Source organism: Cucumis melo, chromosome 8 (assembly GCF_025177605.1).
Source record: "Cucumis melo cultivar AY chromosome 8, USDA_Cmelo_AY_1.0, whole genome shotgun sequence".
In the NCBI taxonomy this organism is placed as follows: Eukaryota; Viridiplantae; Streptophyta; class Magnoliopsida; order Cucurbitales; family Cucurbitaceae; genus Cucumis; species Cucumis melo.
In genome coordinates, this window is record NC_066864.1 from 28,564,983 (window position 1) to 28,635,643 (window position 70,661).

The window sequence follows — 70,661 nt, forward strand, 5'->3', positions numbered from 1 at the left end:
GTCCTCGGAGCACGAGACTCGAAGATCGAAAGACTTATGACCAATACGGAGCAAAGGGAAGAAACCGTCGGGGGACCGCTTTTTACCCCAGGACGAGAAAACTGAGTCCGGGGCATTCCCGCTCGCGTTTTCTTGGGACGAGCACCGGAAGTCCTCGAGCTCAGCCCGTTTCCTTCGCTGCAAGTGCATTTCCAGTGGTTTCTGACACCGGACGAGCGTTCGCCACTCGTTGGAAGCTTCGGCCATCTTTTGGACCGTTTTGGGTCGCACCACAGTTCTCCCTCCAACGAGCTCGCTTCCCGACCTATACCTCCGGAAAACGTGTCAGGGAGCATGCCAGGAGTGTGGGTTGAAGTCCTCGGAGCACGAGACCCGAAGATCGAAAGACTTATGACCAATACGGAGCAAAGGGAAGAAACCGTCGGGGGACCGCTTTTTACCCCAGGACGAGAAAACTGAGTCCGGGGCATTCCCGCTCGCGTTTTCTTGGGACGAGCACCGGAAGTCCTCGAGCTCAGCCCATTTCCTTCGCTGCAAGTGCATTTCCAGTGGTTTCTGACACCGGACGAGCGTTCGCCACTCGTTGGAAGCTTCGGCCATCTTTTGGACCGTTTTGGGTCTCACCACAGTTCTCCCTCCAACGAGCTCGCTTCCCGACCTATACCTCCGGAAAAACGTGTCAGGGAGCATGCCAGGAGTGTGGGTTGAAGTCCTCGGAGCACGAGACCCGAAGATCGAAAGACTTATGACCAATACGGAGCAAAGGGAAGAAACCGTCGGGGGACCGCTTTTTACCCCAGGACGAGAAAACTGAGTCCGGGGCATTCCCGCTCGCGTTTTCTTGGGACGAGCACCGGAAGTCCTCGAGCTCAGCCCGTTTCCTTCGCTTCAAGTGCATTTCCAGTGGTTTCTGACACCGGACGAGCGTTCGCCACTCGTTGGAAGCTTCGGCCATCTTTTGGACCGTTTTGGGTCGCACCACAGTTCTCCCTCCAACGAGCTCGCTTCCCGACCTATACCTCCGGAAAACGTGTCAGGGAGCATGCCAGCAGTGTGGGTTGAAGTCCTCGGAGCACGAGACCCGAAGATCGAAAGACTTATGACCAATGCGGAGCAAAGGGAAGAAACCGTCGGGGGACCGCTTTTTACCCCAGGACGAGAAAACTGAGTCCGGGGCATTCCCGCTCGCGTTTTCTTGGGACGAGCACCGGAAGTCCTCGAGCTCAGCCCGTTTCCTTCGCTGCAAGTGCATTTCCAGTGGTTTCTGACACCGGACGAGCGTTCGCCACTCGTTGGAAGCTTCGGCCATCTTTTGGACCGTTTTGGGTCTCACCACAGTTCTCCCTCCAACGAGCTCGCTTCCCGACCTATACCTCCGGAAAAACGTGTCAGGGAGCATGCCAGGAGTGTGGGTTGAAGTCCTCGGAGCACGAGACCCGAAGATCGAAAGACTTATGACCAATACGGAGCAAAGGGAAGAAACCGTCGGGGGACCGCTTTTTACCCCAGGACGAGAAAACTGAGTCCGGGGCATTCCCGCTCGCGTTTTCTTGGGACGAGCACCGGAAGTCCTCGAGCTCAGCCCGTTTCCTTCGCTTCAAGTGCATTTCCAGTGGTTTTTGTCACCGGACGAGCGTTCGCCACTCGTTGGAAGCTTCGGCCATCTTTTGGACCGTTTTGGGTCGCACCACAGTTCTCCCTCCAACGAGCTCGCTTCCCGACCTATACCTCCGGAAAACGTGTCAGGGAGCATGCCAGGAGTGTGGGTTGAAGTCCTCGGAGCACGAGACCCGAAGATCGAAAGACTTATGACCAATGCGGAGCAAAGGGAAGAAACCGTCGGGGGACCGCTTTTTACCCCAGGACGAGAAAACTGAGTCCGGGGCATTCCCGCTCGCGTTTTCTTGGGACGAGCACCGGAAGTCCTCGAGCTCAGCCCGTTTCCTTCGCTTCAAGTGCATTTCCAGTGGTTTCTGACACCGGACGAGCGTTCGCCACTCGTTGGAAGCTTCGGCCATCTTTTGGACCGTTTTGGGTCGCACCACAGTTCTCCCTCCAACGAGCTCGCTTCCCGACCTATACCTCCGGAAAAACGTGTCAGGGAGCATGCCAGGAGTGTGGGTTGAAGTCCTCGGAGCACGAGACCCGAAGATCGAAAGACTTATGACCAATACGGAGCAAAGGGAAGAAACCGTCGGGGGACCGCTTTTTACCCCAGGACGAGAAAACTGAGTCCGGGGCATTCCCGCTCGCGTTTTCTTGGGACGAGCACCGGAAGTCCTCGAGCTCGGCCCGTTTCCTTCGCTGCAAGTGCATTTCCAGTGGTTTCTGACACCGGACGAGCGTTCGCCACTCGTTGGAAGCTTCGGCCATCTTTTGGACCGTTTTGGGTCGCACCACAGTTCTCCCTCCAACGAGCTCGCTTCCCGACCTATACCTCCGGAAAAACGTGTCAGGGAGCATGCCAGGAGTGTGGGTTGAAGTCCTCGGAGCACGAGACCCGAAGATCGAAAGACTTATGACCAATACGGAGCAAAGGGAAGAAACCGTCGGGGGACCGCTTTTTACCCCAGGACGAGAAAACTGAGTCCGGGGCATTCCCGCTCGCGTTTTCTTGGGACGAGCACCGGAAGTCCTCGAGCTCAGCCCGTTTCCTTCGCTTCAAGTGCATTTCCAGTGGTTTCTGACACCGGACGAGCGTTCGCCACTCGTTGGAAGCTTCGGCCATCTTTTGGACCGTTTTGGGTCGCACCACAGTTCTCCCTCCAACGAGCTCGCTTCCCGACCTATACCTCCGGAAAACGTGTCAGGGAGCATGCCAGGAGTGTGGGTTGAAGTCCTCGGAGCACGAGACTCGAAGATCGAAAGACTTATGACCAATACGGAGCAAAGGGAAGAAACCGTCGGGGGACCGCTTTTTACCCCAGGACGAGAAAACTGAGTCCGGGGCATTCTCGCTCGCGTTTTCTTGGGACGAGCACCGGAAGTCCTCGAGCTCAGCCCGTTTCCTTCGCTGCAAGTGCATTTCCAGTGGTTTCTGACACCGGACGAGCGTTCGCCACTCGTTGGAAGCTTCGGCCATCTTTTGGACCGTTTTGGGTCGCACCACAGTTCTCCCTCCAACGAGCTCGCTTCCCGACCTATACCTCCGGAAAACGTGTCAGGGAGCATGCCAGGAGTGTGGGTTGAAGTCCTCGGAGCACGAGACCCGAAGATCGAAAGACTTATGACCAATGCGGAGCAAAGGGAAGAAACCGTCGGGGGACCGCTTTTTACCCCAGGACGAGAAAACTGAGTCCGGGGCATTCCCGCTCGCGTTTTCTTGGGACGAGCACCGGAAGTCCTCGAGCTCAGCCCGTTTCCTTCGCTTCAAGTGCATTTCCAGTGGTTTCTGACACGGGACGAGCGTTCGCCACTCGTTGGAAGCTTCGGCCATCTTTTGGACCGTTTTGGGTCGCACCACAGTTCTCCCTCCAACGAGCTCGCTTCCCGACCTATACGTCCGGAAAAACGTGTCAGGGAGCATGCCAGGAGTGTGGGTTGAAGTCCTCGGAGCACGAGACCCGAAGATCGAAAGACTTATGACCAATGCGGAGCAAAGGGAAGAAACCGTCGGGGGACCGCTTTTTACCCCAGGACGAGAAAACTGAGTCCGGGGCATTCCCGCTCGCGTTTTCTTGGGACGAGCACCGGAAGTCCTCGAGCTCAGCCCGTTTCCTTCGCTGCAAGTGCATTTCCAGTGGTTTCTGACACCGGACGAGCGTTCGCCACTCGTTGGAAGCTTCGGCCATCTTTTGGACCGTTTTGGGTCGCACCACAGTTCTCCCTCCAACGAGCTCGCTTCCCGACCTATACCTCCGGAAAACGTGTCAGGGAGCATGCCAGGAGTGTGGGTTGAAGTCCTCGGAGCACGAGACCCGAAGATCGAAAGACTTATGACCAATACGGAGCAAAGGGAAGAAACCGTCGGGGGACCGCTTTTTACCCCAGGACGAGAAAACTGAGTCCGGGGCATTCCCGCTCGCGTTTTCTTGGGACGAGCACCGGAAGTCCTCGAGCTCAGCCCGTTTCCTTCGCTGCAAGTGCATTTCCAGTGGTTTCTGACACCGGACGAGCGTTCGCCACTCGTTGGAAGCTTCGGCCATCTTTTGGACCGTTTTGGGTCTCACCACAGTTCTCCCTCCAACGAGCTCGCTTCCCGACCTATACCTCCGGAAAAACGTGTCAGGGAGCATGCCAGGAGTGTGGGTTGAAGTCCTCGGAGCACGAGACCCGAAGATCGAAAGACTTATGACCAATACGGAGCAAAGGGAAGAAACCGTCGGGGGACCGCTTTTTACCCCAGGACGAGAAAACTGAGTCCGGGGCATTCCCGCTCGCGTTTTCTTGGGACGAGCACCGGAAGTCCTCGAGCTCAGCCCGTTTCCTTCGCTTCAAGTGCATTTCCAGTGGTTTCTGACACCGGACGAGCGTTCGCCACTCGTTGGAAGCTTCGGCCATCTTTTGGACCGTTTTGGGTCGCACCACAGTTCTCCCTCCAACGAGCTCGCTTCCCGACCTATACCTCCGGAAAACGTGTCAGGGAGCATGCCAGGAGTGTGGGTTGAAGTCCTCGGAGCACGAGACCCGAAGATCGAAAGACTTATGACCAATGCGGAGCAAAGGGAAGAAACCGTCGGGGGACCGCTTTTTACCCCAGGACGAGAAAACTGAGTCCGGGGCATTCCCGCTCGCGTTTTCTTGGGACGAGCACCGGAAGTCCTCGAGTTCAGCCCGTTTCCTTCGCTGCAAGTGCATTTCCAGTGGTTTCTGACACCGGACGAGCGTTCGCCACTCGTTGGAAGCTTCGGCCATCTTTTGGACCGTTTTGGGTCTCACCACAGTTCTCCCTCCAACGAGCTCGCTTCCCGACCTATACCTCCGGAAAAACGTGTCAGGGAGCATGCCAGGAGTGTGGGTTGAAGTCCTCGGAGCACGAGACCCGAAGATCGAAAGACTTATGACCAATACGGAGCAAAGGGAAGAAACCGTCGGGGGACCGCTTTTTACCCCAGGACGAGAAAACTGAGTCCGGGGCATTCCCGCTCGCGTTTTCTTGGGACGAGCACCGGAAGTCCTCGAGCTCAGCCCGTTTCCTTCGCTTCAAGTGCATTTCCAGTGGTTTCTGTCACCGGACGAGCGTTCGCCACTCGTTGGAAGCTTCGGCCATCTTTTGGACCGTTTTGGGTCGCACCACAGTTCTCCCTCCAACGAGCTCGCTTCCCGACCTATACCTCCGGAAAACGTGTCAGGGAGCATGCCAGGAGTGTGGGTTGAAGTCCTCGGAGCACGAGACCCGAAGATCGAAAGACTTATGACCAATGCGGAGCAAAGGGAAGAAACCGTCGGGGGACCGCTTTTTACCCCAGGACGAGAAAACTGAGTCCGGGGCATTCCCGCTCGCGTTTTCTTGGGACGAGCACCGGAAGTCCTCGAGCTCAGCCCGTTTCCTTCGCTGCAAGTGCATTTCCAGTGGTTTCTGACACCGGACGAGCGTTCGCCACTCGTTGGAAGCTTCGGCCATCTTTTGGACCGTTTTGGGTCGCACCACAGTTCTCCCTCCAACGAGCTCGCTTCCCGACCTATACCTCCGGAAAACGTGTCAGGGAGCATGCCAGGAGTGTGGGTTGAAGTCCTCGGAGCACGAGACCCGAAGATCGAAAGACTTATGACCAATACGGAGCAAAGGGAAGAAACCGTCGGGGGACCGCTTTTTACCCCAGGACGAGAAAACTGAGTCCGGGGCATTCCCGCTCGCGTTTTCTTGGGACGAGCACCGGAAGTCCTCGAGCTCAGCCCGTTTCCTTCGCTGCAAGTGCATTTCCAGTGGTTTCTGACACCGGACGAGCGTTCGCCACTCGTTGGAAGCTTCGGCCATCTTTTGGACCGTTTTGGGTCGCACCACAGTTCTCCCTCCAACGAGCTCGCTTCCCGACCTATACCTCCGGAAAACGTGTCAGGGAGCATGCCAGGAGTGTGGGTTGAAGTCCTCGGAGCAAGAGACCCGAAGATCGAAAGACTTATGACCAATACGGAGCAAAGGGAAGAAACCGTCGGGGGACCGCTTTTTACCCCAGGACGAGAAAACTGAGTCCGGGGCATTCCCGCTCGCGTTTTCTTGGGACGAGCACCGGAAGTCCTCGAGCTCAGCCCGTTTCCTTCGCTGCAAGTGCATTTCCAGTGGTTTCTGACACCGGACGAGCGTTCGCCACTCGTTGGAAGCTTCGGCCATCTTTTGGACCGTTTTGGGTCGCACCACAGTTCTCCCTCCAACGAGCTCGCTTCCCGACCTATACCTCCGGAAAACGTGTCAGGGAGCATGCCAGGAGTGTGGGTTGAAGTCCTCGGAGCACGAGACCCGAAGATCGAAAGACTTATGACCAATGCGGAGCAAAGGGAAGAAACCGTCGGGGGACCGCTTTTTACCCCAGGACGAGAAAACTGAGTCCGGGGCATTCCCGCTCGCGTTTTCTTGGGACGAGCACCGGAAGTCCTCGAGCTCAGCCCGTTTCCTTCGCTTTAAGTGCATTTCCAGTGGTTTCTGACACCGGACGAGCGTTCGCCACTCGTTGGAAGCTTCGGCCATCTTTTGGACCGTTTTGGGTCGCACCACAGTTCTCCCTCCAACGAGCTCGCTTCCCGACCTATACCTCCGGAAAACGTGTCAGGGAGCATGCCAGGAGTGTGGGTTGAAGTCCTCGGAGCACGAGACCCGAAGATCGAATTACTTGTGACCAATACGGAGCAAAGGGAAGAAACCGTCGGGGGACCGCTTTTTACCCCAGGACGAGAAAACTGAGTCCGGGGCATTCCCGCTCGCGTTTTCTTGGGACGAGCACCGGAAGTCCTCGAGCTCAGCCCGTTTCCTTCGCTGCAAGTGCATTTCCAGTGGTTTCTGACACCGGACGAGCGTTCGCCACTCGTTGGAAGCTTCGGCCATCTTTTGGACCGTTTTGGGTCGCACCACAGTTCTCCCTCCAACGAGCTCGCTTCCCGACCTATACCTCCGGAAAACGTCTCAGGGAGCATGCCAGGAGTGTGGGTTGAAGTCCTCGGAGCACGAGACCCGAAGATCGAAAGACTTATGACCAATACGGAGCAAAGGGAAGAAACCGTCGGGGGACCGCTTTTTACCCCAGGACGAGAAAACTGAGTCCGGGGCATTCCCGCTCGCGTTTTCTTGGGACGAGCACCGGAAGTCCTCGAGCTCAGCCCGTTTCCTTCGCTGCAAGTGCATTTCCAGTGGTTTTTGACACCGGACGAGCGTTCGCCACTCGTTGGAAGCTTCGGCCATCTTTTGGACCGTTTTGGGTCGCACCACAGTTCTCCCTCCAACGAGCTCGCTTCCCGACCTATACCTCCGGAAAACGTGTCAGGGAGCATGCCAGGAGTGTGGGTTGAAGTCCTCGGAGCAAGAGACCCGAAGATCGAAAGACTTATGACCAATACGGAGCAAAGGGAAGAAACCGTCGGGGGACCGCTTTTTACCCCATGACGAGAAAACTGAGTCCGGGGCATTCCCGCTCGCGTTTTCTTGGGACGAGCACCGGAAGTCCTCGAGCTCAGCCCGTTTCCTTCGCTGCAAGTGCATTTCCAGTGGTTTCTGACACCGGACGAGCGTTCGCCACTCGTTGGAAGCTTCGGCCATCTTTTGGACCGTTTTGGGTCGCACCACAGTTCTCCCTCCAACGAGCTCGCTTCCCGACCTATACCTCCGGAAAACGTGTCAGGGAGCATGCCAGGAGTGTGGGTTGAAGTCCTCGGAGCACGAGACCCGAAGATCGGAAGACTTATGACCAATGCGGAGCAAAGGGAAGAAACCGTCGGGGGACCGCTTTTTACCCCAGGACGAGAAAACTGAGTCCGGGGCATTCCCGCTCGTGTTTTCTTGGGACGAGCACCGGAAGTCCTCGAGCTCAGCCCGTTTCCTTCGCTTCAAGTGCATTTCCAGTGGTTTCTGACACCGGACGAGCGTTCGCCACTCGTTGGAAGCTTCGGCCATCTTTTGGACCGTTTTGGGTCGCACCACAGTTCTCCCTCCAACGAGCTCGCTTCCCGACCTATACCTCCGGAAAACGTGTCAGGGAGCATGCCAGGAGTGTGGGTTGAAGTCCTTGGAGCACGAGACCCGAAGATCGAAAGACTTATGACCAATACGGAGCAAAGGGAAGAAACCGTCGGGGGACAGCTTTTTACCCCAGGACGAGAAAACTGAGTCCGGGGCATTCCCGCTCGCGTTTTCTTGGGACGAGCACCGGAAGTCCTCGAGCTCAGCCCGTTTCCTTCGCTGCAAGTGCATTTCCAGTGGTTTCTGACACCGGACGAGCGTTCGCCACTCGTTGGAAGCTTCGGCCATCTTTTGGACCGTTTTGGGTCGCACCACAGTTCTCCCTCCAACGAGCTCGCTTCCCGACCTATACCTCCGGAAAACGTGTCAGGGAGCATGCCAGGAGTGTGGGTTGAAGTCCTCGGAGCAAGAGACCCGAAGATCGAAAGACTTATGACCAATACGGAGCAAAGGGAAGAAACCGTCGGGGGACCGCTTTTTACCCCAGGACGAGAAAACTGAGTCCGGGGCATTCCCGCTCGCGTTTTCTTGGGACGAGCACCGGAAGTCCTCGAGCTCAGCCCGTTTCCTTCGCTGCAATTGCATTTCCAGTGGTTTCTGACACCGGACGAGCGTTCGCCACTCGTTGGAAGCTTCGGCCATCTTTTGGACCGTTTTGGGTCGCACCACAGTTCTCCCTCCAACGAGCTCGCTTCCCGACCTATACCTCCGGAAAACGTGTCAGGGAGCATGCCAGGAGTGTGGGTTGAAGTCCTTGGAGCACGAGACCCGAAGATCGAAAGACTTATGACCAATACGGAGCAAAGGGAAGAAACCGTCGGGGGACCGCTTTTTACCCCAGGACGAGAAAACTGAGTCCGGGGCATTCCCGCTCGCGTTTTCTTGGGACGAGCACCGGAAGTCCTCGAGCTCAGCCCGTTTCCTTCGCTGCAAGTGCATTTCCAGTGGTTTCTGACACCGGACGAGCGTTCGCCACTCGTTGGAAGCTTCGGCCATCTTTTGGACCGTTTTGGGTCGCACCACAGTTCTCCCTCCAACGAGCTCGCTTCCCGACCTATACCTCCGGAAAACGTGTCAGGGAGCATGCCAGGAGTGTGGGTTGAAGTCCTCGGAGCACGAGACCCGAAGATCGAAAGACTTATGACCAATACGGAGCAAAGGGAAGAAACCGTCGGGGGACCGCTTTTTACCCCAGGACGAGAAAACTGAGTCCGGGGCATTCCCGCTCGCGTTTTCTTGGGACGAGCACCGGAAGTCCTCGAGCTCAGCCCGTTTCCTTCGCTGCAAGTGCATTTCCAGTGGTTTCTGACACCGGACGAGCGTTCGCCACTCGTTGGAAGCTTCGGCCATCTTTTGGACCGTTTTGGGTCGCACCACAGTTCTCCCTCCAACGAGCTCGCTTCCCGACCTATACCTCCGGAAAATGTGTCAGGGAGCATGCCAGGAGTGTGGGTTGAAGTCCTCGGAGCAAGAGACCCGAAGATCGAAAGACTTATGACCAATACGGAGCAAAGGGAAGAAACCGTCGGGGGACCGCTTTTTACCCCAGGACGAGAAAACTGAGTCCGGGGCATTCCCGCTCGCGTTTTCTTGGGACGAGCACCGGAAGTCCTCGAGCTCAGCCCGTTTCCTTCGCTGCAAGTGCATTTCCAGTGGTTTCTGACACCGGACGAGCGTTCGCCACTCGTTGGAAGCTTCGGCCATCTTTTGGACCGTTTTGGGTCGCACCACAGTTCTCCCTCCAACGAGCTCGCTTCCCGACCTATACCTCCGGAAAACGTGTCAGGGAGCATGCCAGGAGTGTGGGTTGAAGTCCTTGGAGCACGAGACCCGAAGATCGAAAGACTTATGACCAATACGGAGCAAAGGGAAGAAACCGTCGGGGGACCGCTTTTTACCCCAGGACGAGAAAACTGAGTCCGGGGCATTCCCGCTCGCGTTTTCTTGGGACGAGCACCGGAAGTCCTCGAGCTCAGCCCGTTTCCTTCGCTGCAAGTGCATTTCCAGTGGTTTCTGACACCGGACGAGCGTTCGCCACTCGTTGGAAGCTTCGGCCATCTTTTGGACCGTTTTGGGTCGCACCACAGTTCTCCCTCCAACGAGCTCGCTTCCCGACCTATACCTCCGGAAAACGTGTCAGGGAGCATGCCAGGAGTGTGGGTTGAAGTCCTCGGAGCAAGAGACCCGAAGATCGAAAGACTTATGACCAATACGGAGCAAAGGGAAGAAACCGTCGGGGGACCGCTTTTTACCCCAGGACGAGAAAACTGAGTCCGGGGCATTCCCGCTCGCGTTTTCTTGGGACGAGCACCGGAAGTCCTCGAGCTCAGCCCGTTTCCTTCGCTGCAAGTGCATTTCCAGTGGTTTCTGACACCGGACGAGCGTTCGCCACTCGTTGGAAGCTTCGGCCATCTTTTGGACCGTTTTGGGTCGCACCACAGTTCTCCCTCCAACGAGCTCGCTTCCCGACCTATACCTCCGGAAAACGTGTCAGGGAGCATGCCAGGAGTGTGGGTTGAAGTCCTTGGAGCACGAGACCCGAAGATCGAAAGACTTATGACCAATACGGAGCAAAGGGAAGAAACCGTCGGGGGACCGCTTTTTACCCCAGGACGAGAAAACTGAGTCCGGGGCATTCCCGCTCGCGTTTTCTTGGGACGAGCACCGGAAGTCCTCGAGCTCAGCCCGTTTCCTTCGCTGCAAGTGCATTTCCAGTGGTTTCTGACACCGGACGAGCGTTCGCCACTCGTTGGAAGCTTCGGCCATCTTTTGGACCGTTTTGGGTCGCACCACAGTTCTCCCTCCAACGAGCTCGCTTCCCGACCTATACCTCCGGAAAACGTGTCAGGGAGCATGCCAGGAGTGTGGGTTGAAGTCCTCGGAGCAAGAGACCCGAAGATCGAAAGACTTATGACCAATACGGAGCAAAGGGAAGAAACCGTCGGGGGACCGCTTTTTACCCCAGGACGAGAAAACTGAGTCCGGGGCATTCCCGCTCGCGTTTTCTTGGGACGAGCACCGGAAGTCCTCGAGCTCAGCCCGTTTCCTTCGCTGCAATTGCATTTCCAGTGGTTTCTGACACCGGACGAGCGTTCGCCACTCGTTGGAAGCTTCGGCCATCTTTTGGACCGTTTTGGGTCGCACCACAGTTCTCCCTCCAACGAGCTCGCTTCCCGACCTATACCTCCGGAAAACGTGTCAGGGAGCATGCCAGGAGTGTGGGTTGAAGTCCTTGGAGCACGAGACCCGAAGATCGAAAGACTTATGACCAATACGGAGCAAAGGGAAGAAACCGTCGGGGGACCGCTTTTTACCCCAGGACGAGAAAACTGAGTCCGGGGCATTCCCGCTCGCGTTTTCTTGGGACGAGCACCGGAAGTCCTCGAGCTCAGCCCGTTTCCTTCGCTGCAAGTGCATTTCCAGTGGTTTCTGACACCGGACGAGCGTTCGCCACTCGTTGGAAGCTTCGGCCATCTTTTGGACCGTTTTGGGTCGCACCACAGTTCTCCCTCCAACGAGCTCGCTTCCCGACCTATACCTCCGGAAAACGTGTCAGGGAGCATGCCAGGAGTGTGGGTTGAAGTCCTCGGAGCACGAGACCCGAAGATCGAAAGACTTATGACCAATACGGAGCAAAGGGAAGAAACCGTCGGGGGACCGCTTTTTACCCCAGGACGAGAAAACTGAGTCCGGGGCATTCCCGCTCGCGTTTTCTTGGGACGAGCACCGGAAGTCCTCGAGCTCAGCCCGTTTCCTTCGCTGCAAGTGCATTTCCAGTGGTTTCTGACACTGGACGAGCGTTCGCCACTCGTTGGAAGCTTCGGCCATCTTTTGGACCGTTTTGGGTCGCACCACAGTTCTCCCTCCAACGAGCTCGCTTCCCGACCTATACCTCCGGAAAACGTGTCAGGGAGCATGCCAGGAGTGTGGGTTGAAGTCCTCGGAGCACGAGACCCGAAGATCGAAAGACTTATGACCAATACGGAGCAAAGGGAAGAAACCGTCGGGGGACCGCTTTTTACCCCAGGACGAGAAAACTGAGTCCGAAGCATTCCCGCTCGCGTTTTCTTGGGACGAGCACCGGAAGTCCTCGAGCTCAGCCCGTTTCCTTCGCTGCAAGTGCATTTCCAGTGGTTTCTGACACCGGACGAGCGTTCGCCACTCGTTGGAAGCTTCGGCCATCTTTTGGACCGTTTTGGGTCGCACCACAGTTCTCCCTCCAACGAGCTCGCTTCCCGACCTATACCTCCGGAAAACGTGTCAGGGAGCATGCCAGGACTGTGGGTTGAAGTCCTCGGAGCACGAGACCCGAAGATCGAAAGACTTATGACCAATACGGAGCAAAGGGAAGAAACCGTCGGGGGACCGCTTTTTACCCCAGGACGAGAAAACTGAGTCCGGGGCATTCCCGCTCGCGTTTTCTTGGGACGAGCACCGAAAGTCCTCGAGCTCAGCCCGTTTCCTTCGCTGCAAGTGCATTTCCAGTGGTTTCTGACACCGGACGAGCGTTCGCCACTCGTTGGAAGCTTCGGCCATCTTTTGGACCGTTTTGGGTCGCACCACAGTTCTCCCTCCAACGAGCTCGCTTCCCGACCTATACCTCCGGAAAACGTGTCAGGGAGCATGCCAGGAGTGTGGGTTGAAGTCCTCGGAGCACGAGACCCGAAGATCGAAAGACTTATGACCAATACGGAGCAAAGGGAAGAAACCGTCGGGGGACCACTTTTTACCCCAGGACGAGAAAACTGAGTCCGGGGCATTCCCGCTCGCGTTTTCTTGGGACGAGCACCGGAAGTCCTCGAGCTCAGCCCGTTTCCTTCGCTGCAAGTGCATTTCCAGTGGTTTCTGACACCGGACGAGCGTTCGCCACTCGTTGGAAGCTTCGGCCATCTTTTGGACCGTTTTGGGTCGCACCACAGTTCTCCCTCCAACGAGCTCGCTTCCCGACCTATACCTCCGGAAAACGTGTCAGGGAGCATGCCAGGACTGTGGGTTGAAGTCCTCGGAGCACGAGACCCGAAGATCGAAAGACTTATGACCAATACGGAGCAAAGGGAAGAAACCGTCGGGGGACCGCTTTTTACCCCAGGACGAGAAAGCTGAGTCCGGGGCATTCCCGCTCGCGTTTTCTTGGGACGAGCACCGGAAGTCCTCGAGCTCAGCCCGTTTCCTTCGCTGCAAGTGCATTTCCAGTGGTTTCTGACACTGGACGAGCGTTCGCCACTCGTTGGAAGCTTCGACCGTCTTTTGGACCGTTTTGGGTCGCACCACAGTTCTCCCTCCAACGAGCTCGCTTCCCGACCTATACCTCCGGAAAACGTGTCAGGGAGCATGCCAGGAGTGTGGGTTGAAGTCCTCGGAGCACGAGACCCGAAGATCGAAAGACTTATGACCAATACGGAGCAAAGGGAAGAAACCGTCGGGGGACCGCTTTTTACCCCAGGACGAGAAAACTGAGTCCGGGGCATTCCCGCTCGCGTTTTCTTGGGACGAGCACCGGAAGTCCTCGAGCTCAGCCCGTTTCCTTCGCTGCAAGTGCATTTCCAGTGGTTTCTGACACGGGACGAGCGTTCGCCACTCGTTGGAAGCTTCGGCCATCTTTTGGACCGTTTTGGGTCGCACCACAGTTCTCCCTCCAACGAGCTCGCTTCCCGACCTATACCTCCGGAAAACGTGTCAGGGAGCATGCCAGGAGTGTGGGTTGAAGTCCTCGGAGCACGAGACCCGAAGATCGAAAGACTTATGACCAATACGGAGCAAAGGGAAGAAACCGTCGGGGGACCGCTTTTTACCCCAGGACGAGAAAACTGAGTCCGGGGCATTCCCGCTCGTGTTTTCTTGGGACGAGCACCGGAAGTCCTCGAGCTCAGCCCGTTTCCTTCGCTGCAAGTGCATTTCAAGTGGTTTCTGACACCGGACGAGCGTTCGCCACTCGTTGGAAGCTTCGGCCATCTTTTGGACCGTTTTGGGTCGCACCACAGTTCTCCCTCCAACGAGCTCGCTTCCCGACCTATACCTCCGGAAAACGTGTCAGGGAGCATGCCAGGAGTGTGGGTTGAAGTCCTCGGAGCACGAGACCCGAAGATCGAAAGACTTATGACCAATGCGGAGCAAAGGGAAGAAACCGTCGGGGGACCGCTTTTTACCCCAGGACGAGAAAACTGAGTCCGGGGCATTCCCGCTCGCGTTTTCTTGGGACGAGCACCGGAAGTCCTCGAGCTCAGCCCGTTTCCTTCGCTTCAAGTGCATTTCCAGTGGTTTCTGACACCGGACGAGCGTTCGCCACTCGTTGGAAGCTTCGGCCATCTTTTGGACCGTTTTGGGTCGCACCACAGTTCTCCCTCCAACCAGCTCGCTTCCCGACCTATACCTCCGAAAAACGTGTCAAGGAGCATGCCAGGAGTGTGGGTTGAAGTTTTCGGAGCACGAGACCCGAAGATCGAAAGACTTATGACCAATACGGAGCAAAGGGAAGAAACCGTCGGGGGACCGCTTTTTACCCCAGGACGAGAAAACTGAGTCCGGGGCATTCCCGCTCGCGTTTTCTTGGGACGAGCACCGGAAGTCCTCGAGCTCAGCCCGTTTCCTTCGCTGCAAGTGCATTTCCAGTGGTTTCTGACACCGGACGAGCGTTCGCCACTCGTTGGAAGCTTCGGCCATCTTTTGGACCGTTTTGGGTCGCACCACAGTTCTCCCTCCAACGAGCTCGCTTCCCGACCTATACCTCCGGAAAACGTGTCAGGGAGCATGCCAGGAGTGTGGGTTGAAGTCCTCGGAGCACGAGACCCGAAGATCGAAAGACTTATGACCAATGCGGAGCAAAGGGAAGAAACCGTCGGGGGACCGCTTTTTACCCCAGGACGAGAAAACTGAGTCCGGGGCATTCCCGCTCGCGTTTTCTTGGGACGAGCACCGGAAGTCCTCGAGCTCAGTCCGTTTCCTTCGCTTCAAGTGTATTTCCAGTGGTTTCTGACACCGGACGAGCGTTCGCCACTCGTTGGAAGCTTCGGCCATCTTTTGGACCGTTTTGGGTTGCACCACAGTTCTCCCTCCAACGAGCTCGCTTCCCGACCTATACCTCCGGAAAACGTGTCAGGGAGCATGCCAGGAGTGTGGGTTGAAGTCCTCGGAGCACGAGACCCGAAGATCGAAAGACTTATGACCAATGCGGAGCAAAGGGAAGAAACCGTCGGGGGACCGCTTTTTACCCCAGGACGAGAAAACTGAGTCCGGGGCATTCCCGCTCGCGTTTTCTTGGGACGAGCACCGGAAGTCCTCGAGCTCAGCCCATTTCCTTCGCTTCAAGTGCATTTCCAGTGGTTTCTGACACCGGACGAGCGTTCGCCACTCGTTGGAAGCTTCGGCCATCTTTTATACCGTTTTGGGTCGCACCACAGTTCTCCCTCCAACGAGCTCGCTTCCCGACCAATACCTCCGAAAAACGTGTCAAGGAGCATGCCAGGAGTGTGGGTTGAAGTCCTCGGAGCACGAGACCCGAAGATCGAAAGACTTATGACCAATACGGAGCAAAGGGAAGAAACCGTCGGGGGACCGCTTTTTACCCCAGGACGAGAAAACTGAGTCCGGGGCATTTCCGCTCGCGTTTTCTTGGGACGAGCACCGGAAGTCCTCGAGCTCAGCCCGTTTCCTTCGCTGCAAGTGCATTTCCAGTGGTTTCTGACACCGGACGAGCGTTCGCCACTCGTTGGAAGCTTCGGCCATCTTTTGGACCGTTTTGGGTCGCACCACAGTTCTCCCTCCAACGAGCTCGCTTCCCGACCTATACCTCCGGAAAACGTGTCAGGGAGCATGCCAGGAGTGTGGGTTGAAGTCCTCGGAGCACGAGACCCGAAGATCGAAAGACTTATGACCAATGCGGAGCAAAGGGAAGAAACCGTCGGGGGACCGCTTTTTACCCCAGGACGAGAAAACTGAGTCCGGGGCATTCCCGCTCGTGTTTTCTTGGGACGAGCACCGGAAGTCCTCGAGCTCAGCCTGTTTCCTTCGCTGCAAGTGCATTTCCAGTGGTTTCTGACACCGGACGAGCGTTCGCCACTCGTTGGAAGCTTCGGCCATCTTTTGGACCGTTTTGGGTCGCACCACAGTTCTCCCTCCAACGAGCTCGCTTCCCGACCTATACCTCCGGAAAACGTGTCAGGGAGCATGCCAGGAGTGTGGGTTGAAGTCCTTGGAGCACGAGACCCGAAGATCGAAAGACTTATGACCAATACGGAGCAAAGGGAAGAAACCGTCGGGGGACCGCTTTTTACCCCAGGACGAGAAAACTGAGTCCGGGGCATTCCCGCTCGCGTTTTCTTGGGACGAGCACCGGAAGTCCTCGAGCTCAGCCCGTTTCCTTCGCTGCAAGTGCATTTCCAGTGGTTTCTGACACCGGACGAGCGTTCGCCACTCGTTGGAAGCTTCGGCCATCTTTTGGACCGTTTTGGGTCGCACCACAGTTCTCCCTCCAACGAGCTCGCTTCCCGACCTATACCTCCGGAAAACGTGTCAGGGAGCATGCCAGGAGTGTGGGTTGAAGTCCTCGGAGCACGAGACCCGAAGATCGAAAGACTTATGACCAATGCGGAGCAAAGGGAAGAAACCGTCGGGGGACCGCTTTTTACCCCAGGACGAGAAAACTGAGTCCGGGGCATTCCCGCTCGCGTTTTCTTGGGACGAGCACCGGAAGTCCTCGAGCTCAGCCCGTTTCCTTCGCTTCAAGTGCATTTCCAGTGGTTTCTGACACCGGACGAGCGTTCGCCACTCGTTGGAAGCTTCGGCCATCTTTTGGACCGTTTTGGGTCGCACCACAGTTCTCCCTCCAACGAGCTCGCTTCCCGACCTATACCTCCGAAAAACGTGTCAAGGAGCATGCCAGGAGTGTGGGTTGAAGTTTTCGGAGCACGAGACCCGAAGATCGAAAGACTTATGACCAATACGGAGCAAAGGGAAGAAACCGTCGGGGGACCGCTTTTTACCCCAGGACGAGAAAACTGAGTCCGGGGCATTCCCGCTCGCGTTTTCTTGGGACGAGCACCGGAAGTCCTCGAGCTCAGCCCGTTTCCTTCGCTGCAAGTGCATTTCCAGTGGTTTCTGACACCGGACGAGCGTTCGCCACTCGTTGGAAGCTTCGGCCATCTTTTGGACCGTTTTGGGTCGCACCACAGTTCTCCCTCCAACGAGCTCGCTTCCCGACCTATACCTCCGGAAAACGTGTCAGGGAGCATGCCAGGAGTGTGGGTTGAAGTCCTCGGAGCACGAGACCCGAAGATCGAAAGACTTATGACCAATGCGGAGCAAAGGGAAGAAACCGTCGGGGGACCGCTTTTTACCCCAGGACGAGAAAACTGAGTCCGGGGCATTCCCGCTCGCGTTTTCTTGGGACGAGCACCGGAAGTCCTCGAGCTCAGTCCGTTTCCTTCGCTTCAAGTGTATTTCCAGTGGTTTCTGACACCGGACGAGCGTTCGCCACTCGTTGGAAGCTTCGGCCATCTTTTGGACCGTTTTGGGTTGCACCACAGTTCTCCCTCCAACGAGCTCGCTTCCCGACCTATACCTCCGGAAAACGTGTCAGGGAGCATGCCAGGAGTGTGGGTTGAAGTCCTCGGAGCACGAGACCCGAAGATCGAAAGACTTATGACCAATGCGGAGCAAAGGGAAGAAACCGTCGGGGGACCGCTTTTTACCCCAGGACGAGAAAACTGAGTCCGGGGCATTCCCGCTCGCGTTTTCTTGGGACGAGCACCGGAAGTCCTCGAGCTCAGCCCATTTCCTTCGCTTCAAGTGCATTTCCAGTGGTTTCTGACACCGGACGAGCGTTCGCCACTCGTTGGAAGCTTCGGCCATCTTTTATACCGTTTTGGGTCGCACCACAGTTCTCCCTCCAACGAGCTCGCTTCCCGACCAATACCTCCGAAAAACGTGTCAAGGAGCATGCCAGGAGTGTGGGTTGAAGTCCTCGGAGCACGAGACCCGAAGATCGAAAGACTTATGACCAATACGGAGCAAAGGGAAGAAACCGTCGGGGGACCGCTTTTTACCCCAGGACGAGAAAACTGAGTCCGGGGCATTTCCGCTCGCGTTTTCTTGGGACGAGCACCGGAAGTCCTCGAGCTCAGCCCGTTTCCTTCGCTGCAAGTGCATTTCCAGTGGTTTCTGACACCGGACGAGCGTTCGCCACTCGTTGGAAGCTTCGGCCATCTTTTGGACCGTTTTGGGTCGCACCACAGTTCTCCCTCCAACGAGCTCGCTTCCCGACCTATACCTCCGGAAAACGTGTCAGGGAGCATGCCAGGAGTGTGGGTTGAAGTCCTCGGAGCACGAGACCCGAAGATCGAAAGACTTATGACCAATGCGGAGCAAAGGGAAGAAACCGTCGGGGGACCGCTTTTTACCCCAGGACGAGAAAACTGAGTCCGGGGCATTCCCGCTCGTGTTTTCTTGGGACGAGCACCGGAAGTCCTCGAGCTCAGCCTGTTTCCTTCGCTGCAAGTGCATTTCCAGTGGTTTCTGACACCGGACGAGCGTTCGCCACTCGTTGGAAGCTTCGGCCATCTTTTGGACCGTTTTGGGTCGCACCACAGTTCTCCCTCCAACGAGCTCGCTTCCCGACCTATACCTCCGGAAAACGTGTCAGGGAGCATGCCAGGAGTGTGGGTTGAAGTCCTTGGAGCACGAGACCCGAAGATCGAAAGACTTATGACCAATACGGAGCAAAGGGAAGAAACCGTCGGGGGACCGCTTTTTACCCCAGGACGAGAAAACTGAGTCCGGGGCATTCCCGCTCGCGTTTTCTTGGGACGAGCACCGGAAGTCCTCGAGCTCAGCCCGTTTCCTTCGCTGCAAGTGCATTTCCAGTGGTTTCTGACACCGGACGAGCGTTCGCCACTCGTTGGAAGCTTCGGCCATCTTTTGGACCGTTTTGGGTCGCACCACAGTTCTCCCTCCAACGAGCTCGCTTCCCGACCTATACCTCCGGAAAACGTGTCAGGGAGCATGCCAGGAGTGTGGGTTGAAGTCCTCGGAGCACGAGACCCGAAGATCGAAAGACTTATGACCAATGCGGAGCAAAGGGAAGAAACCGTCGGGGGACCGCTTTTTACCCCAGGACGAGAAAACTGAGTCCGGGGCATTCCCGCTCGCGTTTTCTTGGGACGAGCACCGGAAGTCCTTGAGCTCAGCCCGTTTCCTTCGCTTCAAGTGCATTTCCAGTGGTTTCTGACACCGGACGAGCGTTCGCCACTCGTTCGAAGCTTCGGCCATCTTTTGGACCGTTTTGGGTCGCACCACAGTTCTCCCTCCAACGAGCTCGCTTCCCGACCTATACCTCCGGAAAACGTGTCAGGGAGCATGCCAGGAGTGTGGGTTGAAGTCCTCGGAGCACGAGACCCGAAGATCGAAAGACTTATGACCAATGCGGAGCAAAGGGAAGAAACCGTCGGGGGACCGCTTTTTACCCCAGGACGAGAAAACTGAGTCCGGGGCATTCCCGCTCGCGTTTTCATGGGACGAGCACCGGAAGTCCTCGAGCTCAGCCCGTTTCCTTCGCTTCAAGTGCATTTCCAGTGGTTTCTGACACCGAACGAGCGTTCGCCACTCGTTGGAAGCTTCGGCCATCTTTTGGACCGTTTTGGGTCGCACCACAGTTCTCCCTCCAACGAGCTCGCTTCCCGACCTATACCTCCGGAAAACGTGTCAGGGAGCATGCCAGGAGTGTGGGTTGAAGTCCTCGGAGCACGAGACCCGAAGATCGAAAGACTTATGACCAATGCGGAGCAAAGGGAAGAAACCGTCGGGGGACCGCTTTTTACCCCAGGACGAGAAAACTGAGTCCGGGGCATTCCCGCTCGCGTTTTCTTGGGACGAGCACCGGAAGTCCTCGAGCTCAGCCCGTTTCCTTCGCTTCAAGTGCATTTCCAGTGGTTTCTGACACCGGACGAGCGTTCGCCACTCGTTGGAAGCTTCGGCCATCTTTTATACCGTTTTGGGTCGCACCACAGTTCTCCCTCCAACGAGCTCGCTTCCCGACCTATACCTCCGGAAAACGTGTCAGGGAGCATGCCAGGAGTGTGGGTTGAAGTCCTTGGAGCACGAGACCCGAAGATCGAAAGACTTATGACCAATACGGAGCAAAGGGAAGAAACCGTCGGGGGACCGCTTTTTACCCCAGGACGAGAAAACTGAGTCCGGGGCATTCCCGCTCGCGTTTTCTTGGGACGAGCACCGGAAGTCCTCGAGCTCAGCCCGTTTCCTTCGCTGCAAGTGCATTTCCAGTGGTTTCTGACACCGGACGAGCGTTCGCCACTCGTTGGAAGCTTCGGCCATCTTTTGGACCGTTTTGGGTCGCACCACAGTTCTCCCTCCAACGAGCTCGCTTCCCGACCTATACCTCCGGAAAACGTGTCAGGGAGCATGCCAGGAGTGTGGGTTGAAGTCCTCGGAGCACGAGATTCGAAGATCGAAAGACTTATGACCAATGCGGAGCAAAGGGAAGAAACCGTCGGGGGACCGCTTTTTACCCCAGGACGAGAAAACTGAGTCCGGGGCATTCCCGCTCGCGTTTTCTTGGGACGAGCACCGGAAGTCCTCGAGCTCAGCCCGTTTCCTTCGCTTCAAGTGCATTTCCAGTGGTTTCTGACACCGGACGAGCGTTCGCCACTCGTTCGAAGCTTCGGCCATCTTTTGGACCGTTTTGGGTCGCACCACAGTTCTCCCTCCAACGAGCTCGCTTCCCGACCTATACCTCCGGAAAACGTGTCAGGGAGCATGCCAGGAGTGTGGGTTGAAGTCCTCGGAGCACGAGACCCGAAGATCGAAAGACTTATGACCAATGCGGAGCAAAGGGAAGAAACCGTCGGGGGACCGCTTTTTACCCCAGGACGAGAAAACTGAGTCCGGGGCATTCCCGCTCGCGTTTTCTTGGGACGAGCACCGGAAGTCCTCGAGCTCAGCCCGTTTCCTTCGCTTCAAGTGCATTTCCAGTGGTTTCTGACACCGGACGAGCGTTCGCCACTCGTTGGAAGCTTCGGCCATCTTTTGGACCGTTTTGGGTCGAACCACAGTTCTCCCTCCAACGAGCTCGCTTCCCGACCTATACCTCCGAAAAACGTGTCAAGGAGCATGCCAGGAGTGTGGGTTGAAGTCCTCGGAGCACGAGACCCGAAGATCGAAAGACTTATGACCAATACGGAGCAAAGGGAAGAAACCGTCGGGGGACCGCTTTTTACCCCAGGACGAGAAAACTGAGTCCGGGGCATTCCCGCTCGCGTTTTCTTGGGACGAGCACCGGAAGTCCTCGAGCTCAGCCCGTTTCCTTCGCTGCAAGTGCATTTCCAGTTGTTTCTGACACCGGACGAGCGTTCGCCACTCGTTGGAAGCTTCGGCCATCTTTTGGACCGTTTTGGGTCGCACCACAGTTCTCCCTCCAACGAGATCGCTTCCCGACCTATACCTCCGGAAAACGTGTCAGGGAGCATGCCAGGAGTGTGGGTTGAAGTCCTCGGAGCACGAGACCCGAAGATCGAAAGACTTATGACCAATGCGGAGCAAAGGGAAGAAACCGTCGGGGGACCGCTTTTTACCCCAGGACGAGAAAACTGAGTCCGGGGCATTCCCGCTCGTGTTTTCTTGGGACGAGCACCGGAAGTCCTCGAGCTCAGCCCGTTTCCTTCGCTGCAAGTGCATTTCCAGTGGTTTCTGACACCGGACGAGCGTTCGCCACTCGTTGGAAGCTTCGGCCATCTTTTGGACCGTTTTGGGTCGCACCACAGTTCTCCCTCCAACGAGCTCGCTTCCCGACCTATACCTCCGGAAAACGTGTCAGGGAGCATCCCAGGAGTGTGGGTTGAAGTCCTCGGAGCACGAGACCCGAAGATCGAAAGACTTATGACCAATACGGAGCAAAGGGAAGAAACCGTCGGGGGACCGCTTTTTACCCCAGGACGAGAAAACTGAGTCCGGGGCATTCCCGCTCGCGTTTTCTTGGGACGAGCACCGGAAGTCCTCGAGCTCAGCCCGTTTCCTTCGCTGCAAGTGCATTTCCAGTGGTTTCTGACACCGGACGAGCGTTCGCCACTCGTTGGAAGCTTCGGCCATCTTTTGGACCGTTTTGGGTCGCACCACAGTTCTCCCTCCAACGAGCTCGCTTCCCGACCTATACCTCCGGAAAACGTGTCAGGGAGCATGCCAGGAGTGTGGGTTGAAGTCCTCGGAGCACGAGACCCGAAGATCGAAAGACTTATGACCAATGCGGAGCAAAGGGAAGAAACCGTCGGGGGACCGCTTTTTACCCCAGGACGAGAAAACTGAGTCCGGGGCATTCCCGCTCGCGTTTTCTTGGGACGAGCACCGGAAGTCCTCGAGCTCAGCCCGTTTCCTTCGCTTCAAGTGCATTTCCAGTGGTTTCTGACACCGGACGAGCGTTCGCCACTCGTTGGAAGCTTCGGCCATCTTTTGGACCGTTTTGGGTCGCACCACAGTTCTCCCTCCAACGAGCTCGCTTCCCGACCTATACCTCCGGAAAACGTGTCAGGGAGCATGCCAGGAGTGTGGGTTGAAGTCCTCGGAGCACGAGACCCGAAGATCGAAAGACTTATGACCAATGCGGAGCAAAGGGAAGAAACCGTCGGGGGACCGCTTTTTACCCCAGGACGAGAAAACTGAGTCCGGGGCATTCCCGCTCGCGTTTTCTTGGGACGAGCACCGGAAGTCCTCGAGCTCAGCCTGTTTCCTTCGCTTCAAGTGCATTTCCAGTGGTTTCTGACACCGGACGAGCGTTCGCCACTCGTTGGAAGCTTCGGCCATCTTTTGGACCGTTTTGGGTCGCACCACAGTTCTCCCTCCAACGAGCTCGCTTCCCGACCTATACCTCCGAAAAACGTGTCAAGGAGCATGCCAGGAGTGTGGGTTGAAGTCCTCGGAGCACGAGACCCGAAGATCGAAAGACTTATGACCAATGCGGAGCAAAGGGAAGAAACCGTCGGGGGACCGCTTTTTACCCCAGGACGAGAAAACTGAGTCCGGGGCATTCCCGCTCGCGTTTTCTTGGGACGAGCACCGGAAGTCCTCGAGCTCAGCCCGTTTCCTTCGCTGCAAGTGCATTTCCAGTGGTTTCTGACACGGGACGAGCGTTCGCCACTCGTTGGAAGCTTCGGCCATCTTTTGGACCGTTTTGGCTCGCACCACAGTTCTCCCTCCAACGAGCTCGCTTCCCGACCTATACCTCCGAAAAACGTGTCAGGGAGCATGCCAGGAGTGTGGGTTGAAGTCCTCGGAGCACGAGACCCGAAGATCGAAAGACTTATGACCAATGCGGAGCAAAGGGAAGAAACCGTCGGGGGACCGCTTTTTACCCCAGGACGAGAAAACTGAGTCCGGGGCATTTCCGCTCGTGTTTTCTTGGGACGAGCACCGGAAGTCCTCGAGCTCAGCCCGTTTCCTTCGCTGCAAGTGCATTTCCAGTGGTTTCTGACACCGGACGAGCGTTCGCCACTCGTTGGAAGCTTCGGCCATCTTTTGGACCGTTTTGGGTCGCACCACAGTTCTCCCTCCAACGAGCTCGCTTGCCGACCTATACCTCCGGAAAACGTGTCAGGGAGCATGCCAGGAGTGTGGGTTGAAGTCCTCGGAGCACGAGACCCGAAGATCGAAAGACTTATGACCAATACGGAGCAAAGGGAAGAAACCGTCGGGGGACCGCTTTTTACCCCAGGACGAGAAAACTGAGTCCGGGGCATTCCCGCTCGCGTTTTCTTGGGACGAGCACCGGAAGTCCTCGAGCTCAGCCCGTTTCCTTCGCTGCAAGTGCATTTCCAGTGGTTTCTGACACCGGACGAGCGTTCGCCACTCGTTGGAAGCTTCGGCCATCTTTTGGACCGTTTTGGGTCGCACCACAGTTCTCCCTCCAACGAGCTCGCTTCCCGACCTATACCTCCGGAAAACGTGTCAGGGAGCATGCCAGGAGTGTGGGTTGAAGTCCTCGGAGCACGAGACCCGAAGATCGAAAGACTTATGACCAATGCGGAGCAAAGGGAAGAAACCGTCGGGGGACCGCTTTTTACCCCAGGACGAGAAAACTGAGTCCGGGGCATTCCCGCTCGCGTTTTCTTGGGACGAGCACCGGAAGTCCTCGAGCTCAGCCTGTTTCCTTCGCTTCAAGTGCATTTCCAGTGGTTTCTGACACCGGACGAGCGTTCGCCACTCGTTGGAAGCTTCGGCCATCTTTTGGACCGTTTTGGGTCGCACCACAGTTCTCCCTCCAACGAGCTCGCTTCCCGACCAATACCTCCGGAAAACGTGTCAGGGAGCATGCCAGGAGTGTGGGTTGAAGTCCTCGGAGCACGAGACCCGAAGATCGAAAGACTTATGACCAATGCGGAGCAAAGGGAAGAAACCGTCGGGGGACCGCTTTTTACCCCTGGACGAGAAAACTGAGTCCGGGGCATTCCCGCTCGCGTTTTCTTGGGACGAGCACCGGAAGTCCTCGAGCTCAGCCCGTTTCCTTCGCTTCAAGTGCATTTCCAGTGGTTTCTGACACCGGACGAGCGTTCGCCACTCGTTCGAAGCTTCGGCCATCTTTTGGACCGTTTTGGCTCGCACCACAGTTCTCCCTCCAACAAGCTCGCTTCCCGACCTATACCTCCGGAAAACGTGTCAGGGAGCATGCCAGGAGTGTGGGTTGAAGTCCTCGGAGCACGAGACCCGAAGATCGAAAGACTTATGACCAATACGGAGCAAAGGGAAGAAACCGTCGGGGGACCGCTTTTTACCCCAAGACGAGAAAACTGAGTCCGGGGCATTCCCGCTCGCGTTTTCTTGGGACGAGCACCGGAAGTCCTCGAGCTCAGCCCGTTTCCTTCGCTGCAAGTGCATTTCCAGTGGTTTCTGACACCGGACGAGCGTTCGCCACTCGTTGGAAGCTTCGGCCATCTTTTGGACCGTTTTGGGTCGCACAACAGTTCTCCCTCCAACGAGCTCGCTTACCGACCTATACCTCCGGAAAACGTGTCAGGGAGCATGCCAGGAGTGTGGGTTGAAGTCCTCGGAGCACGAGACCCGAAGATCGAAAGACTTATGACCAATACGGAGCAAAGGGAAGAAACCGTCGGGGGACCGCTTTTTACCCCTGGACGAGAAAACTGAGTCCGGGGCATTCCCGCTCGCGTTTTCTTGGGACGAGCACCGGAAGTCCTCGAGCTCAGCCCGTTTCCTTCGCTTCAAGTGCATTTCCAGTGGTTTCTGACACCGGACGAGCGTTCGCCACTCGTTCGAAGCTTCGGCCATCTTTTGGACCGTTTTGGCTCGCACCACAGTTCTCCCTCCAACAAGCTCGCTTCCCGACCTATACCTCCGGAAAACGTGTCAGGGAGCATGCCAGGAGTGTGGGTTGAAGTCCTCGGAGCACGAGACCCGAAGATCGAAAGACTTATGACCAATACGGAGCAAAGGGAAGAAACCGTCGGGGGACCGCTTTTTACCCCAAGACGAGAAAACTGAGTCCGGGGCATTCCCGCTCGCGTTTTCTTGGGACGAGCACCGGAAGTCCTCGAGCTCAGCCCGTTTCCTTCGCTTCAAGTGCATTTCCAGTGGTTTCTGACACCGGACGAGCGTTCGCCACTCGTTGGAAGCTTCGGCCATCTTTTGGACCGTTTTGGGTCGCACCACAGTTCTCCCTCCAACGAGCTCGCTTCCCGACCTATACCTCCGGAAAACGTGTCAGGGAGCATGCCAGGAGTGTGGGTTGAAGTCCTCGGAGCACGAGACCCGAAGATCGAAAGACTTATGACCAATGCGGAGCAAAGGGAAGAAACCGTCGGGGGACCGCTTTTTACCCCAGGACGAGAAAACTGAGTCCGGGGCATTCCCGCTCGCGTTTTCTTGGGACGAGCACCGGAAGTCCTCGAGCTCAGCCCGTTTCCTTCGCTGCAAGTGCATTTCCAGTGGTTTCTGACACCGGACGAGCGTTCGCCACTCGTTGGAAGCTTCGGCCATCTTTTGGACCGTTTTGGGTCGCACCACAGTTCTCCCTCCAACGAGCTCGCTTCCCGACCTATACCTCCGGAAAACGTGTCAGGGAGCATGCCAGGAGTGTGGGTTGAAATCCTCGGAGCACGAGACCCGAAGATCGAAAGACTTATGACCAATGCGGAGCAAAGGGAAGAAACCGTCGGGGGACCGCTTTTTACCCCAGGACGAGAAAACTGAGTCCGGGGCATTCCCGCTCGCGTTTTCTTGGGACGAGCACCGGAAGTTCTCGAGCTCAGCCCGTTTCCTTCGCTGCAAGTGCATTTCCAGTGGTTTCTGACACCGGACGAGCGTTCGCCACTCGTTGGAAGCTTCGGCCATCTTTTGGACCGTTTTGGGTCGCACCACAGTTCTCCCTCCAACGAGCTCGCTTCCCGACCTATACCTCCGGAAAACGTGTCAGGGAGCATGCCAGGAGTGTGGGTTGAAGTCCTCGGAGCACGAGACCCGAAGATCGAAAGACTTATGACCGATACGGAGCAAAGGGAAGAAACCGTCGGGGGACCGCTTTTTACCCCAGGACGAGAAAACTGAGTCCGGGGCATTCCCGCTCGCGTTTTCTTGGGACGAGCACCGGAAGTCCTCGAGCTCAGCCCGTTTCCTTCGCTGCAAGTGCATTTCCAGTGGTTTCTGACACCGGACGAGCGTTCGCCACTCGTTGGAAGCTTCGGCCATCTTTTGGACCGTTTTGGGTCGCACCACAGTTCACCCTCCAACGAGCTCGCTTCCCGACCTATACCTCCGGAAAACGTGTCAGGGAGCATGCCAGGAGTGTGGGTTGAAGTCCTCGGAGCACGAGACCCGAAGATCGAAAGACTTATGACCAATGCGGAGCAAAGGGAAGAAACCGTCGGGGGACCGCTTTTTACCCCAGGACGAGAAAACTGAGTCCGGGGCATTCCCGCTCGCGTTTTCTTGGGACGAGCACCGGAAGTCCTCGAGCTCAGCCCGTTTCCTTCGCTGCAAGTGCATTTCCAGTGGTTTCTGACACCGGACGAGCGTTCGCCACTCGTTGGAAGCTTCGGCCATCTTTTGGACGGTTTTGGGTCGCACCACAGTTCTCCCTCCAACGAGCTCGCTTCCCGACCTATACCTCCGGAAAACGTGTCAGGGAGCATGCCAGGAGTGTGGGTTGAAGTCCTCGGAGCACGAGACCCGAAGATCGAAAGACTTATGACCAATACGGAGCAAAGGGAAGAAACCGTCGGGGGACCGCTTTTTACCCAAGGACGAGAAAACTGAGTCCGGGGCATTCCCGCTCGCGTTTTCTTGGGACGAGCACCGGAAGTCCTCGAGCTCAGCCCGTTTCCTTCGCTGCAAGTGCATTTCCAGTGGTTTCTGACACCGGACGAGCGTTCGCCACTCGTTGGAAGCTTCGGCCATCTTTTGGACCGTTTTGGGTCGCACCACAGTTCTCCCTCCAACGAGCTCGCTTCCCGACCTATACCTCCGGAAAACGTGTCAGGGAGCATGCCAGGAGTGTGGGTTGAAGTCCTCGGAGCACGAGACCCGAAGATCGAAAGACTTATGACCAATACGGAGCAAAGGGAAGAAACCGTCGGGGGACCGCTTTTTACCCCAGGACGAGAAAACTGAGTCCGGGGCATTCCCGCTCGCGTTTTCTTGGGACGAGCACCGGAAGTCCTCGAGCTCAGCCCGTTTCCTTCGCTGCAAGTGCATTTCCAGTGGTTTCTGACACGGGACGAGCGTTCGCCACTCGTTGGAAGCTTCGGCCATCTTTTGGACCGTTTTGGGTCGCACCACAGTTCTCCCTCCAACGAGCTCGCTTACCGACCTATACCTCTGGAAAACGTGTCAGGGAGCATGCCAGGAGTGTGGGTTGAAGTCCTCGGAGGACGAGACCCGAAGATCGAAAGACTTATGACCAATGCGGAGCAAAGGGAAGAAACCGTCGGGGGACCGCTTTTTACCCCAGGACGAGAAAACTGAGTCCGGGGCATTCCCGCTCGCGTTTTCTTGGGACGAGCACCGGAAGTCCTCGAGCTCAGCCCGTTTCCTTCGCTTCAAGTGCATTTCCAGTGGTTTCTGACACCGGACGAGCGTTCGCCACGCGTTGGAAGCTTCGGCCATCTTTTGGACCGTTTTGGGTCGCACCACAGTTCTCCCTCCAACGAGCTCGCTTACCGACCTATACCTCCGGAAAACGTGTCAGGGAGCATGCCAGGAGTGTGGGTTGAAGTCCTCGGAGCACGAGACCCGAAGATCGAAAGACTTATGACCAATGCGGAGTAAAGGGAAGAAACCGTCGGGGGACCGCTTTTTACCCCAGGACGAGAAAACTGAGTCCGGGGCATTCCCGCTCGCGTTTTCTTGGGACGAGCACCGGAAGTCCTCGAGCTCAGCCCGTTTCCTTCGCTTCAAGTGCATTTCCAGTGGTTTCTGACACCGGACGAGCGTTCGCCACTCGTTGGAAGCTTCGGCCATCTTTTGGACCGTTTTGGCTCGCACCACAGTTCTCCCTCCAACGAGCTCGCTTCCCGACCTATACCTCCGGAAAACGTGTCAGGGAGCATGCCAGGAGTGTGGGTTGAAGTCCTCGGAGCACGAGACCCGAAGATCGAAAGACTTATGACCAATACGGAGCAAAGGGAAGAAACCGTCGGGGGACCGCTTTTTACCCCAGGACGAGAAAACTGAGTCCGGGGAATTCCCGCTCGCGTTTTCTTGGGACGAGCACCGGAAGTCCTCGAGCTCAGCCCGTTTCCTTCGCTGCAAGTGCATTTCCAGTGGTTTCTGACACCGGACGAGCGTTCGCCACTCGTTGGAAGCTTCGGCCATCTTTTGGACCGTTTTGGGTCGCACCACAGTTCTCCCTCCAACGAGCTCGCTTCCCGACCTATACCTCCGGAAAACGTGTCAGGGAGCATGCCAGGAGTGTGGGTTGAAGTCCTCGGAGCACGAGACCCGAAGATCGAAAGACTTATGACCAATGCGGAGCAAAGGGAAGAAACCGTCGGGGGACCGCTTTTTACCCCAGGACGAGAAAACTGAGTCCGGGGCATTCCCGCTCGCGTTTTCTTGGGACGAGCACCGGAAGTCCTCGAGCTCAGCCCGTTTCCTTCGCTTCAAGTGCATTTCCAGTGGTTTCTGACACCGGACGAGCGTTCGCCACTCGTTGGAAGCTTCGGCCATCTTTTGGACCGTTTTGGGTCGCACCACAGTTCTCCCTCCAACGAGCTCGCTTCCCGACCTATACCTCCGGAAAACGTGTCAGGGAGCATGCCAGGAGTGTGGGTTGAAGTCCTCGGAGCACGAGACCCGAAGATCGAAAGACTTATGACCAATGCGGAGCAAAGGGAAGAAACCGTCGGGGGACCGCTTTTTACCCCAGGACGAGAAAACTGAGTCCGGGGCATTCCCGCTCGCGTTTTCTTGGGACGAGCACCGGAAGTCCTCGAGCTCAGCCCGTTTCCTTCGCTTCAAGTGCATTTCCAGTGGTTTCTGACACCGGACGAGCGTTCGCCACTCGTTGGAAGCTTCGGCCATCTTTTGGACCGTTTTGGGTCGCACCACAGTTCTCCCTCCAACGAGCTCCCTTACCGACCTATACCTCCGGAAAACGTGTCAGGGAGCATGCCAAGAGTGTGGGTTGAAGTCCTCGGAGCACGAGACCCGAAGATCGAAAGACTTATGACCAATGCGGAGCAAAGGGAAGAAACCGTCGGTGGACCGCTTTTTACCCCAGGACGAGAAAACTGAGTCCGGGGCATTCCCGCTCGCGTTTTCTTGGGACGAGCACCGGAAGTCCTCGAGCTCATCCCGTTTCCTTCGCTTCAAGTGCATTTCCAGTGGTTTCTGACACCGGACGAGCGTTCGCCACTCGTTGGAAGCTTCGGCCATCTTTTGGACCGTTTTGGCTCGCACCACAGTTCTCCCTCCAACGAGCTCGCTTCCCGACCTATACCTCCGGAAAACGTGTCAGGGAGCATGCCAGGAGTGTGGGTTGAAGTCCTCGGAGCACGAGACCCGAAGATCGAAAGACTTATGACCAATGCGGAGCAAAGGGAAGAAACCGTCGGGGGACCGCTTTTTACCCCAGGACGAGAAAACTTAGTCCGGGGCATTCCCGCTCGCGTTTTCTTGGGACAAGCACCGGAAGTCCTCGAGCTCAGCCCGTTTCCTTCGCTGCAAGTGCATTTCCAGTGGTTTCTGACACCGGACGAGCGTTCGCCACTCGTTCGAAGCTTCGGCCATCTTTTGGACCGTTTTGGGTCGCACCACAGTTCTCCCTCCAACGAGCTCGCTTCCCGACCTATACCTCCGGAAAACGTGTCAGGGAGCATGCCAGGAGTGTGGGTTGAAGTCCTCGGAGCACGAGACCCGAAGATCGAAAGACTTATGACCAATACGGAGCAAAGGGAAGAAACCGTCGGGGGACCGCTTTTTACCCCAGGACGAGAAAACTGAGTCCGGGGCATTCCCGCTCGCGTTTTCTTGGGACGAGCACCGGAAGTCCTCGAGCTCAGCCCGTTTCCTTCGCTGCAAGTGCATTTCCAGTGGTTTCTGACACGGGACGAGCGTTCGCCACTCGTTGGAAGCTTCGGCCATCTTTTGGACCGTTTTGGGTCGCACCACAGTTCTCCCTCCAACGAGCTCGCTTACCGACCTATACCTCTGGAAAACGTGTCAGGGAGCATGCCAGGAGTGTGGGTTGAAGTCCTCGGAGGACGAGACCCGAAGATCGAAAGACTTATGACCAATGCGGAGCAAAGGGAAGAAACCGTCGGGGGACCGCTTTTTACCCCAGGACGAGAAAACTGAGTCCGGGGCATTCCCGCTCGCGTTTTCTTGGGACGAGCACCGGAAGTCCTCGAGCTCAGCCCGTTTCCTTCGCTTCAAGTGCATTTCCAGTGGTTTCTGACACCGGACGAGCGTTCGCCACTCGTTGGAAGCTTCGGCCATCTTTTGGACCGTTTTGGGTCGCACCATAGTTCTCCCTCCAACGAGCTCGCTTACCGACCTATACCTCCGGAAAACGTGTCAGGGAGCATGCCAGGAGTGTGGGTTGAAGTCCTCGGAGCACGAGACCCGAAGATCGAAAGACTTATGACCAATGCGGAGCAAAGGGAAGAAACCGTCGGGGGACCGCTTTTTACCCCAGGACGAGAAAACTGAGTCCGGGGCATTCCCGCTCGCGTTTTCTTGGGACGAGCACCAGAAGTCCTCGAGCTCAGCCCGTTTCCTTCGCTTCAAGTGCATTTCCAGTGGTTTCTGACACCGGACGAGCGTTCGCCACTCGTTGGAAGCTTCGGCCATCTTTTGGACCGTTTTGGCTCGCACCACAGTTCTCCCTCCAACGAGCTCGCTTCCCGACCTATACCTCCGGAAAACGTGTCAGGGAGCATGCCAGGAGTGTGGGTTGAAGTCCTCGGAGCACGAGACCCGAAGATCGAAAGACTTATGACCAATACGGAGCAAAGGGAAGAAACCGTCGGGGGACCGCTTTTTACCCCAGGACGAGAAAACTGAGTCCGGGGCATTCCCGCTCGCGTTTTCTTGGGACGAGCACCGGAAGTCCTCGAGCTCAGCCCGTTTCCTTCGCTGCAAGTGCATTTCCAGTGGTTTCTGACACCGGACGAGCGTTCGCCACTCGTTCGAAGCTTCGGCCATCTTTTGGACCGTTTTGGGTCGCACCACAGTTCTCCCTCCAACGAGCTCGCTTCTCGACCTATACCTCCGGAAAACGTGTCAGGGAGCATGCCAGGAGTGTGGGTTGAAGTCCTCGGAGCACGAGACCCGAAGATCGAAAGACTTATGACCAATACGGAGCAAAGGGAAGAAACCGTCGGGGGACCGCTTTTTACCCCAGGACGAGAAAACTGAGTCCGGGGCATTCCCGCTCGCGTTTTCTTGGGACGAGCACCGGAAGTCCTCGAGCTCAGCCCGTTTCCTTCGCTGCAAGTGCATTTCCAGTGGTTTCTGACACCGGACGAGCGTTCGCCACTCGTTGGAAGCTTCGGCCATCTTTTGGACCGTTTTGGGTCGCACCACAGTTCTCCCTCCAACGAGCTCGCTTCCCGACCTATACCTCCGGAAAAACGTGTCAGGGAGCATGCCAGGAGTGTGGGTTGAAGTCCTTGGAGCACGAGACCCGAAGATCGAAAGACTTATGACCAATACGGAGCAAAGGGAAGAAACCGTCGATGGACCGCTTTTTACCCCAGGACGAGAAAACTGAGTCCGGGGCATTCCCGCTCGCGTTTTCTTGGGACGAGCACCGGAAGTCCTCGAGCTCAGCCCGTTTCCTTCGCTGCAAGTGCATTTCCAGTGGTTTCTGACACCGGACGAGCGTTCGCCACTCGTTGGAAGCTTCGGCCATCTTTTGGACCGTTTTGGGTCGCACCACAGTTCTCCCTCCAACGAGCTCGCTTCCCGACCTATACCTCCGAAAAACGTGTCAGGGAGCATGCCAGGAGTGTGGGTTGAAGTCCTCGGAGCACGAGACCCGAAGATCGAAAGACTTATGACCAATACGTAGCAAAGGGAAGAAACCGTCGGGGGACCGCTTTTTACCCCAGGACGAGAAAACTGAGTCCGGGGCATTCCCGCTCGCGTTTTCTTGGGACGAGCACCGGAAGTCCTCGAGCTCAGCCCGTTTCCTTCGCTGCAAGTGCATTTCCAGTGGTTTCTGACACCGGACGAGCGTTCGCCACTCGTTGGAAGCTTCGGCCATCTTTTGGACCGTTTTGGGTCGCACCACAGTTCTCCCTCCAACGAGCTCGCTTCCCGACCTATACCTCCGAAAAACGTGTCAGGGAGCATGCCAGGAGTGTGGGTTGAAGTCCTCGGAGCACGAGACCCGAAGATCGAAAGACTTATGACCAATGCGGAGCAAAGGGAAGAAACCGTCGGTGGACCGCTTTTTACCCCAGGACGAGAAAACTGAGTCCGGGGCATTCCCGCTCGCGTTTTCTTGGGACGAGCACCGGAAGTCCTCGAGCTCAGCCCGTTTCCTTCGCTGCAAGTGCATTTCCAGCGGTTTCTGACACCGGACGAGCGTTCGCCACTCGTTGGAAGCTTCGGCCATCTTTTGGACCGTTTTGGGTCGCACCACAGTTCTCCCTCCAACGAGCTCGCTTCCCGACCTATACCTCCAGAAAACGTGTCAGGGAGCATGCCAGGAGTGTGGGTTGAAGTCCTCGGAGCACGAGACCCGAAGATCGAAAGACTTATGACCAATACGGAGCAAAGGGAAGAAACCGTCGGGGGACCGCTTTTTACCCCAGGACGAGAAAACTGAGTCCGGGGCATTCCCGCTCGCGTTTTCTTGGGACGAGCACCGGAAGTCCTCGAGCTCAGCCCGTTTCCTTCGCTGCAAGTGCATTTCCAGTGGTTTCTGACACCGGACGAGCGTTCGCCACTCGTTGGAAGCTTCGGCCATCTTTTGGACCGTTTTGGGTCGCACCACAGTTCTCCCTCCAACGAGCTCGCTTCTCGACCTATACCTCCGGAAAACGTGTCAGGGAGCATGCCAGGAGTGTGGGTTGAAGTCCTCGGAGCACGAGACCCGAAGATCGAAAGACTTATGACCAATACGGAGCAAAGGGAAGAAACCGTCGGGGGACCGCTTTTTACCCCAGGACGAGAAAACTGAGTCCGGGGCATTCCCGCTCGCGTTTTCTTGGGACGAGCACCGGAAGTCCTCGAGCTCAGCCCGTTTCCTTCGCTGCAAGTGCATTTCCAGTGGTTTCTGACACCGGACGAGCGTTCGCCACTCGTTGGAAGCTTCGGCCATCTTTTGGACCGTTTTGGGTCGCACCACAGTTCTCCCTCCAACGAGCTCGCTTCCCGACCTATACCTCCGGAAAAACGTGTCAGGGAGCATGCCAGGAGTGTGGGTTGAAGTCCTTGGAGCACGAGACCCGAAGATCGAAAGACTTATGACCAATACGGAGCAAAGGGAAGAAACCGTCGATGGACCGCTTTTTACCCCAGGACGAGAAAACTGAGTCCGGGGCATTCCCGCTCGCGTTTTCTTGGGACGAGCACCGGAAGTCCTCGAGCTCAGCCCGTTTCCTTCGCTGCAAGTGCATTTCCAGTGGTTTCTGACACCGGACGAGCGTTCGCCACTCGTTGGAAGCTTCGGCCATCTTTTGGACCGTTTTGGGTCGCACCACAGTTCTCCCTCCAACGAGCTCGCTTCCCGACCTATACCTCCGAAAAACGTGTCAGGGAGCATGCCAGGAGTGTGGGTTGAAGTCCTCGGAGCACGAGACCCGAAGATCGAAAGACTTATGACCAATACGTAGCAAAGGGAAGAAACCGTCGGGGGACCGCTTTTTACCCCAGGACGAGAAAACTGAGTCCGGGGCATTCCCGCTCGCGTTTTCTTGGGACGAGCACCGGAAGTCCTCGAGCTCAGCCCGTTTCCTTCGCTGCAAGTGCATTTCCAGTGGTTTCTGACACCGGACGAGCGTTCGCCACTCGTTGGAAGCTTCGGCCATCTTTTGGACCGTTTTGGGTCGCACCACAGTTCTCCCTCCAACGAGCTCGCTTCCCGACCTATACCTCCGAAAAACGTGTCAGGGAGCATGCCAGGAGTGTGGGTTGAAGTCCTCGGAGCACGAGACCCGAAGATCGAAAGACTTATGACCAATGCGGAGCAAAGGGAAGAAACCGTCGGTGGACCGCTTTTTACCCCAGGACGAGAAAACTGAGTCCGGGGCATTCCCGCTCGCGTTTTCTTGGGACGAGCACCGGAAGTCCTCGAGCTCAGCCCGTTTCCTTCGCTGCAAGTGCATTTCCAGCGGTTTCTGACACCGGACGAGCGTTCGCCACTCGTTGGAAGCTTCGGCCATCTTTTGGACCGTTTTGGGTCGCACCACAGTTCTCCCTCCAACGAGCTCGCTTCCCGACCTATACCTCCAGAAAACGTGTCAGGGAGCATGCCAGGAGTGTGGGTTGAAGTCCTCGGAGCACGAGACCCGAAGATCGAAAGACTTATGACCAATACGGAGCAAAGGGAAGAAACCGTCGGGGGACCGCTTTTTACCCCAGGACGAGAAAACTGAGTCCGGAGCATTCCCGCTCGCGTTTTCTTGGGACGAGCACCGGAAGTCCTCGAGCTCAGCCCGTTTCCTTCGCTGCAAGTGCATTTCCAGTGGTTTCTGACACCGGACGAGCGTTCGCCACTCGTTGGAAGTTTCGGCCATCTTTTGGACCGTTTTGGGTCGCACCACAGTTCTCCCTCCAACGAGCACGCTTCCCGACCTATACCTCCGGAAAAACGTGTCAGGGAGCATGCCAGTAGTGTGGGTTGAAGTCCTCGGAGCACGAGACCCGAAGATCGAAAGACTTATGACCAATACGGAGCAAAGGGAAGAAACCGTCGATGGACCGCTTTTTACCCCAGGACGAGAAAACTGAGTCCGGGGCATTCCCGCTCGCGTTTTCTTGGGACGAGCACCGGAAGTCCTCGAGCTCAGCCCGTTTCCTTCGCTGCAAGTGCATTTCCAGTGGTTTCTGACACCGGACGAGCGTTCGCCACTCGTTGGAAGCTTCGGCCATCTTTTGGACCGTTTTGGGTCGCACCACAGTTCTCCCTCCAACGAGCTCGCTTCCCGACCTATACCTCCGAAAAACGTGTCAGGGAGCATGCCAGGAGTGTGCGTTGAAGTCCTCGGAGCACGAGACCCGAAGATCGAAAGACTTATGACCAATACGGAGCAAAGGGAAGAAACCGTCGGGGGACCGCTTTTTACCCCAGGACGAGAAAACTGAGTCCGGGGCATTCCCGCTCGCGTTTTCTTGGGACGAGCACCGGAAGTCCCCGAGCTCAGCCCGTTTCCTTCGCTGCAAGTGCATTTCCAGTGGTTTCTGACACCCGACGAGCGTTCGCCACTCGTTGGAAGCTTCGGCCATCTTTTGGACCGTTTTGGGTCGCACCACAGTTCTCCCTCCAACGAGCTCGCTTCCCGACCTATACCTCCGGAAAACGTGTCAGGGAGCATGCCAGGAGTGTGGGTTGAAGTCCTCGGAGCACGAGACCCGAAGATCGAAAGACTTATGACCAATACGGAGCAAAGGGAAGAAACCGTCGGGGGACCGCTTTTTACCCCAGGACGAGAAAACTGAGTCCGGGGCATTCCCGCTCGCGTTTCTTGGGACGAGCATCGGAAGTCCTCGAGCTCAGCCCGTTTCCTTCGCTGCAAGTGCATTTCCAGTGGTTTCTGACACCGGACGAGCGTTCGCCACTCGTTCGAAGCTTCGGCCATCTTTTGGACCGTTTTGGGTCGCACCACAGTTCTCCCTCCAACGAGCTCGCTTCCCGACCTATACCTCCGGAAAAACGTGTCAGGGAGCATGCCAGGAGTGTGGGTTGAAGTCCTCGGAGCACGAGACCCGAAGATCGAAAGACTTATGACCAATACGGAGCAAAGGGAAGAAACCGTCGGGGGACCGCTTTTTACCCCAGGACGAGAAAACTGAGTCCGGGGCATTCCCGCTCGCGTTTTCTTGGGACGAGCACTGGAAGTCCTCGAGCTCAGCCCGTTTCCTTCGCTGCAAGTGCATTTCCAGTGGTTTCTGACACCGGACGAGCGTTCGCCACTCGTTGGAAGCTTCGGCCATCTTTTGGACCGTTTTGGGTCGCACCACAGTTCTCCCTCCAACGAGCTCGCTTCCCGACCTATACCTCCGGAAAAACGTGTCAGGGAGCATGCCAGGAGTGTGGGTTGAAGTCCTCGGAGCACGAGACCCGAAGATCGAAAGACTTATGACCAATACGGAGCAAAGGGAAGAAATCCGTCAGGGGACCGCTTTTTACCCCAGGACGAGAAAACTGAGTCCGGGGCATTCCCGCTCGCGTTTTCTTGGGACGAGCACCGGAAGTCCTCGAGCTCAGCCCGTTTCCTTCGCTGCAAGTGCATTTCCAGTGGTTTCTGACACCGGACGAGCGTTCGCCACTCGTTGGAAGCTTCGGCCATCTTTTGGACCGTTTTGGGTCGCACCACAGTTCTCCCTCCAACGAGCTCGCTTCCCGACCTATACCTCCGGAAAACGTGTCAGGGAGCATGCCAGGAGTTTGGGTTGAAGTCCTCGGAGCACGAGACCCGAAGATCGAAAGACTTATGACCAATACGAAGCAAATAGAAGAAACCGTCGGGGGACCGCTTTTTACCCCAGGACGAGAAAACTGAGTCCGGGGCATTCCCGCTCGCGTTTTCTTGGGACGAGCACCGGAAGTCCTCGAGCTCAGCCCGCTTCCTTCGCTGCAAGTGCATTTCCAGTGGTTTCTGACACCGGACGAGCGTTCGCCACTCGTTGGAAGCTTCGGCCATCTTTTGGACCGTTTTGGGTCGCACCACAGTTCTCCCTCCAACGAGCTCGCTTCCCGACCTATACCTCCGGAAAACGTGTCAGGGAGCATGCCAGGAGTTTGGGTTGAAGTCCTCGGAGCACGAGACCCGAAGATCGAAAGACTTATGACCAATACGAAGCAAAGGGAAGAAACCGTCGGGGGACCGCTTTTTACCCCAGGACGAGAAAACTGAGTCCGGGGCATTCCCGCTCGCGTTTTCTTGGGACGAGCACCGGAAGTCCTCGAGCTCAGCCCGCTTCCTTCGCTGCAAGTGCATTTCCAGTGGTTTCTGACACCGGACGAGCGTTCGCCACTCGTTGGAAGCTTCGGCCATCTTTTGGACCGTTTTGGGTCGCACCACAGTTCTCCCTCCAACGAGCTCGCTTCCCGACCTATACCTCCGGAAAACGTGTCAGGGAGCATGCCAGGAGTGTGGGTTGAAGTCCTCGGAGCACGAGACCCGAAGATCGAAAGACTTATGACCAATACGGAGCAAAGGGAAGAAACCGTCGGGGGACCGCTTTTTACCCCAGGACGAGAAAACTGAGTCCGGGGCATTCCCGCTCGCGTTTTCTTGGGACGAGCACCGGAAGTCCTCGAGCTCAGCCCGTTTCCTTCGCTGCAAGTGCATTTCCAGTGGTTTCTGACACCGGACGAGCGTTCGCCACTCGTTGGAAGCTTCGGCCATCTTTTGGACCGTTTTGGGTCGCACCACAGTTCTCCCTCCAACGAGCTCGCTTCCCGACCTATACCTCCGGAAAACGTGTCAGGGAGCATGCCAGGAGTTTGGGTTGAAGTCCTCGGAGCACGAGACCCGAAGATCGAAAGACTTATGACCAATACGGAGCAAAGGGAAGAAACCGTCGGGGGACCGCTTTTTACCCCAGGACGAGAAAACTGAGTCCGGGGCATTCCCGCTCGCGTTTTCTTGGGACGAGCACCGGAAGTCCTCGAGCTCAGCCCGCTTCCTTCGCTGCAAGTGCATTTCCAGTGGTTTCTGACACCGGACGAGCGTTCGCCACTCGTTGGAAGCTTCGGCCATCTTTTGGACCGTTTTGGGTCGCACCACAGTTCTCCCTCCAACGAGCTCGCTTCCCGACCTATACCTCCGGAAAACGTGTCAGGGAGCATGCCAGGAGTGTGGGTTGAAGTCCTCGGAGCACGAGACCCGAAGATCGAAAGACTTATGACCAATACGGAGCAAAGGGAAGAAACCGTCGGGGGACCGCTTTTTACCCCAGGACGAGAAAACTGAGTCCGGGGCATTCCCGCTCGCGTTTTCTTGGGACGAGCACCGGAAGTCCTCGAGCTCGGCCCGTTTCCTTCGCTGCAAGTGCATTTCCAGTGGTTTCTGACACCGGACGAGCGTTCGCCACTCGTTGGAAGCTTCGGCCATCTTTTGGACCGTTTTGGGTCGCACCACAGTTCTCCCTCCAACGAGCTCGCTTCCCGACCTATACCTCCGGAAAACGTGTCAGGGAGCATGCCAGGAGTGTGGGTTGAAGTCCTCGGAGCACGAGACCCGAAGATCGAAAGACTTATGACCAATACGGAGCAAAGGGAAGAAACCGTCGGGGGACCGCTTTTTACCCCAGGACGAGAAAACTGAGTCCGGGGCATTCCCGCTCGCGTTTTCTTGGGACGAGCACCGGAAGTCCTCGAGCTCCGCCCGTTTCCTTCGCTGCAAGTGCATTTCCAGTGGTTTCTGACACCGGACGAGCGTTCGCCACTCGTTGGAAGCTTCGGCCATCTTTTGGACCGTTTTGGGTCGCACCACAGTTCTCCCTCCAACGAGCTCGCTTCCCGACCTATACCTCCGGAAAACGTGTCAGGGAGCATGCCAGGAGTGTGGGTTGAAGTCCTCGGAGCACGAGACCCGAAGATCGAAAGACTTATGACCAATACGGAGCAAAGGGAAGAAACCGTCGGGGGACCGCTTTTTACCCCAGGACGAGAAAACTGAGTCCGGGGCATTCCCGCTCGCGTTTTCTTGGGACGAGCACCGGAAGTCCTCGAGCTCAGCCCGTTTCCTTCGCTGCAAGTGCATTTCCAGTGGTTTCTGACACCGGACGAGCGTTCGCCACTCGTTGGAAGCTTCGGCCATCTTTTGGACCGTTTTGGGTCGCACCACAGTTCTCCCTCCAACGAGCTCGCTTCCCGACCTATACCTCCGGAAAACGTGTCAGGGAGCATGCCAGGAGTGTGGGTTGAAGTCCTCGGAGCACGAGACCCGAAGATCGAAAGACTTATGACCAATACGGAGCAAAGGGAAGAAACCGTCGATGGACCGCTTTTTACCCCAGGACGAGAAAACTGAGTCCGGGGCATTCCCGCTCGCGTTTTCTTGGGACGAGCACCGGAAGTCCTCGAGCTCAGCCCGTTTCCTTCGCTTCAAGTGCATTTCCAGTGGTTTCTGACACCGGACGAGCGTTCGCCACTCGTTGGAAGCTTCGGCCATCTTTTGGACCGTTTTGGGTCGCACCACAGTTCTCCCTCCAACGAGCTCGCTTCCCGACCTATACCTCCGGAAAACGTGTCAGGGAGCATGCCAGGAGTGTGGGTTGAAGTCCTCGGAGCACGAGACCCGAAGATCGAAAGACTTATGACCAATACGGAGCAAAGGGAAGAAACCGTCGGGGGACCGCTTTTTACCCCAGGACGAGAAAACTGAGTCAGGGGCATTCCCGCTCGCGTTTTCTTGGGACGAGCACCGGAAGTCATCGAGCTCAGCCCGTTTCCTTCGCTGCAAGTGCATTTCCAGTGGTTTCTGACACCGGACGAGCGTTCGCCACTCGTTGGAAGCTTCGGCCATCTTTTGGACCGTTTTGGGTCGCACCACAGTTCTCCCTCCAACGAGTTCGTTTCCCGACCTATACCTCCGGAAAAGGTGTCAGGGAGCATGCCAGGAGTGTGGGTTGAAGTCCTCGGAGCACGAGACCCGAAGATCGAAAGACTTATGACCAATACGGAGCAAAGGGAAGAAACCGTCGGGGGACCGCTTTTTACCCAAGGACGAGAAAACTGAGTCCGGGGCATTCCCGCTTGCGTTTTCTTGGGACGAGCACCGGAAGTCCTCGAGCTCAGCCCGTTTCCTTCGCTGCAAGTGCATTTCCAGTGGTTTCTGACACCGGACGAGCGTTCGCCACTCGTTGGAAGCTTCGGCCATCTTTTGGACCGTTTTGGGTCGCACCACAGTTCTCCCTCCAACGAGCTCGCTTCCCGACCTATACCTCCGGAAAACGTGTCAGGGAGCATGCCAGGAGTGTGGGTTGAAGTCCTCGGAGCACGAGACCCGAAGATCGAAAGACTTATGACCAATGCGGAGCAAAGGGAAGAAACCGTCGGGGGACCGCTTTTTACCCCAGGACGAGAAAACTGAGTCCGGGGCATTCCCGCTCGCGTTTTCTTGGGACGAGCACCGGAAGTCCTCGAGCTCAGCCCGTTTCCTTCGCTTCAAGTGCATTTCCAGTGGTTTCTGACACCGGACGAGCGTTCGCCACTCGTTGGAAGCTTCGGCCATCTTTTGGACCGTTTTGGGTCGCACCACAGTTCTCCCTCCAACGAGCTCGCTTCCCGACCTATACCTCCGGAAAACGTGTCAGGGAGCATGCCGGGAGTGTGGGTTGAAGTCCTCGGAGCACGAGACCCGAAGATCGAAAGACTTATGACCAATACGGAGCAAAGGGAAGAAACCGTCGGGGGACCGCTTTTTACCCCAGGACGAGAAAACTGAGTCCGGGGAATTCCCGCTCGCGTTTTCTTGGGACGAGCACCGGAAGTCCTCGAGCTCAGCCCGTTTCCTTCGCTGCAAGTGCATTTCCAGTGGTTTCTGACACCGGACGAGCGTTCGCCATTCGTTGGAAGCTTCGGCCATCTTTTGGACCGTTTTGGGTCGCACCACAGTTCTCCCTCCAACGAGCTCGCTTCCCGACCTATACCTCCGGAAAACGTGTCAGGGAGCATGCCAGGAGTGTGGGTTGAAGTCCTCGGAGCACGAGACCCGAAGATCGAAAGACTTATGACCAATGCGGAGCAAAGGGAAGAAACCGTCGGGGGACCGCTTTTTACCCCAGGACGAGAAAACTGAGTCCGGGGCATTCCCGCTCGCGTTTTCTTGGGACGAGCACCGGAAGTCCTCGAGCTCAGCCCGTTTCCTTCGCTTCAAGTGCATTTCCAGTGGTTTCTGACACCGGACGAGCGTTCGCCACTCGTTGGAAGCTTCGGCCATCTTTTGGACCGTTTTGGGTCGCACCACAGTTCTCCCTCCAACGAGCTCGCTTCCCGACCTATACCTCCGGAAAACGTGTCAGGGAGCATGCCAGGAGTGTGGGTTGAAGTCCTCGGAGCACGAGACCCGAAGATCGAAAGACTTATGACCAATACGGAGCAAAGGGAAGAAACCGTCGGGGGACCGCTTTTTACCCCAGGACGAGAAAACTGAGTCCGGGGCATTCCCGCTCGCGTTTTCTTGGGACGAGCACCGGAAGTCCTCGAGCTCAGCCCGTTTCCTTCACTGCAAGTGCATTTCCAGTGGTTTCTGACACCGGACGAGCGTTCGCCACTCGTTGGAAGCTTCGGCCATCTTTTGGACCGTTTTGGGTCGCACCACAGTTCTCCCTCCAACGAGCTCGCTTCCCGACCTATACCTCCGGAAAACGTGTCAGGGAGCATGCCAGGAGTGTGGGTTGAAGTCCTCGGAGCACGAGACCCGAAGATCGAAAGACTTATGACCAATGCGGAGCAAAGGGAAGAAACCGTCGGGGGACCGCTTTTTACCCCAGGACGAGAAAACTGAGTCCGGGGCATTCCCGCTCGCGTTTTCTTGGGACGAGCACCGGAAGTCCTCGAGCTCAGCCCGTTTCCTTCGCTGCAAGTGCATTTCCAGTGGTTTCTGACACCGGACGAGCGTTCGCCACTCGTTGGAAGCTTCGGCCATCTTTTGGACCGTTTTGGGTCGCACCACAGTTCTCCCTCCAACGAGCTCGCTTCCCGACCTATACCTCCGAAAAACGTGTCAGGGAGCATGCCAGGAGTGTGGGTTGAAGTCCTCGGAGCACGAGACCCGAAGATCGAAAGACTTATGACCAATACGGAGCAAAGGGAAGAAACCGTCGGGGGACCGCTTTTTACCCTAGGACGAGAAAACTGAGTCCGGGGCATTCCCGCTCGCGTTTTCTTGGGACGAGCACCGGAAGTCCTCGAGCTCAGCCCGTTTCCTTCGCTGCAAGTGCATTTCCAGTGGTTTCTGACACCGGACGAGCGTTCGCCACTCGTTGGAAGCTTCGGCCATCTTTTGGACCGTTGTGGGTCGCACCACAGTTCTCCCTCCAACGAGCTCGCTTCCCGACCTATACCTCCGGAAAACGTGTCAGGGAGCATGCCAGGAGTGTGGGTTGAAGTCCTCGGAGCACGAGACCCGAAGATCGAAAGACTTATGACCAATACGGAGCAAATGGAAGAAACCGTCGGGGGACCGCTTTTTACCCCAGGACGAGAAAACTGAGTCCGGGGCATTCCCGCTCGCGTTTTCTTGGGACGAGCACCGGAAGTCCTCGAGCTCAGCCCGTTTCCTTCGCTGCAAGTGCATTTCCAGTGGTTTCTGACACGGGACGAGCGTTCGCCACTCGTTGGAAGCTTCGGCCATCTTTTGAACCGTTTTGGGTCGCACCACAGTTCTCCCTCCAACGAGCTCGCTTCCCGACCTATACCTCCGGAAAACGTGTCAGGGAGCATGCCAGGAGTGTGGGTTGAAGTCCTCGGAGCACGAGACCCGAAGATCGAAAGACTTATGACCAATACGGAGCAAAGGGAAGAAACCGTCGGGGGACCGCTTTTTACCCCAGGACGAGAAAACTGAGTCCGGGGCATTCCCGCTCGCGTTTTCTTGGGACGAGCACCGGAAGTCCTCGAGCTCAGCCCGTTTCCTTCGCTGCAAGTGCATTTCCAGTGGTTTCTGACACCGGACGAGCGTTCGCCACTCGTTGGAAGCTTCGGCCATCTTTTGGACCGTTTTGGGTCGCACCACAGTTCTCCCTCCAACGAGCTCGCTTCCCGACCTATACCTCCGGAAAACGTGTCAGGGAGCATGCCAGGAGTGTGGGTTGAAGTCCTCGGAGCACGAGACCCGAAGATCGAAAGACTTATGACCAATACGGAGCAAAGGGAAGAAACCGTCGGGGGACCGCTTTTTACCCCAGGACGAGAAAACTGAGTCCGGGGCATTCCCACTCGCGTTTTCTTGGGACGAGCACCGGAAGTCCTCGAGCTCAGCCCGTTTCCTTCGCTGCAAGTGCATTTCCAGTGGTTTCTGACACCGAACGAGCGTTCGCCACTCGTTGGAAGCTTCGGCCGTCTTTTGGACCGTTTTGGGTCGCACCACAGTTCTCCCTCCAACGAGCTCGCTTCCCGACCTATACCTCCGGAAAACGTGTCAGGGAGCATGCCAGGAGTGTGGGTTGAAGTCCTCGGAGCACGAGACCCGAAGATCGAAAGACTTATGACCAATACGGAGCAAAGGGAAGAAACCGTCGGGGGACCGCTTTTTACCCCAGGACGAGAAAACTGAGTCCGGGGCATTCCCGCTCGCGTTTTCTTGGGACGAGCACCGGAAGTCCTCGAGCTCAGCCCGTTTCCTTCGCTGCAAGTGCATTTCCAGTGGTTTTTGACACCGGACGAGCGTTCGCCACTCGTTGGAAGCTTCGGCCATCTTTTGGACCGTTTTGGGTCGCACCACAGTTCTCCCTCCAACGAGCTCGCTTCCCGACCTATACCTCCGGAAAACGTGTCAGGGAGCATGCCAGGAGTGTGGGTTGAAGTCCTCGGAGCACGAGACCCGAAGATCGAAAAACTTATGACCAATACGGAGCAAAGGGAAGAAACCGTCGGGGGACCGCTTTTTACCCCAGGACGAGAAAACTGAGTCCGGGGCATTCCCGCTCGCGTTTTCTTGGGACGAGCACCAGAAGTCCTCGAGCTCAGCCCGTTTCCTTCGCTTCAAGTGCATTTCCAGTGGTTTCTGACACCGGACGAGCGTTCGCCACTCGTTGGAAGCTTCGGCCATCTTTTGGACCGTTTTGGGTCGCACCACAGTTCTCCCTCCAACGAGCTCGCTTCCCGACCTATACCTCCGGAAAACGTGTCAGGGAGCATGCCAGGAGTGTGGGTTGAAGTCCTCGGAGCACGAGACCCGAAGATCGAAAGACTTATGACCAATACGGAGCAAAGGGAAGAAACCGTCGGGGGACCGCTTTTTACCCCAGGACGAGAAAACTGAGTCCGGGCATTCCCGCTCGCGTTTTCTTGGGACGAGCACCGGAAGTCTTCGAGCTCAGCCCGTTTCCTTCGCTGCAAGTGCATTTCCAGTGGTTTCTGACACGGGACGAGCGTTCGCCACTCGTTGGAAGCTTCGGCCATCTTTTGGACCGTTTTGGGTCGCACCACAGTTCTCCCTCCAACGAGCTCGCTTCCCGACCTATACCTCCGGAAAACGTGTCAGGGAGCATGCCAGGAGTGTGGGTTGAAGTCCTCGGAGCACGAGACCCGAAGATCGAAAGACTTATGACCAATGCGGAGCAAAGGGAAGAAACCGTCGGGGGACCGCTTTTTACCCCAGGACGAGAAAACTGAGTCCGGGGCATTCCCGCTCGCGTTTTCTTGGGACGAGCACCGGAAGTCCTCGAGCTCAGCCCGTTTCCTTCGCTTCAAGTGCATTTCCAGTGGTTTCTGACACCGGACGAGCGTTCGCCACTCGTTGGAAGCTTCGGCCATCTTTTGGACCGTTTTGGGTCGTACCACAGTTCTCCCTCCAACGAGCTCGCTTCCCGACCTATACCTCCGGAAAACGTGTCAGGGAGCATGCCAGGAGTGTGGGTTGAAGTCCTCGGAGCACGAGACCCGAAGATCGAAAGACTTATGACCAATACGGAGCAAAGGGAAGAAACCGTCGGGGGACCGCTTTTTACCCCACGACGAGAAAACTGAGTCCGGGGCATTCCCGCTCGCGTTTTCTTGGGACGAGCACCGGAAGTCCTCGAGCTCAGCCCGTTTCCTTCGCTGCAAGTGCATTTCCAGTGGTTTCTGACACCGGACGAGCGTTCGCCACTCGTTGGAAGCTTCGGCCATCTTTTGGACCGTTTTGGGTCGCACCACAGTTCTCCCTCCAACGAGCTCGCTTCCCGACCTATACCTCCGGAAAACGTGTCAGGGAGCATTCCAGGAGTGTGGGTTGAAGTCCTCGGAGCACGAGACCCGAAGATCGAAAGACTTATGACCAATGCGGAGCAAAGGGAAGAAACCGTCGGGGGACCGCTTTTTACCCCAGGACGAGAAAACTGAGTCCGGGGCATTCCCGCTCGCGTTTTCTTGGGACGAGCACTGGAAGTCCTCGAGCTCAGCCCGTTTCCTTCGCTTCAAGTGCATTTCCAGTGGTTTCTGACACCGGACGAGCGTTCGCCACTCGTTGGAAGCTTCGGCCATCTTTTGGACCGTTTTGGGTCGCACCACAGTTCTCCCTCCAACGAGCTCGCTTCCCGACCTATACCTCCGGAAAACGTGTCAGGGAGCATGCCAGGAGTGTGGGTTGAAGTCCTCGGAGCACGAGACCCGAAGATCGAAAGACTTATGACCAATACGGAGCAAAGGGAAGAAACCGTCGGGGGACCGCTTTTTACCCCAGGACGAGAAAACTGAGTCCGGGGCATTCCCGCTCGCGTTTTCTTGGGACGAGCACCGGAAGTCCTCGAGCTCGGCCCGTTTCCTTCGCTGCAAGTGCATTTCCAGTGGTTTCTGACACCGGACGAGCGTTCGCCACTCGTTGGAAGCTTCGGCCATCTTTTGGACCGTTTTGGGTCGCACCACAGTTCTCCCTCCAACGAGCTCGCTTCCCGACCTATACCTCCAGAAAACGTGTCAGGGAGCATGCCAGGAGTGTGGGTTGAAGTCCTCGGAGCACGAGACCCGAAGATCGAAAGACTTATGACCAATACGGAGCAAAGGGAAGAAACCGTCGGGGACCGCTTTTTACCCCAGGACGAGAAAACTGAGTCCGGGGCATTCCCGCTCGCGTTTTCTTGGGACGAGCACCGGAAGTCCTCGAGCTCGGCCCGTTTCCTTCGCTGCAAGTGCATTTCCAGTGGTTTCTGACACCGGACGAGCGTTCGCCACTCGTTGGAAGCTTCGGCCATCTTTTGGACCGTTTTGGGTCGCACCACAGTTCTCCCTCCAACGAGCTCGCTTCCCGACCTATACCTCCGGAAAACGTGTCAGGGGGCATGCCAGGAGTGTGGGTTGAAGTCCTCGGAGCACGAGACCCGAAGATCGAAAGACTTATGACCAATACGGAGCAAAGGGAAGAAACCGTCGGGGGACCGCTTTTTACCCAGGACGAGAAAACTGAGTCCGGGGCATTCCCGCTCGCGTTTTCTTGGGACTAGCACCGGAAGTCCTCGAGCTCGGCCCGTTTCCTTCGCTGAAAGTGCATTTCCAGTGGTTTCTGACACAGGACGAGCGTTCGCCACTCGTTGGAAGCTTCGGCCATCTTTTGGACCGTTTTGGGTCGCACCACAGTTCTCCCTCCAACGAGCTCGCTTCCCGACCTATACCTCCGGAAAACGTGTCAGGGGGCATGCCAGGAGTGTGGGTTGAAGTCCTCGGAGCACGAGACCCGAAGATCGAAAGACTTATGACCAATACGGAGCAAAGGGAAGAAACCGTCGGGGGACCGCTTTTTACCCCAGGACGAGAAAACTGAGTCCGGGGCATTCCCGCTCGCGTTTTCTTGGGACGAGCACCGGAAGTCCTCGAGCTCGGCCCGTTTCCTTCGCTGCAAGTGCATTTCCAGTGGTTTCTGACACCGGACGAGCGTTCGCCACTCGTTGGAAGCTTCGGCCATCTTTTGGACCGTTTTGGGTCGCACCACAGTTCTCCCTCCAACGAGCTCGCTTCCCGACCTATACCTCCGGAAAACATGTCATGGAGCATGCCAGGAGTGTGGGTTGAAGTCCTCGCAGCACGAGACCCGAAGATCGAAAGACTTATGACCAATACGGAGCAAAGGGAAGAAACCGTCGGGGGACCGCTTTTTACCCCAGGACGAGAAAACTGAGTCCGGGGCATTCCCGCTCGCGTTTCCTTGGGACGAGCACCGGAAGTCCTCGAGCTCGGCCCGTTTCCTTCGCTGCAAGTGCATTTCCAGTGGTTTCTGACACCGGACGAGCGTTCGCCACTCGTTGGAAGCTTCGGCCATCTTTTGGACCGTTTTGGGTCGCACCACAGTTCTCCCTCCAACGAGCTCGCTTCCCGACCTATACCTCCGGAAAACGTGTCAGGGAGCATGCCAGGAGTGTGGGTTGAAGTCCTCGGAGCACGAGACCCGAAGATCGAAAGACTTATGACCAATACGGAGCAAAGGGAAGAAACCGTCGGGGGACCGCTTTTTACCCCAGGACGAGAAAACTGAGTCCGGGGCATTCCCGCTCGCGTTTTCTTGGGACGAGCACCGGAAGTCCTCGAGCTCGGCCCGTTTCCTTCGCTGCAAGTGCATTTCCAGTGGTTTCTGACACCGGACGAGCGTTCGCCACTCGTTGGAAGCTTCGGCCATCTTTTGGACCGTTTTGGGTCGCACCACAGTTCTCCCTCCAACGAGCTCGCTTCCCGACCTATACCTCCGGAAAACGTGTCAGGGGGCATGCCAGGAGTGTGGGTTGAAGTCCTCGGAGCACGAGACCCGAAGATCGAAAGACTTATGACCAATACGGAGCAAAGGGAAGAAACCGTCGGGGGACCGCTTTTTACCCCAGGACGAGAAAACTGAGTCCGGGGCATTCCCGCTCGCGTTTTCTTGGGACGAGCACCGGAAGTCCTCGAGCTCGGCCCGTTTCCTTCGCTGCAAGTGCATTTCCAGTGGTTTCTGACACCGGACGAGCGTTCGCCACTCGTTGGAAGCTTCGGCCATCTTTTGGACCGTTTTGGGTCGCACCACAGTTCTCCCTCCAACGAGCTCGCTTCCCGACCTATACCTCCGGAAAACGTGTCAGGGAGCATGCCAGGAGTGTGGGTTGAAGTCCTCGCAGCACGAGACCCGAAGATCGAAAGACTTATGACCAATACGGAGCAAAGGGAAGAAACCGTCGGGGGACCGCTTTTTACCCCAGGACGAGAAAACTGAGTCCGGGGCATTCCCGCTCGCGTTTTCTTGGGACGAGCACCGGAAGTCCTCGAGCTCGGCCCGTTTCCTTCGCTGCAAGTGCATTTCCAGTGGTTTCTGACACCGGACGAGCGTTCGCCACTCGTTGGAAGCTTCGGCCATCTTTTGGACCGTTTTGGGTCGCACCACAGTTCTCCCTCCAACGAGCTCGCTTCCCGACCTATACCTCCGGAAAACGTGTCAGGGAGCATGCCAGGAGTGTGGGTTGAAGTCCTCGGAGCACGAGACCCGAAGATCGAAAGACTTATGACCAATACGGAGCAAAGGGAAGAAACCGTCGGGGGACCGCTTTTTACCCCAGGACGAGAAAACTGAGTCCGGGGCATTCCCGCTCGCGTTTTCTTGGGACGAGCACCGGAAGTCCTCGAGCTCGGCCCGTTTCCTTCGCTGCAAGTGCATTTCCAGTGGTTTCTGACACCGGACGAGCGTTCGCCACTCGTTGGAAGCTTCGGCCATCTTTTGGACCGTTTTGGGTCGCACCACAGTTCTCCCTCCAACGAGCTCGCTTCCCGACCTATACCTCCGGAAAACATGTCATGGAGCATGCCAGGAGTGTGGGTTGAAGTCCTCGCAGCACGAGACCCGAAGATCGAAAGACTTATGACCAATACGGAGCAAAGGGAAGAAACCGTCGGGGGACCGCTTTTTACCCCAGGACGAGAAAACTGAGTCCGGGGCATTCCCGCTCGCGTTTCCTTGGGACGAGCACCGGAAGTCCTCGAGCTCGGCCCGTTTCCTTCGCTGCAAGTGCATTTCCAGTGGTTTCTGACACCGGACGAGCGTTCGCCACTCGTTGGAAGCTTCGGCCATCTTTTGGACCGTTTTGGGTCGCACCACAGTTCTCCCTCCAACGAGCTCGCTTCCCGACCTATACCTCCGGAAAACGTGTCAGGGAGCATGCCAGGAGTGTGGGTTGAAGTCCTCGGAGCACGAGACCCGAAGATCGAAAGACTTATGACCAATACGGAGCAAAGGGAAGAAACCGTCGGGGGACCGCTTTTTACCCCAGGACGAGAAAACTGAGTCCGGGGCATTCCCGCTCGCGTTTTCTTGGGACGAGCACCGGAAGTCCTCGAGCTCGGCCCGTTTCCTTCGCTGCAAGTGCATTTCCAGTGGTTTCTGACACCGGACGAGCGTTCGCCACTCGTTGGAAGGTTCGGCCATCTTTTGGACCGTTTTGGGTCGCACCACAGTTCTCCCTCCAACGAGCTCGCTTCCCGACCTATACCTCCAGAAAACGTGTCAGGGAGCATGCCAGGAGTGTGGGTTAAAGTCCTCGAAGCACGAGACCCGAAGATCGAAAGACTTATGACCAATACGGAGCAAAGGGAAGAAACCGTCGGGGGACCGCTTTTTACCCCTGGACGAGAAAACTGAGTCCGGGGCATTCCCGCTTGCGTTTTCTTGGGACGAGCACCGGAAGTCCTCGAGCTCGGCCCGTTTCCTTCGCTGCAAGTGTATTTCCAGTGGTTTCTGACACCGGACGAGCGTTCGCCACTCGTTGGAAGCTTCGGCCATCTTTTGGACCGTTTTGGGTCGCACCACAGTTCTCCCTCCAACGAGCTCGCTTCCCGACCTATACCTCCGGAAAACGTGTCAGGGAGCATGCCAAGAGTGTGGGTTGAAGTCCTCGGAGCACGAGACCCGAAGATCGAATGACTTATGACCAATACGGAGCAAAGGGAAGAAACCGTCGGGGGACCGCTTTTTACCCCAGGACGAGAAAACTGAGTCCGGGGCATTCCCGCTCGCGTTTTCTTGGGACGAGCACCGGAAGTCCTCGAGCTCAACCCGTTTCCTTCGCTGCAAGTGCATTTCCAGTGGTTTCTGACACCGGACGAGCGTTCGCCACTCGTTGGAAGCTTCGGCCATCTTTTGGACCGTTTTGGGTCGCACCACAGTTCTCCCTCCAACGAGCTCGCTTCCCGACCTATACCTCCGGAAAACGTGTCAGGGAGCATGCCAGGAGTGTGGGTTGAAGTCCTCGGAGCACGAGACCCGAAGATCGAATGACTTATGACCAATACGGAGCAAAGGGAAGAAACCGTCGGGGGACCGCTTTTTACCCCAGGACGAGAAAACTGAGTCCGGGGCATTCCCGCTCGCGTTTTCTTGGGACGAGCACCGGAAGTCCTCGAGCTCAGCCCGTTTCCTTCGCTGCAAGTGCATTTCCAGTGGTTTCTGACACCGGACGAGCGTTCGCCACTCGTTGGAAGCTTCGGCCATCTTTTGGACCGTTTTGGGTCGCACCACAGTTCTCCCTCCAACGAGCTCGCTTCCCGACCTATACCTCCGGAAAACGTGTCAGGGAGCATGCCAGGAGTGTGGGTTGAAGTCCTCGGAGCACGAGACCCGAAGATCGAAAGACTTATGACCAATACGGAGCAAAGGGAAGAAACCGTCGGGGGACCGCTTTTTACCCCAGGACGAGAAAACTGAGTCCGGGGCATTCCCGCTCGCGTTTTCATGGGACTAGCACCGGAAGTCCTCGAGCTCAGCCCGTTTCCTTCGCTGCAAGTGCATTTCCAGTGGTTTCTGACACCGGACGAGCGTTCGCCACTCGTTGGAAGCTTCGGCCATCTTTTGGACCGTTTTGGGTCGCACCACAGTTCTCCCTCCAACGAGCTCGCTTCCCGACCTATACCTCTGGAAAACGTGTCAGGGAGCATGCCAGGAGTGTGGGTTGAAGTCCTCGGAGCACGAGACCCGAAGATCGAAAGACTTATGACCAATACGGAGCAAAGGGAAGAAACCGTCGGGGGACCGCTTTTTACCCCAGGACGAGAAAACTGAGTCCGGGGCATTCCCGCTCGCGTTTTCTTGGGACGAGCACCGGAAGTCCTCGAGCTCGGCCCGTTTCCTTCGCTGCAAGTGCATTTCCAGTGGTTTCTGACACCAGACGAGCGTTCGCCACTCGTTGGAAGCTTCGGCCATCTTTTGGACCGTTTTGGGTCGCACCACAGTTCTCCCTCCAACGAGCTCGCTTCCCGACCTATACCTCCGGAAAACGTGTCAGGGGGCATGCCAGGAGTGTGGGTTGAAGTCCTCGGAGCACGAGACCCGAAGATCGAAAGACTTATGACCAATACGGAGCAAAGGGAAGAAACCGTCGGGGGACCGCTTTTTACCCCAGGACGAGAAAACTGAGTCCGGGGCATTCCCGCTCGCGTTTTCTTGGGACGAGCACCGGAAGTCCTCGAGCTCGGCCCGTTTCCTTCGCTGCAAGTGGATTTCCAGTTGTTTCTGACACCGGACGAGCGTTCGCCACTCGTTGGAAGCTTCGGCCATCTTTTGGACCGTTTTGGGTCGCACCACAGTTCTCCCTCCAACGAGCTCGCTTCCCGACCTATACCTCCGGAAAACGTGTCAGGGAGCATGCCAGGAGTGTGGGTTGAAGTCCTCGGAGCACGAGACCCGAAGATCGAAAGACTTATGACCAATACGGAGCAAAGGGAAGAAACCGTCGGGGGACCGCTTTTTACCCCAGGACGAGAAAACTGAGTCCGGGGCATTCCCGCTCGCGTTTTCTTGGGACGAGCACCGGAAGTCCTCGAGCTCGGCCCGTTTCCTTCGCTGCAAGTGCATTTCCAGTGGTTTCTGACACCGGACGAGCGTTCGCCACTCGTTGGAAGCTTCGGCCATCTTTTGGACCGTTTTGGGTCGCACCACAGTTCTCCCTCCAACGAGCTCGCTTCCCGACCTATACCTCCGGAAAACGTGTCAGGGAGCATGCCAGGAGTGTGGGTTGAAGTCCTCGGAGCACGAGACCCGAAGATCGAAAGACTTATGACCAATACGGAGCAAAGGGAAGAAACCGTCGGGGGACCGCTTTTTACCCCAGGACGAGAAAACTGAGTCCGGGGCATTCCCGCTCGCGTTTTCTTGGGACGAGCACCGGAAGTCCTCGAGCTCGGCCCGTTTCCTTCGCTGCAAGTGCATTTCCAGTGGTTTCTGACACCGGACGAGCGTTCGCCACTCGTTGGAAGCTTCGGCCATCTTTTGGACCGTTTTGGGTCGCACCACAGTTCTCCCTCCAACGAGCTCGCTTCCCGACCTATACCTCCGGAAAACGTGTCAGGGAGCATGCCAGGAGTGTGGGTTGAAGTCCTCGGAGCACGAGACCCGAAGATCGAAAGACTTATGACCAATACGGAGCAAAGGGAAGAAACCGTCGGGGGACCGCTTTTTACCCCAGGACGAGAAAACTGAGTCCGGGGCATTCCCGCTCGCGTTTTCTTGGGACGAGCACCAGAAGTCCTCGAGCTCGGCCCGTTTCCTTCGCTGCAAGTGCATTTTCAGTGGTTTCTGACACCGGACGAGCGTTCGCCACTCGTTGGAAGCTTCGGCCATCTTTTGGACCGTTTTGGGTCGCACCACAGTTCTCCCTCCAACGAGCTCGCTTCCCGACCTATACCTCCGGAAAACGTGTCAGGGGGCATGCCAGGAGTGTGGGTTGAAGTCCTCGGAGCACGAGACCCGAAGATCGAAAGACTTATGACCAATACGGAGCAAAGGGAAGAAACCGTCGGGGGACCGCTTTTTACCCCAGGACGAGAAAACTGAGTCCGGGGCATTCCCGCTCGCGTTTTCTTGGGACGAGCACCGGAAGTCCTCGAGCTCGGCCCGTTTCCTTCGCTGCAAGTGCATTTCCAGTGGTTTCTGACACCGGACGAGCGTTCGCCACTCGTTGGAAGCTTCGGCCATCTTTTGGACCGTTTTGGGTCGCACCACAGTTCTCCCTCCAACGAGCTCGCTTCCCGACCTATACCTCCAGAAAACGTGTCAGGGAGCATGCCAGGAGTGTGGGTTGAAGTCCTCGGAGCACGAGACCCGAAGATCGAAAGACTTATGACCAATACGGAGCAAAGGGAAGAAACCGTCGGGGACCGCTTTTTACCCCAGGACGAGAAAACTGAGTCCGGGGCATTCCCGCTCGCGTTTTCTTGGGACGAGCACCGGAAGTCCTCGAGCTCGGCCCGTTTCCTTCGCTGCAAGTGCATTTCCAGTGGTTTCTGACACCGGACGAGCGTTCGCCACTCGTTGGAAGCTTCGGCCATCTTTTGGACCGTTTTGGGTCGCACCACAGTTCTCCCTCCAACGAGCTCGCTTCCCGACCTATACCTCCGGAAAACGTGTCAGGGAGCATGCCAGGAGTGTGGGTTGAAGTCCTCGGAGCACGAGACCCGAAGATCGAAAGACTTATGACCAATACGGAGCAAAGGGAAGAAACCGTCGGGGGACCGCTTTTTACCCCAGGACGAGAAAACTGAGTGCGGGGCATTCCCGCTCGCGTTTTCTTGGGACGAGCACCGTAAGTCCTCGAGCTCGGCCCGTTTCCTTTGCTGCAAGTGCATTTCCAGTGGTTTCTGACACCGGACGAGCGTTCGCCACTCGTTGGAAGCTTCGGCCATCTTTTGGACCGTTTTGGGTCGCACCACAGTTCTCCCTCCAACGAGCTCGCTTCCCGACCTATACCTCCGGAAAACGTGTCAGGGCGCATGCCAGGAGTGTGGGTTGAAGTCCTCGGAGCACGAGACCCGAAGATCGAAAGACTTATGACCAATACGGAGCAAAGGGAAGAAACCGTCGGGGGACCGCTTTTTACCCCAGGACGAGAAAACTGAGTCCGGGGCATTCCCGCTCGCGTTTTCTTGGGACGAGCACCAGAAGTCCTCGAGCTCGGCCCGTTTCCTTCGCTGCAAGTGCATTTCCAGTGGTTTCTGACACCGGACGAGCGTTCGCCACTCGTTGGAAGCTTCGGCCATCTTTTGGACCGTTTTGGGTCGCACCACAGTTCTCCCTCCAACGAGCTCGCTTCCCGACCTATACCTCCGGAAAACGTGTCAGGGGGCATGCCAGGAGTGTGGGTTGAAGTCCTCGGAGCACGAGACCCGAAGATCGAAAGACTTATGACCAATACGGAGCAAAGGGAAGAAACCGTCGGGGGACCGCTTTTTACCCCAGGACGAGAAAACTGAGTCCGGGGCATTCCCGCTCGCGTTTTCTTGGGACGAGCACCGGATGTCCTCGAGCTCGGCCCGTTTCCTTCGCTGCAAGTGTATTTCCAGTTGTTTCTGACACCGGACGAGCGTTCGCCACTCGTTGGAAGCTTCGGCCATCTTTTGGACCGTTTTGGGTCGCACCACAGTTCTCCCTCCAACGAGCTCGCTTCCCGACCTATACCTCCGGAAAACGTGTCAGGGAGCATGCCAGGAGTGTGGGTTGAAGTCCTCGGAGCACGAGACCCGAAGATCGAAACACTTATGACCAATACGGAGCAAAGGGAAGAAACCGTCGGGGGACCGCTTTTTACCCCAGGACGAGAAAACTGAGTCCGGGGCATTCCCGCTCGCGTTTTCTTGGGACGAGCACCGGAAGTCCTCGAGCTCGGTTCGTTTCCTTCGATGCAAGTGCATTTCCAGTGGTTTCTGACACCGGACGAGCGTTCGCCACTCGTTGGAAGCTTCAGCCATCTTTTGGACCGTTTTGGGTCGCACCACAGTTCTCCCTCCAACGAGCTCGCTTCCCGACCTATACCTCCGGAAAACGTGTCAGGGAGCATGCCAGGAGTGTGTTTTGAAGTCCTCGGAGCACGAGACCCGAAGATCGAAAGACTTATGACCAATACGGAGCAAAGGGAAGAAACCGTCGGGGGACCGCTTTTTACCCCAGGACGAGAAAACTGAGTCCGGGGCATTCCCGCTCGCGTTTTCTTGGGACGAGCACCGGAAGTCCTCGAGCTCGGCCCGTTTCCTTCGCTGCAAGTGCATTTCCAGTGGTTTCTGACACCGGACGAGCGTTCGCCACTCGTTGGAAGCTTCGGCCATCTTTTGGACCGTTTTGGGTCGCACCACAGTTCTCCCTCCAACGAGCTCGCTTCCCGACCTATACCTCCGGAAAACGTGTCAGGGAGCATGCCAGGAGTGTGGGTTGAAGTCCTCGGAGCACGAGACCCGAAGATCGAAAGACTTATGACCAATACGGAGCAAAGGGAAGAAACCGTCGGGGGATCGCTTTTTACCCCAGGACGAGAAAACTTAGTCCGGGGCATTCCCGCTCGCGTTTTCTTGGGACGAGCACCGGAAGTCCTCGAGCTCAGCCCGTTTCCTTCGCTGCAAGTGCATTTCCAGTGGTTTCTGACACCGGACGAGCGTTCGCCACTCGTTGGAAGCTTCGGCCATCTTTTGGACCGTTTTGGGTCGCACCACAGTTCTCCCTCCAACGAGCTCGCTTATCGACCTATACCTCCGGAAAACGTGTCAGGGAGCATGCCAGGAGTGTGGGTTGAAGTCCTCGGAGCACGAGACCCGAAGATCGAAAGACTTATGACCAATACGGAGCAAAGGGAAGAAACCGTCGGGGGACCGCTTTTTACCCCAGGACGAGAAAACTGAGTCCGGGGCATTCCCGCTCGCGTTTTCTTGGGACGAGCACCGGAAGTCCTCGAGCTCCGCCCGTTTCCTTCGCTGCAAGTGCATTTCCAGTGGTTTCTGACACCGGACGAGCGTTCGCCACTCGTTGGAAGCTTCGGCCATCTTTTGGACCGTTTTGGGTCGCACCACAGTTCTCCCTCCAACGAGCTCGCTTCCCGACCTATACCTCCGGAAAACGTGTCAGGGAGCATGCCAGGAGTGTGGGTTGAAGTCCTCGGAGCACGAGACCCGAAGATCGAAAGACTTATGACCAATACGGAGCAAAGGGAAGAAACCGTCGGGGGATCGCTTTTTACCCCAGGACGAGAAAACTGAGTCCGGGGCATTCCCGCTCGCGTTTTCTTGGGACGAGCACCGGAAGTCCTCGAGCTCAGCCCGTTTCCTTCGCTGCAAGTGCATTTCCAGTGGTTTCTGACACCGGACGAGCGTTCGCCACTCGTTGGAAGCTTCGGCCATCTTTTGGACCGTTTTGGGTCGCACCACAGTTCTCCCTCCAACGAGCTCGCTTATCGACCTATACCTCCGGAAAACGTGTCAGGGAGCATGCCAGGAGTGTGGGTTGAAGTCCTCGGAGCACGAGACCCGAAGATCGAAAGACTTATGACCAATACGGAGCAAAGGGAAGAAACCGTCGGGGGACCGCTTTTTACCCCAGGACGAGAAAACTGAGTCCGGGGCATTCCCGCTCGCGTTTTCTTGGGACGAGCACCGGAAGTCCTCGAGCTCCGCCCGTTTCCTTCGCTGCAAGTGCATTTCCAGTGGTTTCTGACACCGGACGAGCGTTCGCCACTCGTTGGAAGCTTCGGCCATCTTTTGGACCGTTTTGGGTCGCACCACAGTTCTCCCTCCAATGAGCTCGCTTCCCGACCTATACCTCCGGAAAACGTGTCAGGGAGCATGCCAGGAGTGTGGGTTGAAGTCCTCGGAGCACGAGACCCGAAGATCGAAAGACTTATGACCAATACGGAGCAAAGGGAAGAAACCGTCGGGGGACCGCTTTTTACCCCAGGACGAGAAAACTGAGTCCGGGGCATTCCCGCTCGCGTTTTCTTGGGACGAGCACCGGAAGTCCTCGAGCTCAGCCCGTTTCCTTCGCTGCAAGTGCATTTCCAGTGGTTTCTGACACCGGACGAGCGTTCGCCACTCGTTGGAAGCTTCGGCCATCTTTTGGACCGTTTTGGGTCGCACCACAGTTCTCCCTCCAACGAGCTCGCTTCCCGACCTATACCTCCGGAAAACGTGTCAGGGAGCATGCCAGGAGTGTGGGTTGAAGTCCTCGGAGCACGAGACCCGAAGATCGAAAGACTTATGACCAATACGGAGCAAAGGGAAGAAACCGTCGGGGGACCGCTTTTTACCCCAGGACGAGAAAACTGAGTCCGGGGCATTCCCGCTCGCGTTTTCTTGGGACGAGCACCGGAAGTCCTTGAGCTCAGCCCGTTTCCTTCGCTGCAAGTGCATTTCCAGTGGTTTCTGACACCGGACGAGCGTTCGCCACTCGTTGGAAGCTTCGGCCATCTTTTGGACCGTTTTGGGTCGCACCACAGTTCTCCCTCCAACGAGCTCGCTTCCCGACCTATACCTCCGGAAAACGTGTCAGGGAGCATGCCAGGAGTGTGGGTTGAAGTCCTCGGAGCACGAGACCCGAAGATCGAAAGACTTATGACCAATACGGAGCAAAGGGAAGAAACCGTCGGGGGACCGCTTTTTACCCCAGGACGAGAAAACTGAGTCCGGGGCATTCCCGCTCGCGTTTTCTTGGGACGAGCACCAGAAGTCCTCGAGCTCGGCCCGTTTCCTTCGCTGCAAGTGCATTTCCAGTGGTTTCTGACACCGGACGAGCGTTCGCCACTCGTTGGAAGCTTCGGCCATCTTTTGGACCGTTTTGGGTCGCACCACAGTTCTCCCTCCAACGAGCTCGCTTCCCGACCTATACCTCCGGAAAACGTGTCAGGGGGCATGCCAGGAGTGTGGGTTGAAGTCCTCGGAGCACGAGACCCGAAGATCGAAAGACTTATGACCAATACGGAGCAAAGGGAAGAAACCGTCGGGGGACCGCTTTTTACCCCAGGACGAGAAAACTGAGTCCGGGGCATTCCCGCTCGCGTTTTCTTGGGACGAGCACCGGATGTCCTCGAGCTCGGCCCGTTTCCTTCGCTGCAAGTGTATTTCCAGTTGTTTCTGACACCGGACGAGCGTTCGCCACTCGTTGGAAGCTTCGGCCATCTTTTGGACCGTTTTGGGTCGCACCACAGTTCTCCCTCCAACGAGCTCGCTTCCCGACCTATACCTCCGGAAAACGTGTCAGGGAGCATGCCAGGAGTGTGGGTTGAAGTCCTCGGAGCACGAGACCCGAAGATCGAAACACTTATGACCAATACGGAGCAAAGGGAAGAAACCGTCGGGGGACCGCTTTTTACCCCAGGACGAGAAAACTGAGTCCGGGGCATTCCCGCTCGCGTTTTCTTGGGACGAGCACCGGAAGTCCTCGAGCTCGGTTCGTTTCCTTCGATGCAAGTGCATTTCCAGTGGTTTCTGACACCGGACGAGCGTTCGCCACACGTTGGAAGCTTCGGCCATCTTTTGGACCGTTTTGGGTCGCACCACAGTTCTCCCTCCAACGAGCTCGCTTCCCGACCTATACCTCCGGAAAACGTGTCAGGGAGCATGCCAGGAGTGTGTTTTGAAGTCCTCGGAGCACGAGACCCGAAGATCGAAAGACTTATGACCAATACGGAGCAAAGGGAAGAAACCGTCGGGGGATCGCTTTTTACCCCAGGACGAGAAAACTGAGTCCGGGGCATTCCCGCCCGCGTTTTCTTGGGACGAGCACCGGAAGTCCTCGAGCTCAGCCCGTTTGCTTCGCTGCAAGTGCATTTCCAGTGGTTTCTGACACCGGACGAGCGTTCGCCACTCGTTGGAAGCTTCGGCCATCTTTTGGACCGTTTTGGGTCGCACCACAGTTCTCCCTCCAACGAGCTCGCTTATCGACCTATACCTCCGGAAAACGTGTCAGGGAGCATGCCAGGAGTGTGGGTTGAAGTCCTCGGAGCACGAGACCCGAAGATCGAAAGACTTATGACCAATACGGAGCAAAGGGAAGAAACCGTCGGGGGACCGCTTTTTACCCCAGGACGAGAAAACTGAGTCCGGGGCATTCCCGCTCGCGTTTTCTTGGGACGAGCACCGGAAGTCCTCGAGCTCCGCCCGTTTCCTTCGCTGCAAGTGCATTTCCAGTGGTTTCTGACACCGGACGAGCGTTCGCCACTCGTTGGAAGCTTCGGCCATCTTTTGGACCGTTTTGGGTCGCACCACAGTTCTCCCTCCAACGAGCTCGCTTCCCGACCTATACCTCCGGAAAACGTGTCAGGGAGCATGCCAGGAGTGTGGGTTGAAGTCCTCGGAGCACGAGACCCGAAGATCGAAAGACTTATGACCAATACGGAGCAAAGGGAAGAAACCGTCGGGGGACCGCTTTTTACCCCAGGACGAGAAAACTGAGTCCGGGGCATTCCCGCTCGCGTTTTCTTGGGACGAGCACCGGAAGTCCTCGAGCTCAGCCCGTTTCCTTCGCTGCAAGTGCATTTCCAGTGGTTTCTGACACCGGACGAGCGTTCGCCACTCGTTGGAAGCTTCGGCCATCTTTTGGACCGTTTTGGGTCGCACCACAGTTCTCCCTCCAACGAGCTCGCTTCCCGATCTATACCTCCGGAAAACGTGTCAGGGAGCATGCCAGGAGTGTGGGTTGAAGTCCTTGGAGCACGAGACCCGAAGATCGAAAGACTTATGACCAATACGGAGCAAAGGGAAGAAACCGTCGGGGGACCGCTTTTTACCCCAGGACGAGAAAACTGAGTCCGGGGCATTCCCGCTCGCGTTTTCTTGGGACGAGCACCGGAAGTCCTTGAGCTCAGCCCGTTTCCTTCGCTGCAAGTGCATTTCCAGTGGTTTCTGACACCGGACGAGCGTTCGCCACTCGTTGGAAGCTTCGGCCATCTTTTGGACCGTTTTGGGTCGCACCACAGTTCTCCCTCCAACGAGCTCGCTTCCCGACCTATACCTCCGGAAAACGTGTCAGGGAGCATGCCAGGAGTGTGGGTTGAAGTCCTCGGAGCACGAGACCCGAAGATCGAAAGACTTATGACCAATACGGAGCAAAGGGAAGAAACCGTCGGGGGACCGCTTTTTACCCCAGGACGAGAAAACTGAGTCCGGGGCATTCCCGCTCGCGTTTTCTTGGGACGAGCACCGGAAGTCCTCGAGCTCAGCCCGTTTCCTTCGCTGCAAGTGGATTTCCAGTGGTTTCTGACACCGGACGAGCGTTCGCCACTCGTTGGAAGCTTCGGCCATCTTTTGGACCGTTTTGGGTCGCACCACAGTTCTCCCTCCAACGAGCTCGCTTCCCGACCTATACCTCCGGAAAACGTGTCAGGGAGCATGCCAGGAGTGTGGGTTGAAGTCCTCGGAGCACGAGACCCGAAGATCGAAAGACTTATGACCAATACGGAGCAAAGGGAAGAAACCGTCGGGGGACCGCTTTTTACCCCAGGACGAGAAAACTGAGTCCGGGGCATTCCCGCTCGCGTTTTCTTGGGACGAGCACCGGAAGTCCTCGAGCTCAGCCCGTTTCCTTCGCTGCAAGTGCATTTCCAGTGGTTTCTGACACCGGACGAGCGTTCGCCACTCGTTGGAAGCTTCGGCCATCTTTTGGACCGTTTTGGGTCGCACCACAGTTCTCCCTCCAACGAGCTCGCATCCCGACCTATACCTCCGGAAAACGTGTCAGGGAGCATGCCAGGAGTGTGGGTTGAAGTCCTCGGAGCACGAGACCCGAAGATCGAAAGACTTATGACCAATACGGAGCAAAGGGAAGAAACCGTCGGGGGACCGCTTTTTACCCCAGGACGAGAAAACTGAGTCCGGGGCATTCCCGCCCACGTTTTCTTGGGACGAGCACCGGAAGTCCTCGAGCTCGGACGGTTTCCTTCGCTGCAAGTGCATTTCCAGTGGTTTCTGACACCGGACGAGCGTTCGCCACTCGTTGGAAGCTTCGGCCATCTTTTGGACCGTTTTGGGTCGCACCACAGTTCTCCCTCCAACGAGCTCGCTTCCCGACCTATACCTCCGGAAAACGTGTCAGGGAGCATGCCAGGAGTGTGGGTTGAAGTCCTCGGAGCACGAGACCCGAAGATCGAAAGACTTATGACCAATACGGAGCAAAGGGAAGAAACCGTCGGGGGACCGCTTTTTACCCCAGGACGAGAAAACTGAGTCCGGGGCATTCCCGCCCGCGTTTTCTTGGGATGAGCACCGGAAGTCCTCGAGCTCGGACGGTTTCCTTCGCTGCAAGTGCATTTCCAGTGGTTTCTGACACCGGACGAGCGTTCGCCACTCGTTGGAAGCTTCGGCCATCTTTTGGACCGTTTTGGGTCGCACATCAGTTCTCCCTCCAACGAGCTCGCTTCCCGACCTATACCTCCGGAAAACGTGTCAGGGAGCATGCCAGGAGTGTGGGTTGAAGTCCTCGGAGCACGAGACCCGAAGATCGAAAGACTTATGACCAATACGGAGCAAAGGGAAGAAACCGTCGGGGGACCGCTTTTTACCCCAGGACGAGAAAACGGAGTCCAGGGCATTCCCGCCCGCGTTTTCTTGGGACGAGCACCGGAAGACCTCGAGCTCGGCCCGTTTCCTTCGCTGCAAGTGCATTTCCAGTGGTTTCTGACACCGGACGAGCGTTCGCCACTCGTTGGAAGCTTCGGCCATCTTTTGGACCGTTTTGGGTCGCACCACAGTTCTCCCTCCAACGAGCTCGCTTCCCGACCTATACCTCCGGAAAACGTGTCAGGGAGCATGCCAGGAGTGTGGGTTGAAGTCCTTGGAGCACGAGACCCGAAGATCGAAAGACTTATGACCAATACGGAGCAAAGGGAAGAAACCGTCGGGGGACCGCTTTTTACCCCAGGACGAGAAAACTGAGTCCGGCGCATTCCCGCCCGCGTTTTCTTGGGACGAGCACCGGAAGTCCTCGAGCTCGGCCCGTTTCCTTCGCTGCAAGTGCATTTCCAGTGGTTTCTGACACCGGACGAGCGTTCGCCACTCGTTGGAAGCTTCGGCCATCTTTGGGACCGTTTTGGGTCGCACCACAGTTCTCCCTCCAACGAGCTCGCTTCCCGACCTATACCTCCGGAAAACGTGTCAGGGAGCATGCCAGGAGTGTGGGTTGAAGTCCTCGGAGCACGAGACCCGAAGATCGAAAGACTTATGACCAATACGGAGCAAAGGGAAGAAACCGTCGGGGGACCGCTTTTTACCCCAGGACGAGAAAACTGAGTCCGGGGCATTCCCGCCCACGTTTTCTTGGGACGAGCACCGGAAGTCCTCGAGCTCGGACGGTTTCCTTCGCTGCAAGTGCATTTCCAGTGGTTTCTGACACCGGACGAGCGTTCGCCACTCGTTGGAAGCTTCGGCCATCTTTTGGACCGTTTTGGGTCGCACCACAGTTCTCCCTCCAACGAGCTCGCTTCCCGACCTATACCTCCGGAAAACGTGTCAGGGAGCATGCCAGGAGTGTGGGTTGAAGTCCTCGGAGCACGAGACCCGAAGATCGAAAGACTTATGACCAATACGGAGCAAAGGGAAGAAACCGTCGGGGGACCGCTTTTTACCCCAGGACGAGAAAATTGAGTCCGGGGCATTCCCGCCCGCGTTTTCTTGGGACGAGCACCGGAAGTCCTCGAGCTCGGACGGTTTCCTTCGCTGCAAGTGCATTTCCAGTGGTTTCTGACACCGGACGAGCGTTCGCCACTCGTTGGAAGCTTCGGCCATCTTTTGGACCGTTTTGGGTCGCATATCAGTTCTCCCTCCAACGAGCTCGCTTCCCGACCTATACCTCCGGAAAACGTGTCAGGGAGCATGCCAGGAGTGTGGGTTGAAGTCCTCGGAGCACGAGACCCGAAGATCGAAAGACTTATGACCAATACGGAGCAAAGGGAAGAAACCGTCGGGGGACCGCTTTTTACCCCAGGACGAGAAAACGGAGTCCAGGGCATTCCCGCCCGCGTTTTCTTGGGACGAGCACCGGAAGACCTCGAGCTCGGCCCGTTTCCTTCGCTGCAAGTGCATTTCCAGTGGTTTCTGACACCGGACGAGCGTTCGCCACTCGTTGGAAGCTTCGGCCATCTTTTGGACCGTTTTGGGTCGCACCACAGTTCTCCCTCCAACGAGCTCGCTTCCCGATCTATACCTCCGGAAAACGTGTCAGGGAGCATGCCAGGAGTGTGGGTTGAAGTCCTTGGAGCACGAGACCCGAAGATCGAAAGACTTATGACCAATACGGAGCAAAGGGAAGAAACCGTCGGGGGACCGCTTTTTACCCCAGGACGAGAAAACTGAGTCCGGCGCATTCCCGCCCGCGTTTTCTTGGGACGAGCACCGGAAGTCCTCGAGCTCGGCCCGTTTCCTTCGCTGCAAGTGCATTTCCAGTGGTTTCTGACACCGGACGAGCGTTCGCCACTCGTTGGAAGCTTCGGCCATCTTTGGGACCGTTTTGGGTCGCACCACAGTTCTCCCTCCAACGAGCTCGCTTCCCGACCTATACCTCCGGAAAACGTGTCAGGGAGCATGCCAGGAGTGTGGGTTGAAGTCCTCGGAGCACGAGACCCGAAGATCGAAAGACTTATGACCAATACGGAGCAAAGGGAAGAAACCGTCGGGGGACCGCTTTTTACCCCAGGACGAGAAAACGGAGTCCAGGGCATTCCCGCCCGCGTTTTCTTGGGACGAGCACCGGAAGACCTCGAGCTCGGCCCGTTTCCTTCGCTGCAAGTGCATTTCCAGTGGTTTCTGACACCGGACGAGCGTTCGCCACTCGTTGGAAGCTTCGGCCATCTTTTGGACCGTTTTGGGTCGCACCACAGTTCTCCCTCCAACGAGCTCGCTTCCCGACCTATACCTCCGGAAAACGTGTCAGGGAGCATGCCAGGAGTGTGGGTTGAAGTCCTTGGAGCACGAGACCCGAAGATCGAAAGACTTATGACCAATACGGAGCAAAGGGAAGAAACCGTCGGGGGACCGCTTTTTACCCCAGGACGAGAAAACTGAGTCCGGCGCATTCCCGCCCGCGTTTTCTTGGGACGAGCACCGGAAGTCCTCGAGCTCGGCCCGTTTCCTTCGCTGCAAGTGCATTTCCAGTGGTTTCTGACACCGGACGAGCGTTCGCCACTCGTTGGAAGCTTCGGCCATCTTTGGGACCGTTTTGGGTCGCACCACAGTTCTCCCTCCAACGAGCTCGCTTCCCGACCTATACCTCCGGAAAACGTGTCAGGGAGCATGCCAGGAGTGTGGGTTGAAGTCCTCGGAGCACGAGACCCGAAGATCGAAAGACTTATGACCAATACGGAGCAAAGGGAAGAAACCGTCGGGGGACCGCTTTTTACCCCAGGACGAGAAAACTGAGTCCGGGGCATTCCCGCCCACGTTTTCTTGGGACGAGCACCGGAAGTCCTCGAGCTCGGACGGTTTCCTTCGCTGCAAGTGCATTTCCAGTGGTTTCTGACACCGGACGAGCGTTCGCCACTCGTTGGAAGCTTCGGCCATCTTTTGGACCGTTTTGGGTCGCACCACAGTTCTCCCTCCAACGAGCTCGCTTCCCGACCTATACCTCCGGAAAACGTGTCAGGGAGCATGCCAGGAGTGTGGGTTGAAGTCCTCGGAGCACGAGACCCGAAGATCGAAAGACTTATGACCAATACGGAGCAAAGGGAAGAAACCGTCGGGGGACCGCTTTTTACCCCAGGACGAGAAAATTGAGTCCGGGGCATTCCCGCCCGCGTTTTCTTGGGACGAGCACCGGAAGTCCTCGAGCTCGGACGGTTTCCTTCGCTGCAAGTGCATTTCCAGTGGTTTCTGACACCGGACGAGCGTTCGCCACTCGTTGGAAGCTTCGGCCATCTTTTGGACCGTTTTGGGTCGCATATCAGTTCTCCCTCCAACGAGCTCGCTTCCCGACCTATACCTCCGGAAAACGTGTCAGGGAGCATGCCAGGAGTGTGGGTTGAAGTCCTCGGAGCACGAGACCCGAAGATCGAAAGACTTATGACCAATACGGAGCAAAGGGAAGAAACCGTCGGGGGACCGCTTTTTACCCCAGGACGAGAAAACGGAGTCCAGGGCATTCCCGCCCGCGTTTTCTTGGGACGAGCACCGGAAGACCTCGAGCTCGGCCCGTTTCCTTCGCTGCAAGTGCATTTCCAGTGGTTTCTGACACCGGACGAGCGTTCGCCACTCGTTGGAAGCTTCGGCCATCTTTTGGACCGTTTTGGGTCGCACCACAGTTCTCCCTCCAACGAGCTCGCTTCCCGATCTATACCTCCGGAAAACGTGTCAGGGAGCATGCCAGGAGTGTGGGTTGAAGTCCTTGGAGCACGAGACCCGAAGATCGAAAGACTTATGACCAATACGGAGCAAAGGGAAGAAACCGTCGGGGGACCGCTTTTTACCCCAGGACGAGAAAACTGAGTCCGGCGCATTCCCGCCCGCGTTTTCTTGGGACGAGCACCGGAAGTCCTCGAGCTCGGCCCGTTTCCTTCGCTGCAAGTGCATTTCCAGTGGTTTCTGACACCGGACGAGCGTTCGCCACTCGTTGGAAGCTTCGGCCATCTTTGGGACCGTTTTGGGTCGCACCACAGTTCTCCCTCCAACGAGCTCGCTTCCCGACCTATACCTCCGGAAAACGTGTCAGGGAGCATGCCAGGAGTGTGGGTTGAAGTCCTCGGAGCACGAGACCCGAAGATCGAAAGACTTATGACCAATACGGAGCAAAGGGAAGAAACCGTCGGGGGACCGCTTTTTACCCCAGGACGAGAAAACTGAGTCCAGGGCATTCCCGCCCGCGTTTTCTTGGGACGAGCACCGGAAGTCCTCGAGCTCGGCCCGTTTCCTTCGCTGCAAGTGCATTTCCAGTGGTTTCTGACACCGGACGAGCGTTCGCCACTCGTTGGAAGCTTCGGCCATCTTTTGGACCGTTTTGGGTCGCACCACAGTTCTCCCTCCAACGAGCTCGCTTCCCGACCTATACCTCCGGAAAACGTGTCAGGGAGCATGCCAAGAGTGTGGGTTGAAGTCCTCGGAGCACGAGACCCGAAGATCGAAAGACTTATGACCAATACGGAGCAAAGGGAAGAAACCGTCGGGGGACCGCTTTTTACCCCAGGACGAGAAAACTGAGTCCGGGGCATTCCCGCCCGCGTTTTCTTGGGACGAGCACCGGAAGTACTCGATCTCGGCCCGTTTCCTTCGCTGCAAGTGCATTTCCAGTGGTTTCTGACACCGGACGAGCGTTCGCCACTCGTTGGAAGCTTCGGCCATCTTTTGGACCGTTTTGGGTCGCACCACAGTTCTCCCTCCAACGAGCTCGCTTCCCGACCTATACCTCCGGAAAACGTGTCAGGAGCATGCCAGGAGTGTGGGTTGAAGTCCTCGGAGCACGAGACCCGAAGATCGAAAGACTTATGACCAATACGGAGCAAAGGGAAGAAACCGTCGGGGGACCGCTTTTTACCCCAGGACGAGAAAACTGAGTCCGGGGCATTCCCGCCCGCGTTTTCTTGGGACGAGCACCGGAAGTCCTCGAGCTCGGCCCGTTTCCTTCGCTGCAAGTGCATTTCCAGTGGTTTCTGACACCGGACGAGCGTTCGCCACTCGTTGGAAGCTTCGGCCATCTTTTGGACCGTTTTGGGTCGCACCACAGTTCTCCCTCCAACGAGCTCGCTTCCCGACCTATACCTCCGGAAAACGTGTCAGGGAGCATGCCAGGAGTGTGGGTTGAAGTCCTCGGAGCACGAGACCCGAAGATCGAAAGACTTATGACCAATACGGAGCAAAGGGAAGAAACCGTCGGGGGACCGCTTTTTACCCCAGGACGAGAAAACTGAGTCCGGGGCATTCCCGCTCGCGTTTTCTTGGGACGAGCACCGGAAGTCCTCGAGCTCGGCCCGTTTCCTTCGCTGCAAGTGCATTTCCAGTGGTTTCTGACACCGGACGAGCGTTCGCCACTCGTTGGAAGCTTCGGCCATCTTTTGGACCGTTTTGGGTCGCACCACAGTTCTCCCTCCAACGAGCTCGCTTCCCGACCTATACCTCCGGAAAACGTGTCAGGGAGCATGCCAGGAGTGTGGGTTGAAGTCCTCGGAGCACGAGACCCGAAGATCGAAAGACTTATGACCAATACGGAGCAAAGGGAAGAAACCGTCGGGGGACCGCTTTTTACCCCAGGACGAGAAAACTGAGTCCGGGGCATTCCCGCTCGCGTTTTCTTGGGACGAGCACCGGAAGTCCTCGAGCTCGGCCCGTTTCCTTCGCTGCAAGTGCATTTCCAGTGGTTTCTGGCACCGGACGAGCGTTCGCCACTGGTTGGAAGCTTCGGCCATCTTTTGGACCGTTTTGGGTCGCACCACAGTTCTCCCTCCAACGAGCTCGCTTCCCGACCTATACCTCCGGAAAACGTGTCAGGGAGCATGCCAGGAGTGTGGGTTGAAGTCCTCGGAGCACGAGACCCGAAGATCGAAAGACTTATGACCAATACGGAGCAAAGGGAAGAAACCGTCGGGGGACCGCTTTTTACTCCAGGACGAGAAAACTGAGTCCGGGGCATTCCCGCTCGCGTTTTCTTGGGACGAGCACCGGAAGTCCTCGAGCTCGGCCCGTTTCCTTCGCTGCAAGTGCATTTCCAGTGGTTTCTGGCACCGGACGAGCGTTCGCCACTCGTTGGAAGCTTCGGCCATCTTTTGGACCGTTTTGGGTCGCACCACAGTTCTCCCTCCAACGAGCTCGCTTCCCGACCTATACCTCCGGAAAACGTGTCAGGGAGCATGCCAGGAGTGTGGGTTGAAGTCCTCGGAGCACGAGACCCGAAGATCGAAAGACTTATGACCAATACGGAGCAAAGGGAAGAAACCGTCGGGGGACCGCTTTTTACCCCAGGACGAGAAAACTGAGTCCGGGACATTCCTGCTCGCGTTTTCTTGGGACGAGCACCGGAAGTCCTCGAGCTCGGCCCGTTTCCTTCGCTGCAAGTGCATTTCCAGTGGTTTCTGACACCGGACGAGCGTTCGCCACTCGTTGGAAGCTTCGGCCATCTTTTGGACCGTTTTGGGTCGCACCACAGTTCTCCCTCCAACGAGCTCGCTTCCCGACCTATACCTCCGGAAAACGTGTCAGGGAGCATGCCAGGAGTGTGGGTTGAAGTCCTCGGAGCACGAGACCCGAAGATCGAAAGACTTATGACCAATACGGAGCAAAGGGAAGAAACCGTCGGGGGACCGCTTTTTACCCCAGGACGAGAAAACTGAGTCCGGGGCATTCCCGCTCGCGTTTTCTTGGGACGAGCACCGGAAGTCCTCGAGCTCGGCCCGTTTCCTTCGCTGCAAGTGCATTTCCAGTGGTTTCTGGCACCGGACGAGCGTTCGCCACTCGTTGGAAGCTTCGGCCATCTTTTGGACCGTTTTGGGTCGCACCACAGTTCTCCCTCCAACGAGCTCGCTTCCCGACCTATACCTCCGGAAAACGTGTCAGGGAGCATGCCAGGAGTGTGGGTTGAAGTCCTCAGAGCACGAGACCCGAGGATCGAAAGACTTATGACCAATACGGAGCAAAGGGAAGAAACCGTCGGGGGACCGCTTTTTACCCCAGGACGAGAAAACTGAGTCCGGGGCATTCCCGCTCGCGTTTTCTTGGGACGAGCACCGGAAGTCCTCGAGCTCGGCCCGTTTCCTTCGCTGCAAGTGCATTTCCAGTGGTTTCTGACACCGGACGAGCGTTCGCCACTCGTTGGAAGCTTCGGCCATCTTTTGGACCGTTTTGGGTCGCACCACAGTTCTCCCTCCAACGAGCTCGCTTCCCGACCTATACCTCCGGAAAACGTGTCAGGGAGCATGCCAGGAGTGTGGGTTGAAGTCCTCGGAGCACGAGACCCGAAGATCGAAAGACTTATGACCAATACGGAGCAAAGGGAAGAAACCGTCGGGGGACCGCTTTTTACCCCAGGACGAGAAAACTGAGTCCGGGGCATTCCCGCTCGCGTTTTCTTGGGACGAGCACCGGAAGTCCTCGAGCTCGGCCCGTTTCCTTCGCTGCAAGTGCATTTCCAGTGGTTTCTGGCACCGGACGAGCGTTCGCCACTCGTTGGAAGCTTCGGCCATCTTTTGGACCGTTTTGGGTCGCACCACAGTTCTCCCTCCAACGAGCTCGCTTCCCGACCTATACCTCCGGAAAACGTGTCAGGGAGCATGCCAGGAGTGTGGGTTGAAGTCCTCGGAGCACGAGACCCGAAGATCGAAAGACTTATGACCAATACGGAGCAAAGGGAAGAAACCGTCGGGGGACCGCTTTTTACCCCAGGACGAGAAAACTGAGTCCGGGGCATTCCCGCTCGCGTTTTCTTGGGACGAGCACCGGAAGTCCTCGAGCTCGGCCCGTTTCCTTCGCTGCAAGTGCATTTCCAGTGGTTTCTGGCACCGGACGAGCGTTCGCCACTCGTTGGAAGCTTCGGCCATCTTTTGGACCGTTTTGGGTCGCACCACAGTTCTCCCTCCAACGAGCTCGCTTCCCGACCTATACCTCCGGAAAACGTGTCAGGGAGCATGCCAGGAGTGTGGGTTGAAGTCCTCGGAGCACGAGACCCGAAGATCGAAAGACTTATGACCAATACGGAGCAAAGGGAAGAAACCGTCGGGGGGACCGCTTTTTACCCCAGGACGAGAAAACTGAGTCCGGGGCATTCCCGCTCGCGTTTTCTTGGGACGAGCACCGGAAGTCCTCGAGCTCGGCCCGTTTCCTTCGCTGCAAGTGCATTTCCAGTGGTTTCTGACACCGGACGAGCGTTCGCCACTCGTTGGAAGCTTCGGCCATCTTTTGGACCGTTTTGGGTCGCACCACAGTTCTCCCTCCAACGAGCTCGCTTCCCGACCTATACCTCCGGAAAACGTGTCAGGGAGCATGCCAGGAGTGTGGGTTGAAGTCCTCAGAGCACGAGACCCGAAGATCGAAAGACTTATGACCAATACGGAGCAAAGGGAAGAAACCGTCGGGGGACCGCTTTTTACCCCAGGACGAGAAAACTGAGTCCGGGGCATTCCCGCTCGCGTTTTCTTGGGACGAGCACCGGAAGTCCTCGAGCTCGGCCCGTTTCCTTCGCTGCAAGTGCATTTCCAGTGGTTTCTGACACCGGACGAGCGTTCGCCACTCGTTGGAAGCTTCGGCCATCTTTTGGACCGTTTTGGGTCGCACCACAGTTCTCCCTCCAACGAGCTCGCTTCCCGACCTATACCTCCGGAAAACGTGTCAGGGAGCATGCCAGGAGTGTGGGTTGAAGTCCTCGGAGCACGAGACCCGAAGATCGAAAGACTTATGACCAATACGGAGCAAAGGGAAGAAACCGTCGGGGGACCGCTTTTTACCCCAGGACGAGAAAACTGAGTCCGGGGCATTCCCGCTCGCGTTTTCTTGGGACGAGCACCGGAAGTCCTCGAGCTCGGCCCGTTTCCTTCGCTGCAAGTGCATTTCCAGTGGTTTCTGACA